This window comes from Anomaloglossus baeobatrachus, chromosome 1, assembly GCF_048569485.1.
Source record: "Anomaloglossus baeobatrachus isolate aAnoBae1 chromosome 1, aAnoBae1.hap1, whole genome shotgun sequence".
Lineage (NCBI taxonomy): Eukaryota > Metazoa > Chordata > Amphibia > Anura > Aromobatidae > Anomaloglossus > Anomaloglossus baeobatrachus.
Window position 1 is genome coordinate 974130538 of NC_134353.1, and position 70449 is coordinate 974200986.

The 70449-nt window shown below is 53.8% G+C and overlaps 1 protein-coding gene across 1 annotated transcript; it reads right to left on the minus strand.

Annotated features, from left to right (window-relative positions):
- Positions 1-42028: 42028 nt before the first annotated feature.
- LOC142258052 (sphingomyelin phosphodiesterase 5-like) lies at positions 42029-60728 on the minus strand. Its single transcript, XM_075330486.1, has 7 exons — positions 59528-60728; positions 59344-59419; positions 48357-48497; positions 47993-48082; positions 47489-47552; positions 47278-47413; positions 42029-46872 (listed from the first exon to the last, which is right to left on the minus strand). Exons 1-7 carry the CDS (start codon positions 60500-60502, stop codon positions 46768-46770), a joined length of 1587 nt encoding a protein of 528 aa, XP_075186601.1. The 5' UTR covers positions 60503-60728; the 3' UTR covers positions 42029-46767.
- Between the last annotated feature and the right edge of the window lie 9721 nt (positions 60729-70449).

Genomic DNA, 70449 nt, shown 5'->3' on the forward strand with positions numbered 1-70449 from the left:
CGAAAGCCCCGAGCCCGGAGAGTGGACAAAAACAGGGAACGTATATCCGGCACCTGGTATACGCCGTATACAGGGGAGATCTGGTCACAGGACAGCGGGATACGCAGAGAGGGAAGCTGAGGAGGAAGCACCGGAAGCCCTGAGCCCAGAAAGTGGACAAAAACAGGGAACCTACAGCTGGCACCTAGTATACGCCATATACAGGGGAGATCTGGTCACAGGACAGTGGGATACACAGAGAGGGAAGCTGAAGAGGAAGCACCGGAAGCCCCGAGCCCAGAGAGTGGACAAAAACAGGGAACCTACGTCCGGCACCTGGTATACGCCATATACAGGGGGTCTGGTCACAGGACAGCGGGATACTCAAAGAGGGAAGCTGAGGAGGAAGCACCGGAAGCCCCGAGCCCGGAGAGCAGACAAAAACAGGGAACATACAGCCGGGACCTGGTATACGCCAAATACAGGGGAGATCTGGTCACAGGACAGCGGGATACGCAGACAGGGAAGCTGAGGAGGAAGCACCGGAAGCCCCGAGCCCAGAGAGCGGACAAAAACAGGGAACCTACATCCGGCACCTGGTATACGCCATATACAGGGGAGATCTGGTCACAGGACAGTGGGATACACAGAGAGGGAAGCTGAAGAGGAAGCACCAAAAGCCCCGAGCCCAGAAAGCGGACAGAAACAGGGAACATACAGCTGGCACCTGGTATACGCCGTATACAGGAGGGTCTGGTCACAGGACAGTGGGATACACAGAGAGGGAAGCTGAGGAGGAAGCACCGGAAGCCCCGAGCCCAGAGAGTGGACAAAAACAGGAAACCTACATCCGGCACCTGGTATACGCTGTATACAGGGGAGTTCTGGTCACAGGACAGCGGGATATGCAGAGAGGGAAGCTGAGGAGGAAGCACCGGAAGCCCCGAGCCCGGAGAGTGGACAAAAACAGGGAACCTACAGCTGGCACCTGGTATACGCCATATACAGGGAGTTCTGGTCACAGGACAGTGGGATACACAGAGAGGGAAGCTGAGGAGGAAGCACCGGAAGCCACGAGCCCGGAGAGTGGACAAAAACAGGGAACCTACATCCGGCACCTGGTATACGCCATACACAGGGGGGTCTGGTCACAGGACAGCGGGATACACAGAGAGGGAAGGTGAGGAGGAAGCACCGGAAGCCCCGAGCCTGGAGAGTGGACAAAAACAGGGAACCTACAGCTGGCACCTGGTATACGCCGTATACAGGAGGGTCTGGTCACAGGACAGTGGGATACACAGAGAGGGAAGCTGAGGAGGAAGCACCGGAAGCCCCGAGCCCGGAGAGTGGACAAAAACAGGGAACCTACATCCGGCACCTGGTATACGCCATATACAGGGGGGTCTGGTCACAGGACAGCGGGATACACAGAGAGGGAAGCTGAGGAGGAAGCACCGGAAGCCCTGAGCCCAGAGAGCGGACAAAAACAGGGAACCTACATCCGGCACCTGGTATACGCCATATACAGGGAGTTCTGGTCACAGGACAGTGGGATACGCAGAGAGGGAAGCTGAAGAGGAAGCACCGGAAGCCCCGAGCCCAGAGAGCAGACAAAAACAGGGAACATACAGCCGGGACCTAGTATACGCCATATACAGGGGAGATCTGGTCACAGGACAGCGGGATACGCAGACAGGGAAGCTGAGGAGGAAGCACCGGAAGCCCCGAGCCCAGAGAGCGGATAAAAACAGGGAACCTACAGCTGGCACCTGGTATACGCCGTATACAGGGGGGTCTGGTCACAGGACAGTGGGATACACAGAGAGGGAAGCTGAGGAGGAAGCACCGGAAGCCCTGAGCCCGCAGAGCGGACAAACACAGGGAACCTACATCCGGCACCTGGTATACGCCATATACAGGGGGGATCTGGTCACAGGACAGTGGGATACGCAGAGAGGGAAGCTGAGGAGGAAGCACCGGAAGCCCCGAGCCCAGAGAGCGGACAAAAACAGGGAACATACAGCCGGGACCTGGTATACGCCATATACAGGGGAGATCTGGTCACAGGACAGCGGGATACGCAGACAGGGAAGCTGAGGAGGAAGCACCGGAAGCCCCGAGCCCAGAGAGTGGACAAAAACAGGGAACCTACATCCGGCACCTGGTATACGCCATATACAGGGGGGTCTGGTCACAGGACAGTGGGATACGCAGAGAGGGAAGCTGAGGAGGAAGAACCGGAAGCCCTGAGCCCAGAGAGCGGACAAAAACAGGGAACATACAGCCGGGACCTGGTATACGCCATATACAGGGGAGATCTGGTCACAGGACAGCGGGATACGCAGACAGGGAAGCTGAGGAGGAAGCACCGGAAGCCCCGAGCCCAGAGAGCGGACAAAAACAGGGAACCTACATCCGGCACCTGGTATACGCCATATACAGGGAGTTCTGGTCACAGGACAGCGGGATACGCAGACAGGGAAGCTGAGGAGGAAGCACCGGAAGCCCCGAGCCCAGAGAGTGGACAAAAACAGGGAACCTTCATCCGGCACCTGGTATACGCCATATACAGGGGGGATCTGGTCACAGGACAGTGGGATACACAGACAGGGAAGCTGAGGAGGAAGCACCGGAAGCCCCGAGCCCAGAGAGCGGACAAAAACAGGGAACCTACATCCGGCACCTGGTATACGCCATATACAGGGGGGTCTGGTCACAGGACAGTGGGATACGCAGACAGGGAAGCTGAGGAGGAAGCACCGGAAGCCCCGAGCCCAGAGAGTGGACAAAAACAGGGAACCTACATCCGGCACCTGGTATACGCCATATACAGAGGGGTCTGGTCACAGGACAGCGGGATACGCAGACAGGGAAGCTAAGGAGGAAGCACCAGAAGCCCCGAGCCCAGAGAGTGGACAAAAACAGGGAACCTACATCCGGCACCTGGTATACGCCATATACAGAGGGGTCTGGTCACAGGACAGCGGGATACGCAGAGAGGGAAGCTGAGGAGGAAGCACTGGAAGCCCCGAGGCCGGAGAGCGGACAAAAACAGGGAACCTACATCCGGCACCTGGTATACGCCATATACAGAGGGGTCTGGTCACAGGACAGCGGGATACGCAGACAGGGAAGCTAAGGAGGAAGCACCGGAAGCCCCGAGCCCAGAGAGTGGACAAAAACAGGGAATCTACATCCGGCACCTGGTATACGCCATATACAGGGGGGTCTGGTCACAGGACAGCGGGATACGCAGACAGGGAAGCTGAGGAGGAAGCACTGGAAGCCCCGAGCCTGGAGAGTGGACAAAAACAGGGAACCTACATCCAGCACCTGGTATACGCCATATACAGGGGAGATCTGGTCACAGGACAGCGGGATACACAGAGAGGGAAGCTGAGGAGGAAGCACTGGAAGCCCCGAGCCCGGAGAGCGGACAAACACAGGGAACCTACATCCGGCACCTGGTATACGCCATATACAGGGGGGTCTGGTCACAGGACAGCGGGATACGCAGAGAGGGAAGCTGAGGAGGAAGCACCGGAAGCCCCGAGCCCAGAGAGCGGACAAAAACAGGGAACCTACATCCGGCACCTGGTATACGCCATATACAGGGGAGATCTGGTCACAGGACAGCGGGATACACAGAGAGGGAAGCTGAGGAGGAAGCACCGGAAGCCCCGAGCCCAGAGAGCGGACAAAAACAGGGAACATACAGGTGAGGATCCAAGCCTTCACACCGACACAAAGGTTGGATTTCAAGTTTTGCGGCTTCAGTGTTTTTTTACCTTTCGGTAAAACGTTTCTATGGTTACAGACATTCCATAAAGTTGTTACATTTTATTGACAAATACATGAAGTTTCTCTAAAGACTGAATATTTCCAGTTAAAGAATAGAAAGCGTCGCTCACCCCTGGCGTTACGGTAACAGTCATCAGATGCAATACAGGGACACAGACTGAGCAAGATACAGCTGTTTCACCTCAGTGTGCGCTTCTTCTGGCCCTAACATCCGTACCACCACTGCCCATCACGTTGCAGCTCACATTATCACGTCACCCTTACTAATACTGCCACCAACATCAGACAACATAAGACATGATACAACCAAAACAGACCAAAACAGCCAATAAAGGGTGTAATAAAAAGGTTGTACACTTATTAATCAAATATTGGAGCGGTGGACATACAACACAGTGACAGGAGGCGCACATCAGATATAAGACTGTCAAGGTCAGAATGACGATGATGATGAGACTCAAAGGATCTCTTGATATCCGGCTGCTGCTTCTAATTAAAATGTCATGGGTGCACACGAGAATGAAAAATAACTGCACAGCAAGTCAGTTACATCTATCTCCATGACCGGCTCTTAACCAAGTGTGTTCTTTATTGTTTGAAAGAGACTCTAGACCGAGCAGTAAGGGGGTGTAAACAAAAGTTTTAGTCCAATCAAGTATCGTAGGTCAGGGCTTCATGACGTAGAGAGATCTGCATATGCCCCTTGGATTGGTCAATCCAAGGCTTCAGGAATTTCATTGTCCATCTGTCTTGGGTGTAAACCAGGAAATGGTGGCCATCTTGCTATACATATATATATATATCCTAGTATATACTGAGGTTAAGGAAAATACACTGAATATGCAATATACATATATACATGTTAGTAAGAAACAAAAGCATTCACAAATATGTGAGTTAGTTCACATCTACTGAACTATATAACTGAGTCTATGAAATGGCTGAATTAAGTATTTTTGGATACTCAATTCTTTATCCTCAACAGTCCCCCCTAAAGACTTACTTCTGCCATTTCTGAATTCTAAGGGTACTGTGTTCCCTTAGGAAGAGAGGTAGAAAGATCTGTTGAAAAACCTGCCTAACTGAACGTTGAAACATAGGCGGAAAGGGGAAAGGGGTTTTCTTCACCAGTTTGAGACCAAGGACTCCTAGGCGAGTCCTCACCCTTTGTAGTTGGACTTTCCCATGTCTCAAGGTTCTCTAAGTCCTCTCTTCTAACTGTTCTGGCAATACTGGTCTAAAACTGTACAGGGTTTTCTGGAAAGGATAAGTATGAGCAGAACGCTCAGTGCAGCTCTGGTTGATTAACCCTTCTGCAATGCGAGGTGTGGATCCATAGATGTTTCTGTGGTTGGATCAGCTCCTCTAGTGTTGACTCATGGCTCTTTCTCGCTTGTCCTTTAGAATCAATCAGTCTCCTGACTGGAGACCATATGCTAATAGCTCTGATCTAAGATCTGGAATTGGAGAATACACCTGTTTAGCACACTATTCAGTCAATTATATAAAAATATACATGCCTATGCTAAACCAAAAAACATCTTACATAAAGACCTGCTTATTGCAAAAAGAAAACAGAACATATACATTTTATACACCATTTACTAGTTTCCACTTTTCTATAAAATATACACTTTTTGTAAACACATTTTTCTTTACATACCACCTTCATGTGCTTCTCAACAATAATGTCGTTTTCTGCACTGGAATACCTCTGACCAAACCTGGAAAGAAATTTACACAACACGCACAGACTTGCATACAACGTGCTCATGATATACATCTATAATCAGTTTGCAGTCTCTAAGAATGGGTAGAGCAGGTGCAGGGTGTTTCTACGGACTCTTTACAGTTTTTTCTCACTTCGTTCTAGGCACTTGTCTCACAAGACTGGGTGAGTCTGCCCACCTGGGTACTGAACCCGGTGTCACCAAAGCACACACTGACAATTGTCTTTCACAGATGTTACCTGGGCCATCATTAAGAAGAGCTCTCATGGCAGAGAAAGCTTACCACCCTTTATCCACAGACCTTCCTCAGTCAGCTGGCTCCCTGCATGTCACACTCCATTCCTTGTTGTATCGCTTGTTCCTGTAGGGATTTAAGAACACAAGGAGTAACAGAAGTCACTGACGTGACCAATGTCACCAAGGCATGGTCGGTATTGGTGAAAGACTCTCAACTCTAGGCCCGTTCACTGCTTCTTGGTCAGCTGCACCTGTGCGAGGATCTCCATCCGAATCCATCAGCTCAGATCTAGACTTTCTTTTCGGCATACCTAATTCATTTGACAACAGGAAAAAATCTACAACCTACATACACCTCTAAAGACTCTTACCCACTCCTGTTCTACCCATCTAGAGAGGGCATTTAATGCATCACTGTCTCCTGTATCAATAGGATTGGAGGGAGTGGTCGAATTTAGACTACCTCATGTGGTGTAAACAGCAGCATATCCAGTGCAGAATCGACCACCATCTGGTTTCATCTATAAAAACAAAAACTAAAAAATATACATTAGATCATTCTTATAACTTCATCTCTGATCATAATACAGTTAGTGGTCATCTATACTTCACATGACTGAGAATACTAAATAAATAAACAAACAAATAAATAAACAAATAAACATATAAGACAAGACTTTCCTATTTCAGTTAACAGATATACCTCATAGTAATCTAATAAACATAACCTATGGGAAAAAGGTCAGCTTCAAAACCAAGGTCAACTTCAAAACCTATCTAATATGCCTACTGCACCCTCCAAGAAACTGGAGAATATAATTAATACCTTATTCCCCCCTTGTTTAATTGTTTATTTACCAATATGGCAAAATTCAGCATTTTTATACTGGTATTCCCTAAAAGAAAAGATAAAACAGCAGGTAATAAATTAGCCACATACTAAAATGAACAAACACTGAAAATAACGTACATCTCACAACAATATACAATACTGGGAAATTTCAAAACTTTACAATAAACAACACTGTATCCATAAAGAAAAGAAAAGCCTTTCATAGTAGAAACGACTGAGACATGATTAAATGACAGCTGTGACTAGGCGACTAACTGGCAAAAAAATATATGAATGGTTTAGAAATAATCGTAAAAACAGAAAAGGTGATAGAGTCACAAAATAAAAATATATTGTTCAAATAAATCGCCATTAAAAACAAAACAACACAAATTATATCGCGCATCCCATAAAATTTAATATTCCCTATTCAGGTATAAACAGCAAACTAAAAATGTGAAACCCTGAACTCTAAGGGTTAAACCAAACTTACGTCACTATTGGAGAGAGACACATTCCATTCTTACTTCTTAAAGTGAGAGAGGAAGAGGGAAAAAAAACTCATCCTTTGTTATAACAAAGACATAGCAGGGAACACATCCATTACCCATGTACATTGAATGCATTATACATTTTTCCTAATTCCTTTTTACAAATGGATTTGATACATTTTGACATCAGTAGGGGTAAGTCGTTTACAATTTTTGTTTTAAATTAACTAACATAATACAAAGATATATATATTTACCTTCCTCTATTTTATTTTATGATATAATGCTGCAGGACTTTTAAAATACCAATTAATTTTATGTGAACAGATCTATTTCCACATCATTTCTGTAAAAATTTCACTTACTTATCTTTGACTTGCACTTATGGGATAACTGAGTAAACAAATATACTATTTATGCTTATTCAAATGTGTTAGTCATATATACCAGAGAACACCTCCCACCGGGGATGGGTGGAGAGCTTTGAACAAAGAGCCATTGCGAGGGGTGTGGCTTATGAGGTGTACTGCCATCAGTGGGTGTAGCAAGACGGCTGCCACAGGAAGTTCCAGGCACCTGACTTCCGGGTGCAGCATCCATGTTGTGACTCCCTGGGTGTACTGGGAGTGGCTGGAACTACGTAGTAAACCAGGGATACTTTAGTGCCTGTAAATTTGCATTCCAGCATACAAAGGAGAGATATGATTAGCACCAGATATAATGACTTCTAGGGAAGAACAATAAGGCACCGCTAGAGAAAAACATTTAGTGATTCTACAAACAGCAACAGACAGTGAATGAGGTCTTTGTTCTTCATTATAAACTCACTACAGATTAATCTGAACTTCAATACATGGGTTGCAGCCTGCCATCTAGTGGTAGTCCAACGATATTACACAACTTTTTTGCAATCTTTTATATTTTTTCCATTTTTTGTAACTAGGGCGACAGCGTTCTCAGCTCCTACTAAAAACAACATATTTATCTTTTGAACAGAGTATACAGTGCTTAATTGGATCGGCCGTTCCAATGGAGTCCTTTCTCGTCTCGTCCGCGTTTGTAACACACTGACAGTGACTCGCGTCTAATACGCATGAGAATCCGCTAACTCCAGCACCCTTACCTCAACTAAAGTGAGTTCCTTTCCTGCCTCGTTATGAAGACCTACCTGCTCATAACAGTGGCTCGCGTTTAATACGCAGAGGAATACGCTAAATCCACTTTAAGTTAACAGAACCCTTCCCGCCTCGTTTATTATCTATCCAACACTCAATATTCAATATTCAACATTTAATATTTAATATTCAATATTTAATATTTAATATCTGATGTTTAATATCTAACAAACAGTGGCTGTGTCCGCAACACAGGGGAATCGCTAGTTCTCATACTTCTGTTCAAAAACAAACAAGTTAAAAAAACTGAAAAATGCATGAACCCGTTAATTTCTCTCAAATCCAAACTAAAATAACACTTGTTTTTCTTTCAAATCATTACAACTTAATGTACTATACAAAGACTGCGGAGCTGTGTAACTTGATCTCCGCTCTGCCTCAAGCAGCTGGTGGACATATAGCCCCCACCTTTTTGCTTCCTCTGAGTGTAAGAATGTAAGGATGTGCTCCCCCCTCTCGCATTCCTTGTTCTCAATAGAAAGACTGTCAGGGATATCCCTGGGCTTAACCAGACCCCCCTTCTCCCTTTGTTCACAGCGAAGAAGAAAAAAAAAAAAACTACAGGCAATTAACTCTCCGAGAACCAAACAGAGAAATCACAAGCTTGATTAACCATACACTTATATACAAATAAACAGCTACTCAAGAAAACACCCCATTTCTAATTACAGACAGCCGGATACTTTACAACCTACCCCTAGCCCCTATGGGAGCTGGGTCCTTCTAGCCCACCGGCGGGTGACAGTCACACCGTTAGGTCTCCGGTGCACTACCATTCTCCGGACTAGTGACCACCCACTTTCGCCAGGTGTCTCTCGATCCACAGGTAAAACAGCACACACAATGTATATGATGGTTACCTGCGAAATGAAGGGTGATCAATCCTATCAAGCGACACCTGGATACTTGTGGAGTAGCCCCCAGACGTCCGGAAAATGGAAGCTCTGACTCACCCTTTACGGTAGTCCCTTCGTGGTCGCCAGTTGTCAAGGTCAGAATGACGATGATGATGAGACTCAAAGGATCTCTTGATATCCGGCTGCTGCTTCTAATTAAAATGTCATGGGTGCACACGAGAATGAAAAATAACTGCACAGCAAGTCAGTTACATCTATCTCCATGACCGGCTCTTAACCAAGTGTGTTCTTTATTGTTTGAAAGAGACTCTAGACCGAGCAGTAAGGGGGTGTAAACAAAAGTTTTAGTCCAATCAAGTATCGTAGGTCAGGGCTTCATGACGTAGAGAGATCTGCATATGCCCCTTGGATTGGTCAATCCAAGGCTTCAGGAATTTCATTGTCCATCTGTCTTGGGTGTAAACCAGGAAATGGTGGCCATCTTGCTATACATATATATATATATCCTAGTATATACTGAGGTTAAGGAAAATACACTGAATATGCAATATACATATATACATGTTAGTAAGAAACAAAAGCATTCACAAATATGTGAGTTAGTTCACATCTACTGAACTATATAACTGAGTCTATGAAATGGCTGAATTAAGTATTTTTGGATACTCAATTCTTTATCCTCAACAAGACCATAGCACAAACACGCCACAAGAACAGTAATACCGAAATAATACGACTGTGCAGAAGGAGGAGTCTGCTAAAAGATGACTATGATATGAGTAATGGTCACGGTGGTCTTCATCAGGGGTGCGGGCATCTCCAGGGAGTATCTTCTGTAAGAGCGCACACAAGGGATAATGGCAATGAGGTTTATTGTCCACTAGGGATTATTGAATACCAAAATATCCGCTTCGACGAATATTTGACCCCCAATGTAAGTCTATGGGAAACCAGAATAATTTCACGTTGGACCTGTTGGTGAGCTGTGGTGACTGAGGAAAAGGCTGAAATGGATGGGAAAATGCTGAAACCGTATGGGCACAGCCTGTAGAAGGGGCCTCACTGCATTCCTGGTGTCTTTGAATAACGTGCTCAGAGCAGCACGCAACGTTTACGTAGTCGCCAGAACAGCTCTCAAACCAAAGTAAAGGCATGTGCGCACGTTGCGTTCTGGTGTAACAAAAAAAAGCAGCATTTTAGACGTTTCTGAGAAAGTGTCCAGTAGCTGTTATCACCTCCATAAATCGCTTTTTTGACAAACAGAACGCAGGTCTTTCGGCCTCTGTCTCTCGGTCTCCCCCCCTCCGCCCTCTCTCATACTCACCGATCACCGGCGCGGTGCTGCACGGCTGTCACACTGCTCTCGTGGATTTTCCTCTTTTGAAAATGCCGGCCGCTCATTATTCCATCTCGTATTCCCTACTTCCCACGCCCACCGGCACCTATGATTGGTTGCAGTCAGACACGCCCTCACGCTGAGTGACAGCTGTCTCATTGCAACCAATCACAGCCTCCGGTGGGCGGTGCAGTAAAATAAATAAATAATTTTAAAAAACTGGCGTGCGGTCCCCCCCAATTTTGATACCAGCCAAGATAAAGCAACAAGACTGAAGGCTGGTATTCTCAGAATGGGGAGCCCCACGTTATGTGGAGCCCCCCAGCCTAACAATATCAGCCAGCAGCCCCCTGGAATTGCTGCATCCATTAGATGCGACAGTTCTGGGACTCTACCCGTCTCATCCCGAATTGCCCTGGTGCAGTGGAGATAGGGGTAATAAGGAGTTAATAGCAGTCCATAGCTGCCACTAAGGCCTACGTTAATCATTGCAGGCGTCTATGAGACACCCCCAATGATTAACCTGTTAGTGAAAGTAAATAAACACAAACACCCAAAAAATCATTTATTTGGAATAAAAGACAAAAAAAACCAAAACCCTCTTTCACCACTTTATTAATCCCCAAATATCCCTCCAGGTCCGGCGTAATCCACATGAATTCCCACACCGCTTCCAGCTCTGCTACATGAAGCTGACAGGAGTGGCTATAGAACACCGCCGCTCCTGTGAGCTCGACAGAACAACTGAAGTGAGTTGCACTGTCAGAGGTGACGTCACTCAGGTTACCCGCAGCCACAGCTTTCAGGTGGAAGACTGCAGCTGGCCGCGGGTAACCTGAGTGACGGCACCGCTGATCGCGTGGCTCACTTCAGTCACTCAGGGGATTTGCGGTCACCGGTGAGTCCTTCACCTGTGATTGCAAATCAGGCAGCGGTGCACAGACAGAGCCGCGGGATGACAATGAAGTCGGCTGAAGTTCATCCGAGTTCATTCTGATCTCGTGACTCTGTCTCGCAGCCAGTCATGCGCTATGGGGATGTAGCAGAGCCATGTGGGACCGCACTGTCAAAAATGCATCCGAAATACTGATGGGGAATGTTTCCACTCACAGCAAGCAGATGTGTTGGGGAATGTTTCCATTCAATGACAGCAAGCAGAGATGGTGGGGAATGTTTCCATTCACTGTCAGCAAGAATACATGTTGCGGAATATTTCCATTCAATGACAGCAAGCTGACATGTTAGGGAATATTTCTATTCACTGACAGCAAGCAGAGATGATGGGGAATGTTTCCGCTCACTGACAGCAAGCAGACGTTTTGGTGAATATTTCCATTCAATGACAGCAAGCAGAGATGATGGGGAATGTTTCCAGTCACTGACAGCAATCAGAGATGATGGGGAATGTTTCCACTCACTGACAGTAAGCTGATGTGTTGGGGAATGTTTTCATTCAATGACAGTAAGCAGAGATGATGGGGAATATTTCTATTTATTGACAGCAAGCAGAGCATAGAGCATGGCTAGCTGCGAGAGAGAGTCGTGCGATCAGAATGAACTCGGATGAACTTCACCCAACTTCATTGTCATCGCACGGCTCTGTCTGTGTGCCGCGGCCTGATTTGTGATCACAGGTGAAGGACTCAACAGTGACCACAAATCTCCTGAGTGACTGCAGTGAGCCGCGCGATCAGCTGTGCCATCACTCAGGTGACCCGCGGCCAGCTGCAGTCCTCCACCCGAGACCTGTGGCTGCGGGTAACCTGAGTGACGTCCCAGCTGACAGTGCGACTCACTTCAGTTGCTCTGTGGAGCTCACAGTGAGCGGCGGTGTTCTACAGCCGCTCCTGTCAGCTTCATGTAGCAGAGCTGAATGCGTCGTGGGACCTCATGTGGATTGCGCCGGACCTGGAGGGGTATTTGGGGATTTTAATAAAGTGGTGAAAGAGGGTGGTTTTTATTTGTCTTTTATTACAAATAAAGGATTTTTTCGGGTGTGTGTGTTTATTTACTTTCACTTACAGGTTAATCATTGGGGGTGTCTCATAGACACCTGCCATGATTAACCTAGGACTTAGTGACAGCTATAGGCTGCTGCCATTAACTCCTTATTACCCCAATTGCCACCACACCAGGGCAATTCGGGATGAGCCGGGTAGAGTCCCGGGACGGTCACATCTAATGGATGCGGCAATTCTGGGCGGCTTGTGGCTGCTATTTTTAGGCTTGGGGGCTCCACATAATGGGGGGCTCCCCATTCTGAGAATACCAGCCTTCAGCCGTGTGGCTTTATCTTGGCTGGTATCAAAATTTGGGGGAACCGCACGCCGTTTTTTTTTAAATTATTTATTTATTTTACTGCACGATATAGATCCGCCCACAAGCGGCTGTGATTGGTTGTAGTGAGACAGGTGTCACTCAGCGTGGGGGCGTGTCTGACTACAACCAATCATAGGCGCTGGTGGGCGGGGGAAGCAGGGAATACGAGATTGAATAATGAGCGGCCGGCATTTTCAAAAGCTGGAGAAGCCGCCGGAGCAGTGTGACAGCCGTGCAGTGCCGCACTGATGATTGGGGATCAGTGAGTATGAGCATACCTCCCAACATTTAAAGATGAGAAAGAGGGATAAAGTATGTGGCGCGCGTAGCGCGCCGCGGCAATTTTAGGCCACGCCCCTAACCACACCCATTTTTCAATCTGTCACGCCCACATCCAATCCTTTTCAGCACTGCTGATCACATTGTTTAAGGCTGCGTGCCCACGATCAGTATTTGCAGCATTTTGGATGTAGCGTGTTTTTGCTGTGTCTAAAACGCTGCATTGTACAGTACAAGCACAGTGGAGGGATTTCTAGAAACCCCGTGCCCACTGTGCTTGTTTTTTCTGCAGCAAACACTGACCTGCGGAGCGTCTTTCCAGACTGCAGCATATCAATTGTTTGCTGCAGTTGCATGCGTCGTCCGTAGGGAGAACACAGCAGGAGACCGCAGCGCACTGAACCCTGATTGTGGGCACAGGCAGCTGCGTTCTCCTGTGGAGGAGACGTGCAGCCCCGCAGGTCAGGACCCGCTGCCTCCAGGACACAGCGAGTCCTGATCGTGGGCACAGGCAGCTGTGGTCTCCTGCGGAGGAGACGTGCAGCCCCGCAGATCAGGACCCGCTGCCTCCAGGACACAGCGAGTCCTGATCGTAGGAACAGGCAGCTGTGGTCTCCTGCGGAGGAGACGTGCAGCCCCGCAGGTCAGGACCCGCTGCCTCCAGGACACAGCGAGTCCTGATCGTGGGCACAGGCATACGCACATATACGGTACATATTTGAAGACAAATTCCCTAAAATACATATAAACAGACAAATCTATACACAGTCATCTGCACTGACATACATAGATATATACCTCATACATATACACACATTGGAGGTAATAACATGGGGAAGCCGGCAGCAGCCGCACTCACCTACCCTGCTTGTCTCTATCCAGCTCCTCCTTGGCATGTGATCGGCAACACTTTAACAGACCTAGCCACGCACAGTGCACACTGACACCGCTGTGTATGTATCACAAGGGAGGATGGGGGTTTTATATACTATAATATATATATATATATATATATATATATATATATACACACACACACTGTATATATACAGTATATACAGCACAGGAGGGGCTGGGGGCTACAGTATATACAGCACAGGAGGGGCTGGGGGCTGCAGTATATACAGCACAAGAGTGGTGGCTGGGGGCTACAGTATATACAGCACAGGAGGGGCTGGGGGCTACGGTATATACAGCACAGGAGGGGCTGGGGGCTACAGTATATACAGCACAGGAGGGGCTGGGGGCTACAGTATATACAGCACAGGAGGGGCTGGGGGCTACAGTATATACAGCACAGGAGGGGCTGGGGGCTACAGTATATACAGCACAGGAGGGGCTGGGGGCTACAGTATATACATCACAGGAGGGGCTGGGGGCTACAGTATATACAGCACAGGAGGGGCTGGGGGCTACAGTATATACAGCACAGGAGGGGCTGGGGGCTACAGTATATACAGCACAGGAGGGGCTGGGGGCTACAGTATATACATCACAGGAGGGGCTGGGGGCTACAGTATATACAGCACAGGAGGGGCTGGGGCTACAGTATATACAGCACAGGAGGGGCTGGGGCTACAGTATATACAGCACAGGAGGGGCTGGGGGCTACAGTATACACAGCACAGGAGGGGCTGGGGGCTACAGTATATACAGCACAGGAGGGGCTGGGGCTACAGTATACACAGCACAGGAGGGGCTGGGGGGCTACAGTATATACAGCACAGGAGGGGCTGGGGGCTACAGTATATACAGCACAGGAGGGGCTGGGGGCTACAGTATATACATCACAGGAGGGGCTGGGGGCTACAGTATATACAGCACAGGAGGGGCTGGGGCTACAGTATACACAGCACAGGAGGGGCTGGGGGCTACAGTATATACATCACAGGAGGGGCTGGGGGCTACAGTATATACAGCACAGGAGGGGCTGGGGGCTACAGTATATACATCACAGGAGGGGCTGGGGGCTACAGTATATACAGCACAGGAGGGGCTGGGGGCTACAGTATATACAGCACAGGAGTGGTGGCTGGGGGCTACAGTATATACAGCACAGGAGTGGTGGCTGGGGGCTACAGTATATACAGCACAGGAGTGGTGGCTGGGTGCTACAGTATATACAGCACAGGAGGGGCTGGGGGCTACAGTATATACAGCAGAGGAGGGGCTGGGGGCTACAGTATATACAGCACAGGAGGGGCTGGGTGCTACAGTATATACAGCAGAAGAGGGGCTGGGGGCTACAGTATATACAGCACAGGAGGGGCTGGGGGCTACAGTATATACAGCACAGGAGGGGCTGGGGTCTACAGTATATACAGCATAGGAGGGGCTGGGGCTACAGTATATACAGCACAGGAGGGGCTGGGGGCTACAGTATATACAGCACAGGAGGGGCTGGGGCTACAGTATATACAGCACAGGAGGGGCTGGGGTTATAGTATATACAGCACAGGAGGGGCTGGGGACTACAGTATACACAGCACAGGAGGGTCTTGGGGCATAGACAGTACTTGAGGGGCATACATATTAGGCCTGTTTCAGATGTCAGTGATTCTGGTATGTATGTGCTACTTTTTATACGTACCAGAATCACTGACCTATGCAGACACATTATAATCAATGGGTCTGCACACACATCAGTGATTTTTCACTGACCGTGTCTCCGTGTGGCGTACATGCGTATCCGTGATTGCCGCACAGAAACATGTCTGTTTTTTTTCTGGCATCACTGATGTCCCACAGACCACACTATGGTGTGATCCGTGAAACACATACCAGAAAAACATTGAAAATAAAAAGCTTTTTCAACTCCCCTTCTCCAGCGATGCTGAGTTCGGTGGCTGCTCTCTGCTTCTTCCTGCCCGGCTCATTATGGCACGCATATTCATTTATGCAGCCAGAGCCGACCCGGAAGTAGCTGCAGAGGTGAGAGAGCGGTGGCTGGATGCTGAATCCCGGGACTCTTCAGCACCACGGAGAGCAGGAGCGGGGGCAGGTGAGTATATGTCCATGTGCAATCACGGAGTACGGATCACGTATCATGGATTGCACATGGACAACCACTGTGTACCGTGAATCACGGAGTGTGAAGGGACATATGCGTGTTTAACACATCAGTGAAGAGCATCTGTGTTTTTCACTGAGGGGCATACACGTTACTAAGGGGTATACACATTACTGGGAAATACACTTTACTGTGGGGCATACAAATTACTGGTAGCATAGATATTACTAAGGGGCATATAGCTCTGGTGTTGGGGTTTATACAGCTCTGGGGGCACATACAGCTCCGATGGGGGGGCTGGGGGCATACAAATCTGGTGTGGGGGCTGGGGGCACACAGATCTGGTGGGGGTGGGGTGGCTGGAGGCATATAGCTCTGGTGAGGAGAGGGCTGCTGGGGCATACAGATCTGGTGGGAGGGGGCTGGAGGCATACAGAGCTGGGGAGTGGGCTGGGATACAGATCTGGTGGGAGGGGGCTGGAGGCATACAGAGCTGGGGAGTGGGCTGGGATACAGATCTGGTGGGAGGGGGCTGGAGGCATACAGAGCTGGGGAGTGGGCTGGGATACAGATCTGGTGGGAGGGGGCTGGAGGCATACAGAGCTGGGGAGTGGGCTGGGATACAGATCTGGTGGGAGGGGGCTGGAGGCATACAGAGCTGGGGAGTGGGCTGGGATACAGATCTGGTGGGAGGGGGCTGGAGGCATACAGAGCTGGGGAGTGGGCTGGGATACAGATCTGGTGGGAGGGGGCTGGAGGCATACAGAGCTGGGGAGTGGGCTGGGATACAGATCTGGTGGGAGTGGGCTGGAGGTATACAGAGCTGGGGAGTGCTGGGGGCATATAGATCTGGTGGGGGACATACAAATCTGGTGTGGGGGCTGGGGGCACACAGATCTGGTGAAGGGGGGTGGCTGGAGGCATATAGCTCTGGTGAGGAGAGGGCTGCTGGAGCATACATATCTGGTGAGGGGGGGCTGGGGGATACATATCTGGTGGGAGGGGGCTGGAGGCATACAGAGCTGGGGGGCATATAGATCCGGTAGGGTGGCTGGGGGTATACAAATCTGGTGTGGGGACTGGGGGACATACAAATCTGGTGAGGGGGGGTGGCTGGAGGCATATAGGTCTGGTGAGGAGGGGGCTGCTGGGGCATACATATCTGTTGGGAGGGGGCTGGAGGCATACAGAGCTGGGGTGTGCTGGGGGGCATATAGATCTGGTGGGGGGGCATACAAATTTGGTGAGGGGGCCATACAGAAGTGGTGAGGGGGGTGACTGTAGGCATATAGGTCTGGTGAGGAGGGGGCTGCTGGGGCATACATATCTGGTGGGAGGGGGCTGGAGGCATACAGAGCTGGGGTGTGCTGGGGGGCATATAGATCTGGTGCGGGGGCATACAAATTTGGTGAGGGGGCCATACAGATGTGGTGAGGGGGGTGACTGGAGGCATATAGCTCTGGTCAGGAGGGGGATGGGGCATACAGCTCTGGGTGGGGGGGGGGGGTTACAGCATTCCTTGGTGTTCAGCTCCTCTTCCTGCAGTCTCTTTATCTGTGGGCGGAGCTCAGCATGTTGCTCGGTAGCTCCGCCCACAGATGCACTTCCGTACACAAACAGCCCAGCAGTGAGCAGTGAGTGCACGCTGAGCTGCAGATTTAAAGTGCCGGCAGCCAGAGTGCTGCTGCCGCCCACCCATAACAGCGGCAGCACAGAGCCAGAGCAGTGAAGCAGCGATCGGCTCTGCTCATGTGCATTAGGAGGGGGAGAAAGTCAGATGGGGAGAGAGCGGGTGGACGGAGCCACGGGCGGGACAAAAAGCCTCACGATCGTAACACCGGGACACCCGCTGAAATCCGGTACAGTCCCGCTGTATCCGGGACGGTTGGGAGGTATGAGTATGAGAGAGGGGCGGAGAGGGATAGACAGAGAGAGAGACAAAGACATAGAGAGACAGAAAGACCTGCGTTCTGTTTGTCAAAAAAGTGATTTCTGGAGCTGTGTGACCCTGTGTTCAGCCCTTACAAGCACTATTATTAGTTGGATCTATGAGCGCTGTCCCGCACACAGTACAGGGTATCTACACCGCCAGCTCCCTATCACTGCGTGCACACAAAATAGCGGCTGCCTTATATAGCCCGTATGACGCCGTGCGGCCAGCCAATCACAGTCACACCACAACAAAGATGGCTGCGGCGTTACTGTGAGGGCAAGCAACGTCAGATGTGTTCATTGGCTGGAAAAAGGCGCCAGGAAGTGAAGAAACAAATATGAAAGTATCATCAGAGCGGATGTTGTTTTATCCGTCGGATAGCGAATAGTGGCGAATACATTCACTCATCCCCATTGTCCACCTATAAAAGAGGCCTATGATATGATGAGAGGCGGCCATGATGCGGTTTTGCTGCTGCCCTCGTCAGGGTGGTCACTTCTCAAGGCAGTCTCTGCTGTTATTGTCTTTATGGCATTTTTGCACTCTTGTCTGATATCTGGATGTATGCGCCTCCCTTCATCTTATATCCACTGCACATAAAGGTTTGGTCAGTAAAGAGTTTATTAGTTTTTCTTACGGGCAGCATGGTGCTCAGTGGTTAGCTCTGCAGTCTTGTGGTGCATCTGTGGTTAGCACTGCAGTCTTGTGGTGCTCAGTGGTTAGCTCTGCAGTCTTGTGGTGCTCAGTGGTTAGCTCTGCAGTCTTGTGGTGCTCAGTGGTTAGCTCTGCAGTCTTGTGGTGCTCAGTGGTTAGCTCTGCAGTCTTCTTGTGCTCAGTGGTTAGCACTGCAGTCCTGTGGTGCTCAGTGGTTAGCTCTGCAGTCTTGTGGTGGCTCAGTGGTTAGCTCTGCAGTCTTTTGGTGGCTCAGTGGCTAACACTGCAGTCTTGTGGTGGCACAGTGATTAGCTCTGCAGTCTTCTGGTGCTCAGTGGTTAGCGCTTCAGTCTTGTGGTGGCTCAGTGGTCTTGTGGTGCTCAGTGGTTAGCTCTGCAGTCTTGTGGTGCTCAGTGGTTAGCTCTGCAGTCTTGTGGTGCATCTGTGGTTAGCACTGCAGTCTTGTGGTGCTCAGTGGTTAGCTCTGCAGTCTTGTGGTGCTCAGTGGTTAGCTCTGCAGTCTTGTGGTGCTCAGTGGTTAGCTCTGCAGTCTTGTGGTGCTCAGTGGTTAGCTCTGCAGTCTTCTTGTGCTCAGTGGTTAGCACTGCAGTCCTGTGGTGCTCAGTGGTTAGCTCTGCAGTCTTGTGGTGGCTCAGTGGTTAGCTCTGCAGTCTTTTGGTGGCTCAGTGGCTAACACTGCAGTCTTGTGGTGGCACAGTGATTAGCTCTGCAGTCTTCTGGTGCTCAGTGGTTAGCGCTTCAGTCTTGTGGTGGCTCTGCGGTCTTGTGGTGCTCAGTGGTTAGCTCTGCAGTCTTGTGGTGCTCAGTGGTTAGCTCTGCAGTCTTGTGGTGCTCAGTGGTTAGCTCTGCACTCTTGGGGTGCTCAGTGGTTAGCTCTGCAGTCTTCTGGTGCTCAGTGGTTAGCACTGCAGTCCTGTGGTGCTCAGTGGTTAGCTCTGCAGTCTTGTGGTGGCTCAGTGGTTAGCTCTGCAGTCTTTTGGTGGCTCAGTGGCTAACACTGCAGTCTTGTGGTGGCACAGTGATTAGCTCTGTAGTCTTCTGGTGCTCAGTGGTTAGCGCTTCAGTCTTGTGGTGGCTCAGTGGTTAGCTCTGCAGTCTTCTGGTGCTCAGTGGTTAGCACTGCAGTCTTGTGGTGGCACAGTGATTAGCTCTGCAGTCTTCTGGTGCTCAGTGGTTATCGCTGGAGTCTTGTGGTGGCTCAGTGGTTAGCTCTGCAGTCTTGTGGTGCTCAGTGGTTAGCACTGCAGTCTTGTGGTGCTCAGTGGTTAGCTCTGCAGTCTTGTGGTGGCTCAGTGGTTATCGCTGCAGTCTTGTGGTGGCTCAGTGGTTAGCTCTGCAGTCTTGTGGTGCTCAGTGGTAAGCTCTGCAGTCTTCTGGTGCTCAGTGGTTGGCTCTGCAGTCTTCTGGTGCTCAGTGGTAAGCTCTGCAGTCTTCTGGTGCTCAGTGGTAAGCTCTGCAGTCTTCTGGTGCTCAGTGGTTAGCTCTGCAGTCTTCTGGTGCTCAGTGGTTAGCTCTGCAGTCTTGTGGAGCTCAGTGGTTAGCTCTGCAGTCTTGTGGTGCTCAGTGGTTAGCTCTGCAGTCTTGTGGTGCTCAGTGGTTAGCTCTGCAGTCTTGTGGTGCTCAGTGGTTAGCTCTGCAGTCTTGTGGTGCTCAGTGGTTAGCTCTGCAGTCTTGTGGTGCTCAGTGGTTCACACTGTAGTCTTATGGTGCTCAGTGGCTAGCACTGCAGTCTTGTGGTGCTCAGTGGCTAGCACTGCAGTCTTGTGGTGGCTCAGTGGTTATCGCTGCAGTCTTGTGGTGGCTCAGTGGTTAGCTCTGCAGTCTTGTGGTGCTCAGTGGTTAGCTCTGCAGTCTTCTGGTGCTCAGTGGTTAGCTCTGCAGTCTTGTGGTGCTCAGTGGTTAGCTCTGCAGTCTTGTGGTGCTCAGTGGTTAGCTCTGCAGTCTTCTGGTGCTCAGTGGTTAGCTCTGCAGTCTTGTGGTGCTCAGTGGTTAGCTCTGCAGTCTTGTGGTGCTCAGTGGTTAGCTCTGCAGTCTTCTGGTGCTCAGTGGTTAGCTCTGCAGTCTTGTGGTGCTCAGTGGTTAGCTCTGCAGTCTTCTGGTGCTCAGTGGTTAGCTCTGCAGTCTTCTGGTGCTCAGTGGTTAGCTCTGCAGTCTTGTGGTGCTCAGTGGTTAGCTCTGCAGTCTTCTGGTGCTCAGTGGTTAGCTCTGCAGTCTTGTGGTGTGTCAGTGGTTAGCTCTGCAGTCTTCTGGTGCTCAGTGGTTAGTGCTGCAGTCTTGTGGTGCTCAGTGGTTAGCTCTGCAGTCTTGTGGTGCAGTGGTTAGCTCTGCAGTCTTGTGGTGCTCAGTGGTTAGCTCTGCAGTCTTCTGGTTACTCAGTGGTTAGCTCTTTAGTCTTGTGGTGGCTCAGTGGTTAGCTCTGCAGTCTTCTGGTGCTCAGTGGTTAGCTCTGCAGTCTTGTGGTGGCACAGTGATTAGCTCTGCAGTCTTCTGGTGCTCAGTGGTTAGCTCTGCAGTCTTGTGGTGCTCAGTGGTTGGCTCTGCAGTCTTGTGGTGCTCAGTGGTTAGCTCTGTAGTCTTGTGGTGCTCAGTGGTTAGCACTGCAGTCTTGTGGTGCTCAGTGGTTGGCTCTGCAGTCTTGTGGTGCTCAGTGGTTGGCTCTGCAGTCTTGTGGTGCTCAGTGGTTAGCTCTGTAGTCTTGTGGTGCTCAGTGGTTAGCACTGCAGTCTTGTGGTGCTCAGTGGTTGGCTCTGCAGTCTTGTGGTGGCTCAGTGGTTAGCTCTGCAGTCTTGTGGTGCTCAGTGGTTCGCTCTGCAGTCTTGTGATGCTCAGTGGTTAGCTCTGCAGTCTTGCAGCGTTTAGTTCCTGGGTTCTAATCCCTCCAAGCTGTTGCGTGTTCAGTCTGTGTCCCTGTATTGCACCTGACCCCTTGTACAGTAACGCCAGGGGAGAGCGACGCTTTCTACTCCTCAATATTTCAGCTGGAAATATTCAGTCTTTACAGAAACTACAAGTATTTGCTAATTTAAGTGTCAGTTCTATGGAATGTTTATAAATGTCAGTAACCATAGAAACGTCCAACTAAAAGTAAGGAAAGCACTGAAGAGGCAAAAAATGAAAAACAAAACTCGTGTCAGTCTGAAAACGATAAACGACTGACAAATGGTTACTGGAGGCATAATCAGCAGACAGATGGTGAACCGCAGGACAGCAGTGATAAGACAGTGCACCTTATATCTGTAGAGTAGAGAGTGCAGGAGTATAAGTGAGCAGCAGTGATGTAGCAGAGAGGAGCTGCTTCTCCGGGTCCTGGGTCACCAGAAGCAGCTGCAGATATCTGAATGTCAGGCTGGGGTTTACTGAAGAGACCATCAGACCGATGAGTGATGAGGAAAACCCTGACGTATAGAACAGACCAAAAGTTTGGACACACCTTCTCATTCAAAGAGTTTTCTTTATTTTCATGACTGAAAATTGTGGATTCACATTGAAGGCATCAAAACTGTGAATTACCACATGTGGAGTGAAATACTTAACAAAAAAGTGTGAAACAAGTGAAAATCTGTCTTATATTCTAGGTTCTTCACAGTCGCCACCTTTTGCTTTGATTACTGCTTTGCACACTCTTGGCATTCTCTTGAGGAGCTTCAAGAGGTGGTCACCGGAAATGGTCTTCACTTCACAGGTGCGCCCTGTCAGGGTTAATAAGTGGGATTTCTTGCCTTATAAATGGGGTTGGGACCATCAGTTGTGTTGTGCAGAAGTCTGGTGGATACACAGCTGATAGTCCTACTGAATAGACTCTTATAATTTGTATTATGGCAAGAAAAAAGCTGCTAAGTAAAGAAAAATGATTGGCCATCATTACTTTAATAAATGAAGGTCAGCCAGTCCAAAAAATTGTAAAAACTTTGAAAGTGTCCCCAAGTGCAGTGGGAAAAACCATCAAACGCTACAAAGAAACTGGCTCACATGAGGACCGCCCCAGGAAAGGAAGACCAAGAGTCACCTCTGCTGCGGAGGATAAGTTTATCCGAGTCACCAGCCTCAGAAATCGCAGGTTAACAGCAGCTCAGATTAGAGACCAGGTCGATGCCACACAGAGTTCCAGCAGCAGACACATCTCTAGAACAACTGTTAAGAGGAGACTTTGTGCAGCAGCCTTCATGGTAAAATAGCTGCTAGGAAACCACTGCTAAGGACAGGCAACAAGCAGAAGAGACGTGTTTGGGCTAAAGAACACAAGGAATGGACATTAGACCAGTGGAAATCTGTGCTTTGGTCTGATGAGTCCAAATTTGAGATCTTTGGATCCAACCACCGTGTCTTTGTAGAAAAGGGGAACGGATGGACTCTGCATGGCTGGTTCCCACCGTGAAGCATGGAGGAGGAGGTGTGATGGTGGTGGGGGCTTTGCTGGTGACACTGTTGGGGATTTATTCAGAATTGAAGGCATACAGAACCAGCATGGCTACCACAGCGTCTTGCAGCGGCGTGCTATTCCATCCGGTTTGCGTTTAGTGGGACCATCATTTATTTTTCAACAGGACAATGACCCCAAACACACCTCCAGGCTGTGTAAGGGCTATTTCACTGAAAAGGAGAGTGATGGGGTGCTACATTAGATGACCTGGCCTCCACAGTCACCAGACCTAGCTGTCGGAATCTCTTTTCTTCCCCCACAGTGAGTGTCCCTGGTCCTTAGAATTGTCTTCCCCCACAGTGAGTGCCCCCCGCAGTGACTGCCCCTGGTACTTAGTATTGTCTTCCCCCGCAGTGAGTGCCCCCGGTCCTTAGTATTGTCTTCCCCCGCAGTGAGTGCCCCTGGTCCTTAGTATTGTCTTTGGAAGGAATAAGTCATGTGCCAGTCTTTTATATGGACCACACATGTATTTATACATATAATGAGATCTCCGACGAGACGGCTTTTTTCTAAGTTAAACGAATCCAACTTTTTCAACCTCTCATCATACGGGCAGCCTCCATTCCTCATCATACAGGCGGCCTCCATTCCTCATCATACAGGCGGCCTCCATTTCTCATCATACAGGCGGCCTCCATTCCTCATCATACAGGCGGCCTCCATTTCTCATCATACGGGTGGCCTCCATTCCTCATCATACGGGCGGCCTCCATTCCTCATCATACGGGCGGCCTCCATTCCTCATCATACGGGCGGCCTCCATTACTCATCATACGGGCGGCCTCCATTACTCATCATACGGGCGGCCTCCATTACTCATCATACGGGCGGCCTCCATTACTCATCATACGGGCGGCCTCCATTACTCATCATACGGGCGGCCTCCATTACTCATCATACGGGCGGCCTCAATTACTCATCATACGGGCGGCCTCCATTACTCATCATACGGGCGGCCTCCATTACTCATCATACGGGCGGCCTCCATTACTCATCATACGGGCGGCCTCCATTACTCATCATACGGGCGGCCTCCATTACTCATCATACGGGCGGCCTCCATTACTCATCATACAGGCAGCCTCCATTACTCATCATACGGGCGGCCTCCATTACTCATCATACGGGCGGCCTCCATTACTCATCATACGGGCGGCCTCCATTACTCATCATACAGGCAGCCTCCATTACTCATCATACGGGCGGCCTCCATTACTCATCATACGGGCGGCCTCCATTACTCATCATACGGGCGGCCTCCATTACTCATCATACGGGCGGCCTCCATTCCTTGTAATAATCTAGTTGCTTCCTTTGAACTGGCTGTAACTTCTGGATGTTCTTTATAAAATGTGGAGCCCAAAACTGGATCCCATATTCCAGATGTGGCCTTACAAGTGATTTATAGAGGGGGAACAATACGTTGGGATCCCGGGATCTCCTCTCTTTTCTCCTCCCTTTAGCAGCTGCTGCTCAGCTACTTGTACCCAGAATCCCCCGCTCTTCCTCCTGTTCTGTAGTCCGGAGGTTACTTCCATTTAATGTATACACAGCTATAGGATTACTCCGTCCTCGGTGCATTACTTTACATTTATCAATATTAAATCTCATTTGCCAAGTATCTGCCCATTCTGACATCTTATCCAGATCTTTTTGTAATATTGTACTATCCAGGTCAATTTTTAATATCCTACATAGTTTGGTGTCATCAGCAAAGACTGACACTATACTATCAATCCCATCCACAAGGTCATTAATAAAGAGATTAAAAAGAATCGGTCCAAGCACAGATCCCTGCGGTCCCCACTGCTCCCAGTACAGATCCCTGCGGCCCCCACTGCTCCCAGTACAGATCCCTGCGGCCCCCACTGCTCCCAGTACAGATCCCTGCGGCCCCCACTGCTCCCAGTACAGATCCCTGCGGCCCCCACTGCTCCCAGTACAGATCCCTGCGGCCCCCACTGCTCCCAGTACAGATCCCTGCTGTCCCCACTGCTCCCAGTACAGATCCCTGCGGCCCCCACTGCTCCCAGTACAGATCCCTGCGGCCCCCACTGCTCCCAGTACAGATCCCTGCGGCCCCCACTGCTCCCAGTACAGATCCCTGCGGCCCCCACTGCTCCCAGTACAGATCCCTGCGGCCCCCACTGCTCCCAGTACAGATCCCTGCGGCCCCCACTGCTCCCAGTACAGACCCCTGCGGCCCCCACTGCTCCCAGTACAGATTCCTGCGGTCCCCACTGCTCCCAGTACAGATCCCTGCGGCCCCCACTGCTCCCAGTACAGATCCCTGCTGTCCCCACTGCTCCCAGTACAGATCCCTGCGGCCCCCACTGCTCCCAGTACAGATCCCTGCTGTCCCCACTGCTCCCAGTACAGATCCCTGCGGCACCCGCTGATCCCAGTACAGATCCCTGCGGCACCCGCTGATCCCAGTACAGATCCCTGCGGTCCCCGCTGCTCCCAGTACAGATCCCTGCGGCCCCCACTGCTCCCAGTACAGATCCCTGCGGCCCCCAGTGCTCCCAGTACAGATCCCTGCGGTCCCCACTGCTCCCAGTACAGATCCCTGCGGTCCCCACTGCTCCCAGTACAGACCCCTGCAGTCCCCACTGCTCCCAGTACAGACCCCTGCTGTCCCCACTGCTCCCAGTACAGATCCCTGCGGTCCCCACTGCTCCCAGTACAGATCCCTGCGGTCCCCACTGCTCCCAGTACAGATCCCTGCTGTTCCCACTGCTCCCAGTACAGATCCCTGCGGCCCCCACTGCTCCCAGTACAGATCCCTGCGGCCCCCACTGCTCCCAGTACAGATCCCTGCGGTCCCCACTGCTCCCAGTACAGACCCCTGCAGTCCCCACTGCTCCCAGTACAGATCCCTGCTGTCCCCACTGCTCCCAGTACAGATCCCTGCTGTCCCCACTGCTCCCAGTACAGATCCCTGCGGCCCCCACTGCTCCCAGTACAGATCCCTGCGGCCCCCACTGCTCCCAGTACAGATCCCTGCGGCCCCCACTGCTCCCAGTACAGATCCCTGCGGTCCCCACTGCTCCCAGTACAGACCCCTGCAGTCCCCACTGCTCCCAGTACAGATCCCTGCGGCCCCCACTGCTCCCAGTACAGATCCCTGCGGCCCCCACTGCTCCCAGTACAGATCCCTGCGGTCCCCACTGCTCCCAGTACAGATCCTTGCGGCCCCCACTGCTCCCAGTACAGATCCCTGCTGCCCCCACTGCTCCCAGCACAGATCCCTGCAGTCCTCACTGCTCCCAGCACAGATCCCTGCGGCCCCCACTGCTCCCAGTACAGATCCCTGCCGTCCCCACTGCTCCAAGTACAGATCCCTGCGGTCCCCGCTGCTCCCAGTACAGATCCCTGCGGTCCCCGCTGCTCCCAGTACAGATCCCTGCGGCCCCCACTGCTCCCAGTACAGATCCCTGCGGCCCCCACTGCTCCCAGTACAGATCCCTGCGGCCCCCACTGCTCCCAGTACAGATCCCTGCGGCCCCCACTGCTCCCAGTACAGATCCCTGCGGCCCCCACTGCTCCCAGTACAGATCCCTGCGGCCCCCACTGCTCCCAGTACAGACCCCTGCAGTCCCCACTGCTCCCAGTACAGATCCCTGCTGTCCCCACTGCTCCCAGTACAGATCCCTGCGGTCCCCACTGCTCCCAGTACAGATCCCTGCTGTCCCCACTGCTCCCAGTACAGATCCCTGCTGTCCCCACTGCTCCCAGTACAGATCCCTGCGGCCCCCACTGCTCCCAGTACAGATCCCTGCGGCCCCCACTGCTCCCAGTACAGATCCCTGCGGTCCCCACTGCTCCCAGTACAGACCCCTGCAGTCCCCACTGCTCCCAGTACAGATCCCTGCGGCCCCCACTGCTCCCAGTACAGATCCCTGCGGCCCCCACTGCTCCCAGTACAGATCCCTGCGGTCCCCACTGCTCCCAGTACAGATCCCTGCGGCCCCCACTGCTCCCAGTACAGATCCCTGCTGCCCCCACTGCTCCCAGCACAGATCCCTGCGATCTCCACTGCTCCCAGTACAGATCCCTGCGGCCCCCACTGCTCCCAGTACAGATCCCTGCCGTCCCCACTGCTCCAAGTACAGATCCCTGCGGTCCCCACTGCTCCCAGTACAGATCCCTGCGGGCCCCACTGCTCCCAGTACAGATCCCTGCAGTCCCCACTGCTCCCAGTACAGATCCCTCCGGTACTCCACTGCTCCCAGTACAGATCCCTGCGGCCCCCACTGCTCCCAGTACAGATCCCTGCCGTCCCCACTCCTCCAAGTACAGATCCCTGCGGTCCCCACTGCTCCCAGTACAGATCCCTGCGGTCCCCACTGCTCCCAGTACAGATCCCTGCGGTCCCCACTGCTCCCAGTACAGATCCCTGCCGTCCCCACTCCTCCAAGTACAGATCCCTGCGGTCCCCACTGCTCCCAGTACAGATCCCTGCCGTCCCCACTGCTCCCAGTACAGATCCCTCCGGTACTCCACTGCTCCCAGTACAGATCCCTGCCGTCCCCACTGCTCCCAGCACAGATCCCTGCGGCCCCCACTGCTCCCAGTACAGATCCCTGCCGTCCCCACTGCTCCAAGTACAGATCCCTGCGGTCCCCACTGCTCCCAGTACAGATCCCTGCGGTCCCCACTGCTCCCAGTACAGATCCCTGCGGCCCCCACTGCTCCCAGTACAGATCCCAGACATTGCAGACATTATCGGTCCTATGACTGCGGCTGGAGCTAATCTCGGGACTTATCGCCCATAACGTTGTGCACAGTTTGGTGGTTTGGAGATACACGGGGTCTCTGGAGCTTGCATACGTTACTGGTAACTATGAGTCTGTTCACATGGGAAGTGATAGGCACGTCGGGTGGGTCACACCTTGAGAGTAAAGTCACGGTCGTTTCTCTGCTACAAGAGATGAGTGACAGGTTCTGGGTCTCAGGCTCACTTTGCCTGTGAGACTCTGCAGATTTATATGTAGTTTCCTTTCTTTCAGCAGTGAAAGGGTTAATGTCTGTGCTCCTTGTCAGCAAGCATGCCATTACCTTTCCCAGGTGTTTTCGGTTTGGGGCCACACCCAGTCCCTTTATATACCCTCTGCTTCCAGCAGAGGGTGCCAGATATCCTCATTGCCATTTGGATGCTAGACCAGGACCGAGCTGTTTGAAATCCTCTGTTGAGGTCTCGGTGCTGGCCGCGGTCTCGGTGCTGGCCGCGGTCTCGGTGCTGGCCGCGGTCTCGGTGCTGGCCGCGGTCTCGGTGCTGGCCGCGGTCTCGGTGCTGGCCGCGGTCTCGGTGCTGGCCGCGGTCTCGGTGCTGGCCGCGGTCTCGGTGCTGGCCCCGGTCTCGGTGCTGGCCCCGGTCTCGGTGCTGGCCCCGTTCTCGGTGCTGGCCCCAGTCTCGGTGCTGGCCCCAGTCTCGGTGCTGGCCCCAGTCTCGGTGCTGGCCCCAGTCTCGGTGCTGGCCCCAGTCTCGGTGCTGGCCCCAGTCTCGGTGCTGGCCGCAGTCTCGGTGCTGGCCGCAGTCTCGGTGCTGGCCGCAGTCTCGGTTCTGTTGTAGTGTTTTCCCCCTGTCTGTCTTTTGTTCCCATTGTGTTGTTTCAGTGCAGTGGTGGGACTAGCGTCCTTCGCCTGCCCACTCCCTTGCCAGGGCTATTGTAGGATCTCTCAGGGCTTCAGGATCCTGCTCGGTGACAGGTGAGGAACCTGTATAGAGACTGGTTAGGAGTGTAGGGTACAGCGGCAGGTAAGTGGAGGAGGTGTCAATCTTCCCTCTCACTAGTGCTAGGGCCCACCATTGTTAATGTGTCCCTGTGTACACCTTGTGTGTCATGGTGTTACCCCTGTAGTTGTGTGTTTTGCCTCATGCCGGGCTCTCCCCTCTGTGACACCAAGGCTTGCAGGACAACCCTCTGTATCTACCATTTCCTCCTCTGCTTCCTCCACCTCCTCTAGGGCCTCCACCAGCGCCATCAACCTCTCCCTTAATGTAACACCCGTTCCAACAGTGCAGAGAGAATCCCCCACCTCCGTACAGCTCAGCCAGGGCTCAACGCAATCAGGCAGTGCTGAAATTAATCTGCATCAGAGAATACAGTCACATAGCTGGAGCGTTGTGAATGCTATCCATGCGAGTTTCATCAATGGTTGTCTCCACTGAACCTGGAGCCAGGGAAGACCATGTGCAATAATGGTGCAAACCTGGTGCTGGCCCTTCACCAGGGCAACCTCACACGTGTGCCTTTCATGGCTCACGTCTTCATCCTGGTTCTACAGACAGTTTTAGGTTACTATCTCGACCTGGATGCGTTATTGCAGAAGGCATGGTCGGTGTGTGCTCACTTCCACTGTTCATACACCGCGGCTAATTGACTGACATTGCCACAGAGGTCTTTGGCTACCGGTTAACCAGCTGATATGTGATGTGCCAACACGGTGGAATTCCACTCTGCACATGCTGCAGCGAATGTGGGGCAGCAGCAGTGAGCCCTGGTGCATAAGGCATAACCTGGGCAAACGCAGTCTGGTCGTGGGGCAAATCACGCTTACGGAGTGGGCACAGATGAAGGCCCTCTGCACCCTGCTGCAGAGTTTTGAAATGGTGAGCGCAGGCGATGCCATCATCAGCATCACTATTCCACTCATCTACATGCTGGAGCACACTTTGAATAGTTTTCGGAGGAGGTGGTGGTCCCAGAGGAAGAGGAGGAAGCAGAGGAGGATGAGGAAGGGATGCCAATATCTCTAAGGTCTGGACAGTCGTCACACGGGCGGGGGGCATGGGAGGGTGAAGTACAGCAATCGAGAGGTTCCAGGCAAACTGTTATTGACAGTGCAGAAGCCGAGGAACAAATAGAGTGAGACGAGGAGGACGAGGAGGAAGAGGAGGAAGAAGTGATGGGCGCACAACAGTCAGGAGATGAAGAAGATACTGATCCCCTCTCTGTTGTCCATGGTTGGTGGGATGAGATAGAGAAGGGAAGCTTGAGTGTTACCCCGCCACCAACACAACATGGACTTGGACCGCATGGAAGTGTCAGGCACTCGTGTGTCCATCTGCAACGTGATGTCCGTGTTGTTACTATTAGAAATAGTGGTGACTACTGGGTGACCGCTCTGTTACATCCACGGTGCAAGAGTCCGTTCCATGGTCCTAGGTCTGATGAGCGGTGTCTTATGTATATAAGGAGTGAGATGATGACATTCTGCTACAGAATCACCAGCAGACATACAGGAGCCTAGGTGGAGGGGGGGCACGGGAGGGGGAATATACGTGTATATATCATTATGATAATCCGCCATTTTCTTTTCTCACAGGCTCACTCTCTCCGTGTCTTGATCCCTGGATTATTATCACTAACAAGTGTTATCTCTTCTCCGAAACCCGGAAGAGCCGGAAAGAAAGCAAGGACGAGTGCGAGACGCAGAGCGCCAGACTGGCAACTGTGAAGGAGGGAACCATACTGGTCAGTGATGGAGAGTGAGTGCAGGGGACATGGGGGAGAGTGAGTGTGGGGGGGGGGAGTGAGTGGGGGGGGGGAGAGTGAGTGTGGGGGGGACAGTGACTATGGAGGACACTGACTATAGAGGGACATATTCAAATAATTTAATAATAATTTGAATATATCCCAGAGAAGCATTGCAGGCAGCTATAAGACTCCCCACCACTGACAACCAGATTGGGTTGTCAGTCTCCGCAAGGAAAAAAGTTTTTCCCTACAGAGGGACAGTGACTATGGAGGAACAGAGACAGTGCATATGGAGGAGAGTGACTATGGAGGCAGTGATAGTGCATATGGAGGAGAGTGACTATGGAGGAACAGAATCAGTGCATATGGAGGAGAGTGACTATGGAGGAACAGAGACAGTGCATATGGAGGAGAGTGACTATGGAGGCAGTGATAGTGCATATGGAGGAGAGTGACTATGGAGGAACAGTGACAGTGCATATGGAGGAGAGTGACTATGGAGGAACAGAGACAGTGCATATGGAGGAGAGTAACTATGGAGGCAGTGACAGTGCATATGGAGGAGAGTGACTATGGAGGCAGTGATAGTGCATATGGAGGAGAGTGACTATGGAGGCAGTGATAGTGCATATGGAGGAGAGTGACTATGGAGGAACAGAGACAGTGCATATGGAGGAGAGTAACTATGGAGGCAGTGACAGTGCATATGGAGGAGAGTGACTATGGAGGCAGTGACAGTGCATATGGAGGAGAGTGACTATGGAGGCAGTGATAGTGCATATGGAGGAGAGTGACTATGGAGGAACAGAATCAGTGCATATGGAGGAGAGTGACTATGGAGGAACAGAGACAGTGCATATGGAGGAGAGTGACTATGGAGGCAGTGACAGTGCATATGGAGGAGAGTGACTATGGAGGAACAGTGACAGTGCATATGGAGGAGAGTGACTATGGAGGAACAGAGACAGTGCATATGGAGGAGAGTAACTATGGAGGCAGTGACAGTGCATATGGAGGAGAGTGACTATGGAGGCAGTGACAGTGCATATGGAGGAGAGTGACTATGGAGGAACAGTGACAGTGCATATGGAGGAGAGTGACTATGGAGGAACAGAGACAGTGCATATGGAGGAGAGTAACTATGGAGGCAGTGACAGTGCATATGGAGGAGAGTGACTATGGAGGAACAGTGACAGTGCATATGGAGGAGAGTGACTATGGAGGAACAGTGACAGTGCATATGGAGGAGAGTGACTATGGAGGAACAGTGACAGTGCATATGGAGGAGAGTGACTATGGAGGCAGTGACAGTGCATATGGAGGAGAGTGACTATGGAGGCAGTGACAGTGCATATGGAGGAGAGTGACTATGGAGGAACAGTGACAGTGCATATGGAGGAGAGTGACTATGGAGGAACAGTGACAGTGCATATGGAGGAGAGTGACTATGGACGAACAGTGACAGTGCATATGGAGGAGAGTGACTATGGAGGTGTGACAGTGCATATGGAGGAGAGTGACTATGGAGGAACAGTGACAGTGCATATGGAGGAGAGTGACTATGGAGGAACAGTGACAGTGCATATGGAGGAGAGTGACTATGGAGGAACAGTGACAGTGCATATGGAGGAGAGTGACTATGGAGGAACAGTGACAGTGCATATGGAGGAGAGTGACTATGGAGGAACAGTGACAGTGCATATGGAGGAGAGTGACTATGGAGGAACAGAGACAGTGCATATGGAGGAGAGTGACTATGGAGGCAGTGACAGTGCATATGGAGGAGAGTGACTATGGAGGAACAGTGACAGTGCATATGGAGGAGAGTGACTATGGAGGAACAGTGACAGTGCATATGGAGGAGAGTGACTATGGAGGCAGTGACAGTGCATATGGAGGAGAGTGACTATGGACGAACAGTGACAGTGCATATGGAGGAGAGTAACTATGGAGGCAGTGACAGTGCATATGGAGGAGAGTGACTATGGAGGAACAGTGACAGTGCATATGGAGGAGAGTGACTATGGAGGAACAGTGACAGTGCATATGGAGGAGAGTGACTATGGAGGAACAGTGACAGTGCATATGGAGGAGAGTGACTATGGAGGAACAGTGACAGTGCATATGGAGGAGAGTGACTATGGAGGAACAGTGACAGTGCATATGGAGGAGAGTGACTATGGAGGAACAGTGACAGTGCATATGGAGGAGAGTGACTATGGAGGCAGTGACAGTGCATATGGAGGAGAGTGACTATGGAGGCAGTGATAGTGCATATGGAGGAGAGTGACTATGGAGGAACAGTGACAGTGCATATGGAGGAGAGTGACTATGGAGGAACAGTGACAGTGCATATGGAGGAGAGTGACTATGGAGGCAGTGATAGTGCATATGGAGGAGAGTGACTATGGAGGAACAGTGACAGTGCATATGGAGGAGAGTGACTATGGAGGAACAGTGACAGTGCATATGGAGGAGAGTGACTATGGAGGCAGTGATAGTGCATATGGAGGAGAGTGACTATGGAGGCAGTGATAGTGCATATGGAGGAGAGTGACTATGGAGGAACAGTGACAGTGCATATGGAGGAGAGTGACTATGGAGGCGTGACAGTGCATATGGAGGAGAGTGACTATGGAGGAACAGTGACAGTGCATATGGAGGAGAGTGACTATGGAGGTGTGACAGTGCATATGGAGGAGAGTGACTATGGAGGTGTGACAGTGCATATGGAGGAGAGTGACTATGGAGGCAGTGACAGTGCATATGGAGGAGAGTGACTATGGAGGAACAGTGACAGTGCATATGGAGGAGAGTGACTATGGAGGAACAGTGACAGTGCATATGGAGGAGAGTGACTATGGAGGAACAGTGACAGTGCATATGGAGGAGAGAGTGCATATGGAGGAGAGTGACTATGGAGGAACAGAGACAGTGCATATGGAGGAGAGTGACTATGGAGGAACAGTGACAGTGCATATGGAGGAGAGTGACTATGGAGGAACAGTGACAGTGCATATGGAGGAGAGTGACTATGGAGGAACAGTGACAGTGCATATGGAGGAGAGTGACTATGGAGGAACAGTGACAGTGCATATGGAGGAGAGTGACTATGGAGGCAGTGACAGTGCATATGGAGGAGAGTGACTATGGAGGAACAGTGACAGTGCATATGGAGGAGAGTGACTATGGAGGCAGTGACAGTGCATATGGAGGAGAGTGACTATGGAGGCAGTGATAGTGCATATGGAGGAGAGTGACTATGGAGGAACAGTGACAGTGCATATGGAGGAGAGTGACTATGGAGGAACAGTGACAGTGCATATGGAGGAGAGTGACTATGGAGGCAGTGATAGTGCATATGGAGGAGAGTGACTATGGAGGCAGTGATAGTGCATATGGAGGAGAGTGACTATGGAGGAACAGTGACAGTGCATATGGAGGAGAGTGACTATGGAGGAACAGTGACAGTGCATATGGAGGAGAGTGACTATGGAGGAACAGTGACAGTGCATATGGAGGAGAGTGACTATGGAGGAACAGTGACAGTGCATATGGAGGAGAGTGACTATGGAGGAACAGTGACAGTGCATATGGAGGAGAGTGACTATGGAGGAACAGTGACAGTGCATATGGAGGAGAGTGACTATGGAGGCAGTGACAGTGCATATGGAGGAGAGTGACTATGGAGGAACAGTGACAGTGCATATGGAGGAGAGAGACTATGGAGGCAGTGACTATGGGGGACACTTAGTATGAAGTACAGTGTCTATGAAGTATAATGTCTATCGGGGCGACAGACTATGGGGGGACTTTAAGCATGGGTGGACAGTGAGTATAGGGGGACAGTAACTATGGGGGGCAGAGAACATGGGAGACAGGGAGCATGGGGGACAGTGATGATGGGGGACACAGTATGGAGGACAGAGAATATGGGGGGCAGTGGAGAATGAGGAGTATGGAGTACAATGAACATGGACTTGATAGACAATAGATTATATGCTGGATAGTGAGAAAATGTCTGATGGTCGTGAGGTGCCATTCACATTAGATGATTGACGAGTAACCTGACTATTGTGGAGGGACGGACTGACCACCCAGTGTGTACAGGGACAGACTGACCACCCAGTGTGTACAGGGACAGACTGACCACCCAGTGTGTACAGGGACAGACTGACCACCCAGTGTGTACAGGGACAGACTGACCACCCAGTGTGTACAGGGACAGACTGACCACCCAGTGTGTACAGGGACAGACTGACCACCCAGTGTGTACAGGGACAGACTGACCACCCAGTGTGTACAGGGACAGACTGACCACCCAGTGTGTACAGGGACATTGCATATATTTCCCAATGAATGACTGACTGAGGCGTCTGTCACTAAGTCTTTCCTCATAAAAAATACAATTATCTGACTGTACATATGTGTGGACTTAGAGGGAACGGCTTTTGGTCACCTCCTATCCCTCTGTATGTGCCGCTCTCTGCTCTGCTTCATGCTCTCCTCACCCGTGGTGGCCTCCTCCGAGACTTCTCCTGTGCTGCTCCTCTTCTCTGGACTGCTCTGCCCGGATCTCGAGCTTTTCCTTTTCTCATGATTATATGGTAGCATTGTACCTGATTGTAACCCTCAGTCTATGCTGGATCTTATTGTACAGCGCCGCAGACTATGTGGGAGCTATATCAGTAACATTATCACTATATAACACCGGTCTCCTCACTGTCGTATGATACAGAAGCTGGTGACCATCACAAAACAGGATTTCTGGATTGGACTAGAGAGTGTTGGCACTTATCTCCAGCAACAAGGAAAATGGACTGGAAGATGGGCCGATGGGAGCATGGAGTAAGTGAGACGTCTGTCCAATACAGGTCAGGGTCTTCCCACTGATGCCCACAGGGTCCTAAAGATATCAGCCTCCCCCACCATGTGTAATGGTCCCAGTGGTGTATACTGGTTTCAGTGGTTATACTGGACCTGTGTTACCTACAAAGCCCAATTCTGACCCCTCCATAGACCATTGTCTCATGACAGGAGGTATCACAATTGTAACCCAATCAGAGACTTTCCTCACGAGTAGAAGTCTTCTCTCCCCACCACTGCTATCGTTATACAGTCTGGGGCACTGACCACAGCACAGGCTGGAGATGTCTCTGGAGGGGTTTCTTGTACATTTGATCACCTCTATTAAACATCGATCACTTCTTGACTTATAAAAAATGTCCCTGTCACCTCTGAAAAATAATTCTTTCTCCTGCAGACTCTACCGTCTACTGTGATCGTCTTATAAATGTCTTCTTATCTGAATAATTCTGTGTCCACATTATTCTGAGCAGTGACTCTGACTCTTCTCCTTTGTAGAACTATCACTGAAGGACAAGGAACCTGCGCAAAGATCAGTGATGGCCGCCTCATGCTACACAACTGCCATCAAGACCTACACTGGATCTGTGAGAAGAAGCCGCATCAATAGGACCAAGACATTAGATCCTCTGCCCCAGGAAGATGGACACGAGGGATTCAAAGGACATTATCTATAGCTTCCATCATGTCCTCTCCTCCTCTCTATACACCAGAGCACACATGGTCCATAGCTTCCATCATGTCCTCTCCTCTCCATACACCAGAGCACACACGGTCCATAGCTTCCATCATGTCCTCTCCTCTCTATACACCAGAGCACACATGGTCCATAGCTTCCATCATGTCCTCTCTATACACCAGAGCACACATGGTCCATAGCTTCCATCATGTCCTCTCCTCTCTATACACCAGAGCACACACGGTCCATAGCTTCCATCCTGTCCTCTCCTCCTCTCTATACACCAGAGCACACACGGTCCATAGCTTCCATCATGTCCTCTCCTCCTCTCTATACACCAGAACACACACGGTCCATAGCTTCCATCATGTCCTCTCCTCCTCTCTATACACCAGAGCACACATGATCCATAGCTTCCATCATGTCCTCTCCTCTCTATACACCAGAGCACACACGGTCCATAGCTTCCATCATGTCCTCTCCTCTCTATACACCAGAACACACACGGTCCATAGCTTCCATCATGTCCTCTCCTCTCTATACACCAGAGCACACATGGTCCATAGCTTCCATCATGTCCTCTCCTCCTCTCTATACACCAGAGCACACACGGTCCATAGCTTCCATCATGTCCTCTCCTCCTCTCTATACACCAGAGCACACACGGTCCATAGCTTCCATCATGTCCTCTCCTCTCTATACACCAGAGCACACATGGTCCATAGCTTCCATCATGTCCTCTCCTCTCCATACACCAGAGCACACACGGTCCATAGCTTCCATCATGTCCTCTCCTCCTCTCTATACACCAGAGCACACATGGTCCATAGCTTCCATCATGTCCTCTCCTCTCTATACACCAGAGCACACATGGTCCATAGCTTCCATCATGTCCTCTCCTCTCTATACACCAGAGCACACACGGTCCATAGCTTCCATCATGTCCTCTCCTCTCTATACAACAGAGCACACACGGTCCATAGCTTCCATCATGTCCTCTCCTCCTCTCTATACACCAGAGCACACATGGTCCATAGCTTCCATCATGTCCTCTCCTCCTCTCTATACACCAGAGCACACACGGTCCATAGCTTCCATCATGTCCTCTCCTCCTCTCTATACACCAGAGCACACATGGTCCATAGCTTCCATCATGTCCTCTCCTCCTCTCTATACACCAGAGCACACATGGTCCATAGCTTCCATCATGTCCTCTCCTCTCTATACACCAGAGCACACACGGTCCATAGCTTCCATCATGTCCTCTCCTCCTCTCTATACACCAGAGCACACACGGTCCATAGATTCCATCATGTCCTCTCTATACACCAGAGCACACATGGTCCATAGCTTCCATCATGTCCTCTCCTCTCTATGCACCAGAGCACACACGGTCCATAGCTTCCATCATGTCCTCTCCTCCTCTCTATACACCAGAGCACACACGGTCCATAGCTTCCATCATGTCCTCTCCTCCTCTCTATACACCAGAGCACACATTGTCCATAGCTTCCATCATGTCCTCTCCTCCTCTCTATACACCAGAGCACACATGGTCCATAGCTTCCATCATGTCCTCTCCTCTCTATACATCAGAGCACACACGGTCCATAGCTTCCATCATATCCTCTCCTCTCTATACACCAGAGCACACATTGTCCATAGTTTCCATCATGTCCTCTCCTCCTCTCTATACACCAGAGCACACATGGTCCATAGCTTCCATCATGTCCTCTCCTCCTCTCTATACACCAGAGCACACACGGTCCATAGCTTCCATCATGTCCTCTCCTCTCTATATACCAGAGCACACACGGTCCATAGCTTCCATCATGTCCTCTCCTCTCTATGCACCAGAGCACACACGGTCCATAGCTTCCATCATGTCCTCTCCTCCTCTCAATACACCAGAGCACACACGGTCCATAGCTTCCATCATGTCCTCTCCTCCTCTCTATACACCAGAGCACACATGGTCCATAGATTCCATCATGTCCTCTCCTCTCTATACACCAGAGCACACATGGTCCATAGCTTCCATCATGTCCTCTCCTCCTCTCTATACACCAGAGCACACATGGTCCATAGATTCCATCATGTCCTCTCCTCTCTATACACCAGAGCACACATGGTCCATAGCTTCCATCATGTCCTCTCCTCTCTATACACCAGAACACACACAGTCCATAGCTTCCATCATGTCCTCTCCTCTCTATACACCAGAGCACACACGGTCCATAGCTTCCATCATGTCCTCTCCTCCTCTCTATACACCAGAGCACACACGGTCCATAGCTTCCATCATGTCCTCTCCTCTCTATGCACCAGAGCACACATGGTCCATAGCTTCCACCATGTCCTCTCCTCCTCTCTATACACCAGAGCACACACGGTCCATAGCTTCCATCATGTCCTCTCCTCTCTATGCACCAGAGCACACATGGTCCATAGCTTCCACCATGTCCTCTCCTCCTCTCTATACACCAGAGCACACACGGTCCATAGCTTCCATCATGTCCTCTCCTCTCTATACACCAGAGCACACACGGTCCATAGCTTCCATCATATCCTCTCCTCTCTATACACCAGAGCACACACGGTCCATAGCTTCCATCATATCCTCTCCTCTCTATACACCAGAGCACACACGGTCCATAGCTTCCATCATGTCCTCTCCTCCTCTCTATACACCAGAGCACACATGGTCCATAGCTTCCATCCTGTCCTCTCCTCCTCGCTATACACCAGAGCAAACATGGTCCATAGCTTCCATCATGACTCTCCTCTTCTCTATACACCAGAGCACACACGGTCCATAGCTTCCATCATGTCCTCTCCTCCTCTCTATACACCAGAGCACACACGGTCCATAGCTTCCATCATGTCCTCTCCTCCTCTCTATACACCAGAGCACACATGGTCCATAGCTTCCATCATGTCCTCTCCTCTCTATACACCAGAGCACACACTGTCCATAGCTTCCATCATGTCCTCTCCTCCTCTCTATACACCAGAGCACACACGGTCCATAGATTCCATCATGTCCTCTCTATACACCAGAGCACACATGGTCCATAGCTTCCATCATGTCCTCTCCTCTCTATACACCAGAGCACACACGGTCCATAGCTTCCATCATGTCCTCTCCTCTCTGTACACCAGAGCACACACGGTCCATAGCTTCCATCATGTCCTCTCCTCTCTATACACCAGAGCACACATGGTCCATAGCTTCCATCATGTCCTCTCCTCCTCTCTATACACCAGAGCACACATGGTCCATAGCTTCCATCATGTCCTCTCCTCTCTATACACCAGAGCACACATGGTCCATAGCTTCCATCATGTCCTCTCCTCCTCTCTATACACCAGAGCACACATGGTCCATAGCTTCCATCATGTCCTCTCCTCTCTATACACCAGAGCACACACGGTCCATAGCTTCCATCATGTCCTCTCCTCCTCTCTATACACCAGAGCACACATGGTCCATAGCTTCCACCATGTCCTCTCCTCCTCTCTATACACCAGAGCACACATGGTCCATAGCTTCCATCATGTCCTCTCTTCTCTATACACCAGAGCACACACTGTCCATAGCTTCCATCATGTCCTCTCCTCTCTATGCACCAGAGCACACATGGTCCATAGCTTCCATCATGTCCTCTCCTCCTCTCTATACACCAGAGCACACACGGTCCATAGCTTCCATCATGTCCTCTCCTCTCTATACTCCAGAGCAGACACAGTCCATAGCTTCCATCATGTCCTCTCCTCTCTATGCACCAGAGCACACATGGTCCATAGCTTCCATCATGTCCTCTCCTCCTCTCTATATACCAGAGCACACATGGTCCATAGCTTCCATCATGTCCTCTCCTCTCTATACACCAGACCACATACAGTCCATAGCTTCCATCATGTCCTCTCCTCTCTATACACCAGAGCACACACGGTCCATAGCTTCCATCATGTCCTCCCCTCCTCTCTATACACCAGAGCACACACGGTCCATAGCTTCCATCATGTCCTCTCCTCTCTATACACCAGAGCACACATGGTCCATAGCTTCCATCATGTCCTCTCCTCCTCTCTATACACCAGAGCACACATGGTCCATAGCTTCCATCATGTCCTCTCCTCCTCTCTATACACCAGAGCACACACGGTCCATAGCTTCCATCATGTCCTCTCCTCCTCTCTATACACCAGAGCACACATGGTCCATAGCTTCCATCATATCCTCTCCTCCTCTCTATACACCAGAGCACACATGGTCCATAGCTTCCATCATATCCTCTCCTCCTCTCTCTACACCAGAGCACACACGGTCCATAGCTTCCATCATGTCCTCTCCTCCTCTCTATACACCAGAGCACACACGGTCCATAGCTTCCATCATGTCCTCTCCTCTCTATACACCAGAGCACACACGGTCCATAGCTTCCATCATATCCTCTCCTCCTCTCTCTACACCAGAGCACACACGGTCCATAGCTTCCATCATGTCCTCTCCTCCTCTCTATACACCAGAGCACACACGGTCTATAGCTTCCATCATGTCCTCTCCTCTCTATACACCAGAGCACACACAGTCCATAGCTTCCATCATGTCCTCTCCTCCTCTCTATACACCAGAGCACACATGGTCCATAGCTTCCATCATGTCCCCTCCTCTCTATACACCAGAGCACACACGGTCCATAGCTTCCATCATGTCCTCTCCTCTCTATACACCAGAGCACACATGGTCCATAGCTTCCATCATGTCCTCTCCTCCTCTCTATACACCAGAGCACACACGGTCCATAGCTTCCATCATGTCCACTCCTCCTCTCTATACACCAGAGCACACACGGTCCATAGCTTCCATCATGTCCTGTCTTCCTCTCTATACACCAGAGCACACACGGTCCATAGCTTCCATCATGTCCTCTCCTCCTCTCTATACACCAGAGCACACACGGTCCATAGCTTCCATCATGTCCTCTCCTCTCTATACACCAGAGCACACACGGTCCATAGCTTCCATCATGTCCTCTCCTCTCTATACACCAGAGCACACACGGTCCATAGCTTCCATCATGTCCTCTCCACCCCTCTATACACCAGAGCACACACGGTCCATAGCTTCCATAGTGTCCTCTCCTCCTCTCTATACACCAGAGCACACACGGTCCATAGCTTCCATAGTGTCCTCTCCTCTCCATACACCAGAGCACACATGGTCCATAGCTTCCATCATGTCCTCTCCTCCTCTCTATACACCAGAGCACACATGGTCCATAGCTTCCATCATGTCCTCTCCTCTCTATGCACCAGAGCACACATGGTCCATAGCTTCCATCATGTCCTCTCCACCCCTCTATACACCAGAGCACACACGGTCCATAGCTTCCATAGTGTCCTCTCCTCCTCTCTATACACCAGAGCACACATGGTCCATAGCTTCCATCATGTCCTCTCCTCCTCTCTATACACCAGAGCACACACGGTCCTTAGCTTCCATCATGTCCACTCCTCCTCTCTATACACCAGAGCACACATGGTCCATAGATTCCATCATGTCCTCTCCTCTTCTCTATACACCAGAGCACACATGGTCCATAGCTTTCATCATGTCCTCTCCTCCTCTCTATACACCAGAGCACACATGGTCCATAGCTTCCATCATGTCCTCTCCTCTCTATACACCAGAGCACACATGGTCCATAGATTCCATCATGTCCTCTCCTCTCTATACACCAGAGCACACACGGTCCATAGCTTCCATCATGTCCTCTCCTCCTCTCTATATACCAGAGCACACATGGTCCATAGCTTCCATCATGTCCTCTCCTCTTCTCTATACACCAGAGCACACATGGTCCATAGCTTCCATCATGTCCTCTCTATACACCAGAGCACACACGGTCCATAGCTTCCATCATGCCTCTCCTCCTCTCCATACACTGGGGCACACACGGTCCATAGCTTCCATAGTGTCCTCTCCTCCTTTCTATACACCAGAGCACACATGGTCCATAGCTTCCATCATGTCCTCGCTATACCCAAAGATATAGATAGCCCCCCCACATGTAAAGGCTACGGGGATATAGAAAAACACAATACAAAGGCAGAAAGGACAGATTAAGCAAAGGTGAGGCCCAAACTATCTTCATAGAAAATGATAGGAAGGAGCAACTGTCTGCAGCCGTAAAAACCCTAATATATACCAGCACTTCTGATATGGAAATATCCTGAGGTCACACAACCTCTCCCCCACTGTATCAGCACTCTGATGTTACTGGGATCCAGAAACACTAATACAGACGAGGGAGTGAATTAATAACAAGTATGACAAAACACAAATCCTGTAGAATCATGGAGCTAAGTATACAGACACTCCCAGCAGGGAATGATCCCATTCCACCACGAACTACACACAGACAAAATAGGAATCAAGCATTAGTATTAAGCAGAAAAAAAACAAGAAAGTGTAAAACAAACAACAGGAGGTACAACGACCACTTATCAGAGAGGAGTTCTGTAGAGAGCAGGGCTGGTTACAGAAGGTCATTAACACACTGGAGATCATTGATCACCGGCAAGTAACAAGAGAAAACTACTCAGTTATATAGTCCCAATCTGACCCTGATTGCCAGTCCTCTACAGGTGTGTGGCTTTCATTCCACACATCAACTGCACCACCAGCACTGACCACAAGAGGGAGCCCCAAACTGGAAAACGTACTCATAACAACAACGGTCCATAGCTTCAATTGTGTCCGATTCTGAGCCCTGGCGACTCTCTAAGCCTACTGAGGTGAACCATAGGTTCCAGACCTCTCTAAAATACTTCAGGGTTCCCTGACTGGCACTAAGGCCACATTTTCTCACTTGAACTCTATTCTAGATTAGTTCCTTTCGCAACCTCCCAACCAGTCTCTCTCCTACATCTGCCACCACCCGTTTAACTCTCGCTCATCCATCTTTCTGCTATCCTCAGCTCAACCACTAGGTGCCGCCTTGGGTAACAGTCTCGCGCTACTGTATCGGGAACCTGCACACAGTTAGCAGTAGAACATATGAACATACTCATTTAGCAATAGGCATGACACATTGCACTCTACATTGCAGGGCTCGACCACCTCCTACAAGTCTATCACAAGACAGGAACTTCAGTCAACACTTATTCTTACACTTGTGGATTGGATATATTTGTTGGTGCTCGGGAGATGGGTGGATCCATTGGATGAGCTCCATAAATGCCACACAATAAGAGGATGTCACAGCCGCTCTGCAGCATTTGTCTGTTCTGTGACGCCGTGTGAAGTCCGTGCGTCTATCGCTTCTCCTCCCATTGTGCTTCTGTAAGGTCTTTGTTGTTAATAGAATCTAAGTCCCATTTTGCCTTCTCCGTCGTCTCTACATAAGTTCTGGATGATATGAGCCTGTCCACATCGGAGGTGGAAATGAGAGAATGGCGCCTGCTGGGTCTAATTATTAGGGAATTTTGTCACTTGACTTGAGACACTTTGTTCCTCTTCTTGGCTCCTCTTGGGAGGTTACTTGAGGTCATACTTTATCATCTCTATGACATTATTCCTTCTACAACCTTTGTATCAAATACTCACCATTATTCGCGTCTTTGCTTGTCCACTCCTAGAATAGGTGGTGTGATGAGACAGAAGCGTGGCTCAGCTAATCAGTCTGTAACGGGCCGTACACCTGTGTCCATCACAGGACCACCTCTGTAGGTAAATACACGACGCCAAGCAGAGCTCTCTAATCATTGGGAGACGTGGATACAGACATTGGAGATCATTACAGGAATCCCCTCCCCCGTCAGCAGCCGAGTGTCCAATGGGATGTGGATCTTACAGATTTATACATGTCACGTGAGAAGCTGGGGGACCCTCACCGATACCCGGTGACGTTTCACATTACAGGGTATGTGCTGAGGAGCTGACAATGTACCGGATCCGCTCAGAAGGCTGTCAGGTGCAGAGAAAAAACCCCAGAAAATTCTCCCAGCTCTGGCACCGGATCAAAACGATGATTACAGATCCTCGTATCAAATACATTTTATTAATAACGCAATACAGGGGTTAACCCTAACCCACCACATGCACACCAGCACTGAGGGGTCTGTGTTTAGAGCAGCCAATCCCAGGGCACCGGACGGATGAAGTGCATGGACATCATTATGTGATCTGAGAGGCCGGCCGGTCAGCCAATCACGTGATCGGAGAGGCCGGCTAGCCAGCCACGTCTGATCCCAGAGGCAGCCGACCAATTTTTAAAAAGGAGGTGATCGAAGTAGTGAGGACTAGAGGGGCAGGGACACAGGGATGTGATCAGACATGTCTTCTTCACTCAAGGAAATCAGCACCCTATGATGGGTGGGCCGACAACTGTAGGACACTGGTGCGATGTAAGTGCGATCTAAAGGTTTGATAGCCAATCACTGAATGTGATTTCCTAGAGTGAAGACAAGGGCAGGCACAGGGGGTTGTGATCAGAGAGGCTGGTCAGCTAATTAGAAGGTGCTGATCTCCAGTAGGGAGGATGACCAGGGTCACGGGATGTGATCCAAGAGGCCGGCCAGGCAAATGATCACATGGGAGCCGAGAGGCCAATCACAGGGCGCTGCTCTCCGGGAGTGAGGTGGACAGGTGGAGGGACACCGGGATGTGATCCGAGAGGTCAATCACAGGGCGCTGGGAGCGAGGTGGACAGGTGGAGGGACACTGGGATGTGATCCGAGAGGTCAATCTCAGGACGCTGCTCTCCGGGAGCGAGGTGGACAGGTGGAGGGACACCGGGATGTGATCCGAGAGGTCAATCACAGGGCGCTGCTCTCCAGGAGCGAGGTGGACAGGTGGAGGGACACTGGGATGTGATCCGAGAGGCCAATCACAGGACCCTGCTCTCCGGGAGCGAGGTGGACAGGTGGAGAGACACTGGGATGTGATCCGAGAGGCCAATCACAGGGCGCTGCTCTCCAGGAGCGAGGTGAACAGGTGGAGGGACACTGGGATGTGATACGAGAGGCCAATCACAGGGCACTGCTCTCCGGGAGCGAGGTGGACAGGTGGAGGGACACTGGGATGTGATCCAAGAGGCCAATCACAGGGCACTGCTCTCCGGGAGCGAGGTGGACAGGTGGAGGGACACTGGGATGTGATCCGAGAGGTCAATCACAGGACCCTGCTCTCCGGGAGCGAGGTGGACAGGTGGAGAGACACTGGGATGTGATCCGAGAGGCCAATCACAGGACCCTGCTCTCCGGGAGCGAGGTGGACAGGTGGAGAGACACTGGGATGTGATCCGAGAGGCCAATCACAGGACCCTGCTCTCCGGGAGCGAGGTGGACAGGTGGAGAGACACTGGGATGTGATCCGAGAGGTCAATCTCAGGGCATTGCTCTCCGGGAGCGAGGTGGACAGGTGGAGAGACACTGGGATGTGATACGAGAGGCCAATCACAGGGCACTGCTCTCCGGGAGCGAGGTGGACAGGTGGAGAGACACTGGGATGTGATCCGAGAGGTCAATCGCAGGTCATTGCTCTCCGGGAGCGAGGTGGACAGGTGCAGAGACACTGGGATATGATCCGAGAGGCCAATCACAGGGCGTTGCTCTCCAGGAGCGAGGTGGACAGGTGGAGGGACACTGGGATGTGATACGAGAGGCCAATCACAGGGCGCTGCTCTCCAGGAGCGAGGTGGACAGGTGGAGAGACACTGGGATGTGATCCGAGAGGCCAATCACAGGGCGCTGCTCTCCGGGAGCAAGGTGGACAGGTGGAGAGACACTGGGATGTGATCCGAGAGGCCAATCACAGGGCATTGCTCTCCGGGAGCGAGGTGGACAGGTGCAGAGACACTGGGATGTGATCCAAGAGGTCAATCACAGGGCGTTGCTCTCCGGGAGCGAGGTGGACAGGTGGAGGGACACTGGGATGTGATCCGAGAGGCCAATCACAGGACCCTGCTCTCCGGGAGCGAGGTGGACAGGTGGAGAGACACTGGGATGTGATCCGAGAGGCCAATCACAGGGCGCTGCTCTCCGGGAGCGAGGTGAACAGGTGGAGGGACACTGGGATGTGATCCGAGAGGCCAATCACAGGGCATTGCTCTCCGGGAGCGAGGTGGACAGGTGGAGGGACACTGGGATGTGATCCGAGAGGCCAATCACAGGATGCTGCTCTCCGGGAGCGAGGTGGACAGGTGGAGAGACACTGGGATGTGATCCGAGAGGCCAATCACAGGACCCTGCTCTCCGGGAGCGAGGTGGACAGGTGGAGAGATACTGGGATGTGATCCGAGAGGCCAATCACAGGACCCTGCTCTCCGGGAGCGAGGTGGACAGGTGGAGGGACACTGGGATGTGATCCGAGAGGCCAATCACAGGGCATTGCTCTCCGGGAGCGAGGTGGAGAGACACTGGGATGTGATCCGAGAGGCCAATCACAGGGCGCTGCTCTCCGGGAGCGAGGTGGACAGGTGGAGAGACACTGGGATGTGATCCGAGAGGCCAATCACAGGGCGCTGCTCTCCGGGAGCGAGGTGGACAGGTGGAGAGACACTGGGATGTGATCCGAGAGGTCAATCACAGGACGCTGCTCTCCGGGAGCGAGGTGGACAGGTGGAGGGACACTGGGATGTGATCCGAGAGGCCAATCACAGGGCGCTGCTCTCCGGGAGCGAGGTGGACAGGTGGAGGGACACTGGGATGTGATCCGAGAGGCCGGCCAGCCGGGTGATGAATTGAAACTTGTCTACAACCTTCAACCAGAAAAGAAACATAGTAAGAAACATCAGAGAATAATTAAAGGGGGTACCCCACTTATCAGCATTCCCAGCTATAATTATAAGACAGGACTTCCCTGAAATCAATGGCACTTTCCAGCCCGTCACTAGATGCCCCCTCCTTAGTGTTAGGGGTGGGCTCCCAGTTCAGCTGTGGGTCTCTATAAGTGGAGGGGTCCTAGAGTTGGTCCTGTACAGAGAATCGCCCCCCCATCACTACAGTGGACGCTCCCTGCCCTCGTCAGCCCCCGTATACATCCGTCTGTCTACAGTTCCCTGACTATGGTTTCTGGGGTGGAAACCGGTGGTGAGAGGTTGGGATATCATGGCGGTCGGGGGGTGTAAAGCAGGCGGCTGTGGATGATGGGGGGGTATACTCACCACGGGCAGCAGAGTGTCCGCCTCTCTGTACAGTATGTAATCGATGCGTCGCCCCGTCCAGTGGTCACCGCTGTCGTCACTCTGAGGTAATGGGGACGCCACATACCGCCGCCGTTCACCGTCTGACTGGAGGGTGCTGCAACCAGAGATCAATCGTGAGGAGGGGATGATGGGAGGAGTGGACCAGCCCGCCATTCACCACATCACTCACCTCTTCAGCTGGGCCGGGGAGTTCACCGCTTCATGGTACAGGAGCTCCTGCCTGAGGAGGGTCCCTGCAGAGGCACAAGCGGATCACCACCGATGGTAGCGGAGAAGGGTCACGGCCCTATGGGGGTGAGGCAGATACCGTACTATGGGGGAGGGGAAGATACCGTACTATGGGGGAGGATGTTGCACTATGCGGATGGCGGATACTGTACTATGGGGAACGTGTTGGACTATGGGGTTGGCAGATTCTGTGCTATGAAGGAAAGAGACAACAAGACTGAAAGTAAGGGACCGTCAGCGAGCTCTTGATATGAGTATTTCAACCTCTTCCCAGAGGAGCAGCAGAGGGATGTAGCTGGTTATTTCTTGTATTCTATGACACGTGCGATCACCACTGAGCAGCCATCACACATCGTAACTCGGCTCTACGGCCGTAGCATTGTGTGGGGTCTGTGGCCAGGATCAGGGGGTGCAGAGGGGTCTCCGAGAGCTGCTGTGGACTCACCCACAGATCCGGGCCGGTCCTGCCCCGCACAGTCTCTGCAGGGATCGCTGTACATGGAAAATAGCTTGTGCTTCTGCTCCAGGCAGTCGTCTGAAAGAAGCAGAAACCACGAGAAGAAACCTGTGAGGTCACCTGTATATAACAACTACCTGTATACAGAGGGCGGGGGCTGAAATTACACAAACTAGGACTAGATAAAAAGGTATCAACAGAGCTCTGCGCCCAGGAGCGGGGCGGTTGGAGTGCGGCACCACGCCGTCACCAGACGCAGAGCCGGAGCGCGGCACCACGCCGTCATATAACAGTCAGTATGATACATCACATGACCGCTATAACCTGGGCGGTCGTCTCGCAGATCACGTACCTGATGAGCAGTTGTCAAAGTTCAGATCTCCACAGAGGACATCGAAGGCGACAAGTTCCCCGTCCTGCGAGTTCTCAGCCTGGAAGTCACACACCCACTGAAGGATCAGGGACATCTGGTCACAGCGTATGGCGGCATCGCCTGGACACACAGAACAGAGACCTCCGGTCAGAGCAGACGGCCCCGCAGCAGACGCCACACTCATTATACACAACGTCACACATCGTCCTCAACCAAAAGGAAACAGTGAGCGACGCACCAGAGACTCCAAGCCTGGTACCCGCTGTAACCACCACAATGTACCGCACCCCTCATATCCACCACACCATAGAGGCAGGCCCATCCTCCACTGCAGATCTGATCCTCCACAGCAGATCCTACCATCACTGGTCAATCACACCATAGCCGACCATCACTCCATAGCCGACCATCACTCCATAGCCGACCATCACTCCATAGCCGACCATCACTCCATAGCCGACCATCACTCCATAGCCGTCCATCACTCCATAGCCGACCATCACTCCATAGCCGTCCATCACTCCATAGCCGTCCATCACTCCATAGCCGTCCATCACTCCATAGCCGTCCATCACTCCATAGCCGACCATCACTCCATAGCCGACCATCACTCCATAGCCGACCATCACTCCATAGCCGACCATCACTCCATAGCCGACCATCACTCCATAGCCGACCATCACTCCATAGCCGACCATCACTCCATAGCCGACCATCACTCCATAGCCGACCATCACTCCATAGCCGACCATCACTCCATAGCCGACCATCACTCCATAGCCGACCATCACTCCATAGCCGACCATCACTCCATAGCCAACCATCAGTATTCATGCATCACTCCATATATCTCCATCATTACTGATCCATCAGATCACAGTCACACCATATATCTGACCATCACATCATATCAGACCATCACTTTTCATCCATCACTCCATATCCAACCAGTAATATTCCTCCGTCACTCCATATCCGACCATCCATTGCCTTTCCTGTATTTATCTGTATGGATGTATCGGGAGAAGATTGATGCGACCTTCACTAGCCATCCGTCACTCCATATCCTGACCTTCACTAGCCATCCGTCGCTCCACGGCCGACCTTCACTAGCCATCCGTCCCTCCATATCCTCACCTTCACTAGCCATCTGTCCCTCCATATCCTCACCTTCACTAGCCATCTGTCCCTCCATATCCTCACCGTCACTAGCCATCCATCCCTCCATATCCTGATCTTCACTAGCCATCCGTTGCTCCACGGCTGACCTTCACTAGCCATCCGTCCCTCCATATCCTCACCTTCACTAGCCATCCGTCACTCCATATCCTCACCTTCACTAGCCATCCGTCACTCCATATCCTCACCTTCACTAGCCATCCGTCACTCCATATCCTCACCTTCACTAGCCATCCGTCGCTCCATATCCTGACCTTCACTAGCCATCCGTCACTCCATATCCTCACATTCACTAGCCATCCGTCACTCCATATCCTCACCTTCACTAACCATCCGTCACTCCATATCCTGACCTTCACTATCCATCCGTCGCTCCATATCCTCACCTTCACTAGCCATCCGTCACTCCATATCCTCACCTTCACTAGCCATCCGTCACTCCATATCCTCACCTTCACTAGCCATCCGTCACTCCATATCCTCACCTTCACTAGCCATCCGTCACTCCATATCCTCACCTTCACTAGCCATCCGTCACTCCATATCCTCACCTTCACTAGCCATCCGTCACTCCATATCCTCACCTTCACTAGCCATCCGTCACTCCATATCCTGACCTTCACTAGCCATCCGTCGCTCCATATCCTGACCTTCACTAGCCATCCATCAGTCCATATTCTGACCTTCACTAGCCATCCGTCACTCCATATCCTCACCTTCACTAGCCATCCGTCACTCCATATCCTCACCTTCACTAGCCATCCGTCACTCCATATCCTGACCTTCACTAGCCATCCGTCACTCCATATCCTCACCTTCACTAGCCATCCGTCACTCCATATCCTGACCTTCACTATCCATCCGTCGCTCCATATCCTGACCTTCACTAGCCATCCGTCACTCCATATCCTCACCTTCACTAGCCATCCGTCACTCCATATCCTGACCTTGACTAGCCATCCGTCACTCCATATCCTCACCTTCACTAGCCATCCGTCACTCCATATCCTCACCTTCACTAGCCATCCGTCACTCCATATCCTCACCTTCACTAGCCATCCGTCACTCCATATCCTGACCTTCACTAGCCATCCGTCACTCCATATCCTGACCTTCACTAGCCATCCGTCGCTCAATATCCTGACCTTCACTAGCCATCCGTCACTCCATATCCTCACATTCACTAGCCATCCGTCACTCCATATCCTCACCTTCACTAACCATCCGTCACTCCATATCCTGACCTTCACTATCCATCCGTCGCTCCATATCCTCACCTTCACTAGCCATCCGTCACTCCATATCCTCACCTTCACTAGCCATCCGTCACTCCATATCCTGACCTTCACTAGCCATCCGTCACTCCATATCCTCACCTTCACTAGCCATCCGTCACTCCATATCCTCACCTTCACTAGCCATCCGTCACTCCATATCCTCACCTTCACTAGCCATCCGTCACTCCATATCCTCACCTTCACTAGCCATCCGTCACTCCATATCCTCACCTTCACTAGCCATCCGTCACTCCATATCCTGACCTTCACTAGCCATCCGTCGCTCCATATCCTGACCTTCACTAGCCATCCATCAGTCCATATTCTGACCTTCACTAGCCATCCGTCACTCCATATCCTCACCTTCACTAGCCATCCGTCACTCCATATCCTCACCTTCACTAGCCATCCGTCACTCCATATCCTGACCTTCACTAGCCATCCGTCACTCCATATCCTGACCTTCACTAGCCATCCGTCGCTCCATATCCTGACCTTCACTAGCCATCCGTCACTCCATATCCTCACATTCACTAGCCATCCGTCACTCCATATCCTCACCTTCACTAACCATCCGTCACTCCATATCCTGACCTTCACTATCCATCCGTCGCTCCATATCCTCACCTTCACTAGCCATCCGTCACTCCATATCCTGACCTTCACTAGCCATCCGTCACTCCATATCCTGACCTTCACAAGCCATCCGTCACTCCATATCCTCACCTTCACTAGCCATCCGTCACTCCATATCCTCACCTTCACTAGCCATCCGTCACTCCATATCCTCACCTTCACTAGCCATCCGTCACTCCATATCCTCACCTTCACTAGCCATCCGTCACTCCATATCCTGACCTTCACTAGCCATCCGTCGCTCCATATCCTGACCTTCACTAGCCATCCATCAGTCCATATTCTGACCTTCACTAGCCATCCGTCACTCCATATCCTCACCTTCACTAGCCATCCGTCACTCCATATCCTCACCTTCACTAGCCATCCGTCACTCCATATCCTGACCTTCACTAGCCATCCGTCACTCCATATCCTCACCTTCACTAGCCATCCGTCACTCCATATCCTGACCTTCACTAGCCATCCGTCACTCCATATCCTGACCTTCACTAGCCATCCGTCACTCCATATCCTGACCTTCACTAGCCATCCGTCGCTCCATATCCTGACCTTCACTAGCCATCCGTCACTCCATATCCTCACATTCACTAGCCATCCGTCACTCCATATCCTCACCTTCACTAACCATCCGTCACTCCATATCCTGACCTTCACTATCCATCCGTCGCTCCATATCCTCACCTTCACTAGCCATCCGTCACTCCATATCCTCACCTTCACTAGCCATCCGTCACTCCATATCCTGACCTTCACTAGCCATCCGTCACTCCATATCCTCACCTTCACTAGCCATCCGTCACTCCATATCCTCACCTTCACTAGCCATCCGTCACTCCATATCCTCACCTTCACTAGCCATCCGTCACTCCATATCCTCACCTTCACTAGCCATCCGTCACTCCATATCCTGACCTTCACTAGCCATCCGTCGCTCCATATCCTGACCTTCACTAGCCATCCATCAGTCCATATTCTGACCTTCACTAGCCATCCGTCACTCCATATCCTCACCTTCACTAGCCATCCGTCACTCCATATCCTCACCTTCACTAGCCATCCGTCACTCCATATCCTGACCTTCACTAGCCATCCGTCACTCCATATCCTCACCTTCACTAGCCATCCGTCACTCCATATCCTCACCTTCACTAGCCATCCGTCACTCCATATCCTCACCTTCACTAGCCATCCGTCACTCCATATCCTGACCTTCACTAGCCATCCGTCACTCCATATCCTGACCTTCACTAGCCATCCGTCGCTCCATATCCTGACCTTCACTAGCCATCCATCAGTCCATATTCTGACCTTCACTAGCCATCCGTCACTCCATATCCTCACCTTCACTAGCCATCCGTCACTCCATATCCTCACCTTCACTAGCCATCCGTCACTCCATATCCTGACCTTCACTAGCCATCCGTCACTCCATATCCTCACCTTCACTAGCCATCCGTCGCTCCATATCCTGACCTTCACTAGCCATCCGTCACTCCATATCCTCACATTCACTAGCCATCCGTCACTCCATATCCTCACCTTCACTAACCATCCGTCACTCCATATCCTGACCTTCACTATCCATCCGTCGCTCCATATCCTCACCTTCACTAGCCATCCGTCACTCCATATCCTGACCTTCACTAGCCATCCGTCACTCCATATCCTGACCTTCACAAGCCATCCGTCACTCCATATCCTCACCTTCACTAGCCATCCGTCACTCCATATCCTCACCTTCACTAGCCATCCGTCACTCCATATCCTCACCTTCACTAGCCATCCGTCACTCCATATCCTCACCTTCACTAGCCATCCGTCACTCCATATCCTGACCTTCACTAGCCATCCGTCGCTCCATATCCTGACCTTCACTAGCCATCCATCAGTCCATATTCTGACCTTCACTAGCCATCCGTCACTCCATATCCTCACCTTCACTAGCCATCCGTCACTCCATATCCTCACCTTCACTAGCCATCCGTCACTCCATATCCTGACCTTCACTAGCCATCCGTCACTCCATATCCTCACCTTCACTAGCCATCCGTCACTCCATATCCTCACCTTCACTAGCCATCCGTCACTCCATATCCTGACCTTCACTAGCCATCCGTCACTCCATATCCTGACCTTCACTAGCCATCCGTCGCTCCATATCCTGACCTTCACTAGCCATCCGTCACTCCATATCCTCACATTCACTAGCCATCCGTCACTCCATATCCTCACCTTCACTAACCATCCGTCACTCCATATCCTGACCTTCACTATCCATCCGTCGCTCCATATCCTCACCTTCACTAGCCATCCGTCACTCCATATCCTCACCTTCACTAGCCATCCGTCACTCCATATCCTGACCTTCACTAGCCATCCGTCACTCCATATCCTCACCTTCACTAGCCATCCGTCACTCCATATCCTCACCTTCACTAGCCATCCGTCACTCCATATCCTCACCTTCACTAGCCATCCGTCACTCCATATCCTCACCTTCACTAGCCATCCGTCACTCCATATCCTGACCTTCACTAGCCATCCGTCGCTCCATATCCTGACCTTCACTAGCCATCCATCAGTCCATATTCTGACCTTCACTAGCCATCCGTCACTCCATATCCTCACCTTCACTAGCCATCCGTCACTCCATATCCTCACCTTCACTAGCCATCCGTCACTCCATATCCTGACCTTCACTAGCCATCCGTCACTCCATATCCTCACCTTCACTAGCCATCCGTCACTCCATATCCTCACCTTCACTAGCCATCCGTCACTCCATATCCTCACCTTCACTAGCCATCCGTCACTCCATATCCTGACCTTCACTAGCCATCCGTCACTCCATATCCTGACCTTCACTAGCCATCCGTCGCTCCATATCCTGACCTTCACTAGCCATCCATCAGTCCATATTCTGACCTTCACTAGCCATCCGTCACTCCATATCCTCACCTTCACTAGCCATCCGTCACTCCATATCCTCACCTTCACTAGCCATCCGTCACTCCATATCCTGACCTTCACTAGCCATCCGTCACTCCATATCCTCACCTTCACTAGCCATCCGTCACTCCATATCCTCACCTTCACTAGCCATCCGTCGCTCCACGGCCGACCTTCACTAGCCATCCGTCACTCCATATCCTGACCTTCACTATCCATCCGTCCCTCCATATCCTGACCTTCACTAGCCATCAGTCACTCCATATCCTGACCTTCACTAGCCATCCGTCACTCCATATCCTCACCTTCACTAGCCATCCGTCGCTCCACGGCCGACCTTCACTAGCCATCCGTCACTCCATATCCTGACCTTCACTAGCCATCCGTCACTCCATATCCTCACCTTCACTAGCCATCCGTCACTCCATATCCTCACCTTCACTAGCCATCCGTCACTCCATATCCTCACCTTCACTAGCCATCCGTCACTCCATATCCTCACCTTCACTAGCCATCCGTCGCTCCACGGCCGACCTTCACTAGCCATCCGTCACTCCATATCCTGACCTTCACTAGCCATCCGTCACTCCATATCCTCACCTTCACTAGCCATCCGTCACTCCACAGCCGACCTTCACTAGCCATCCGTCACTCCATATCCTGACCTTCACTATCCATCCGTTGCTCCATATCCTCACCTTCACTAGCCATCCGTCGCTCCATATCCTGACCTTCACTAGCCATCCGTCACTCCATATCCTCACCTTCACTAGCCATCCGTCACTCCATATCCTCACCTTCACTAGCCATCCGTCACTCCATATCCTGATCTTCACTAGCCATCCGTCGCTCCATATCCTGACCTTCACTAGCCATCCGTCGCTCCATATCCTGACCTTCAGTAGCCATCCGTCACTCCATATCCTCACCTTCACTAGCCATCCGTCACTCCATATCCTCACCTTCACTAGCCATCCGTCACTCCATATCCTCACCTTCACTAGCCATCCGTCCCTCCATATCCTCACCTTCACTAGCCATCTGTCCCTCCATATCCTCACCTTCACTAGCCATCTGTCCCTCCATATCCTCACCGTCACTAGCCATCCATCCCTCCATATCCTGATCTTCACTAGCCATCCGTTGCTCCACGGCTGACCTTCACTAGCCATCCGTCCCTCCATATCCTCACCTTCACTAGCCATCCGTCACTCCATATCCTCACCTTCACTAGCCATCCGTCACTCCATATCCTCACCTTCACTAGCCATCCGTCACTCCATATCCTCACCTTCACTAGCCATCCGTCGCTCCATATCCTGACCTTCACTAGCCATCCGTCACTCCATATCCTGACCTTCACTAGCCATCCGTCGCTCCATATCCTGACCTTCACTAGCCATCCGTCACTCCATATCCTCACATTCACTAGCCATCCGTCACTCCATATCCTCACCTTCACTAACCATCCGTCACTCCATATCCTCACCTTCACTAACCATCCGTCACTCCATATCCTGACCTTCACTATCCATCCGTCGCTCCATATCCTCACCTTCACTAGCCATCCGTCACTCCATATCCTCACCTTCACTAGCCATCCGTCACTCCATATCCTCACCTTCACTAGCCATCCGTCACTCCATATCCTCACCTTCACTAGCCATCCGTCACTCCATATCCTGACCTTCACTAGCCATCCGTCGCTCCATATCCTGACCTTCACTAGCCATCCATCAGTCCATATTCTGACCTTCACTAGCCATCCGTCACTCCATATCCTCACCTTCACTAGCCATCCGTCACTCCATATCCTGACCTTCACTAGCCATCCGTCACTCCATATCCTCACCTTCACTAGCCATCCGTCACTCCATATCCTGACCTTCACTAGCCATCCGTCACTCCATATCCTCACCTTCACTAGCCATCCGTCGCTCCACGGCCGACCTTCACTAGCCATCCGTCACTCCATATCCTGACCTTCACTATCCATCCGTCCCTCCATATCCTGACCTTCACTAGCCATCAGTCACTCCATATCCTGACCTTCACTAGCCATCCGTCACTCCATATCCTCACCTTCACTAGCCATCCGTCGCTCCACGGCCGACCTTCACTAGCCATCCGTCACTCCATATCCTGACCTTCACTAGCCATCCGTCACTCCATATCCTCACCTTCACTAGCCATCCGTCACTCCATATCCTCACCTTCACTAGCCATCCGTCACTCCATATCCTCACCTTCACTAGCCATCCGTCGCTCCACGGCCGACCTTCACTAGCCATCAGTCACTCCATATCCTGACCTTCACTAGCCATCCGTCACTCCATATCCTCACCTTCACTAGCCATCCGTCACTCCACAGCCGACCTTCACTAGCCATCCGTCACTCCATATCCTGACCTTCACTAGCCATCCGTCGCTCCATATCCTGACCTTCACTAGCCATCCGTCGCTCCATATCCTGACCTTCACTAGCCATCCGTCACTCCATATCCTGACCTTCACTAGCCATCCGTTGCTCCATATCCTCACCTTCACTAGCCATCCGTCGCTCCATATCCTGACCTTCACTAGCCATCCGTCGCTCCATATCCTGACCTTCACTAGCCATCCGTCACTCCATATCCTGACCTTCACTAGCCAGCCGTCACTCCATATCCTGACCTTCACTAGCCATCCGTCACTCCATATCCTGACCTTCACTATCCATCCGTCACTCCATATCCTCACCTTCACTAGCCATCCGTCACTCCATATCCTGATCTTCACTAGCCATCCGTCACTCCATATCCTGACCTTCACTAGCCATCCGTCACTCCACAGCCGACCTTGCTTCACTATTCATCCGTCACTCCACAGCCGACCTTGCTTCACTAGCCATCCGTCACTCCACAGCCGACCTTCACTAGCCATCCGTCACTCCATATCCTGATCTTCACTAGCCATCCGTCACTCCACAGCCGACCTTCACTAGCCATCCGTCACTCCATATCCTGATCTTCACTAGCCATCCGTCACTCCATATCCTGACCTTCACTAGCCATCCGTCACTCCATATCCTCACCTTCACTAGCCATCCGTCACTCCATATCCTGACCTTCACTAGCCATCCGTCACTCCACAGCCGACCTTGCTTCACTATTCATCCGTCACTCCACAGCCGACCTTGCTTCACTAGCCATCCGTCACTCCACAGCCGACCTTTACTATTCATCCGTCCCATCATATCTGATTGACACTCATCAGCCATCGCTCACCTCTTCCCCTCCCGGCTGAATTTCAGACCCCATATCTCCGAGCTGTGACTGCCCTGTTCCCAGAGCACAGGGGCCCCTCATTACACATCACACAGATTTCATAAATGTCATATTACCCCAACAAAGAGAAAGAAAGATGGCTAGATGTGTGATCACCGGAGATGGAAGGATATCCCCTCACAGGGTGGCATCACCTAGACACACAGAGATAGAGAGGTCTGATCAAAGAGACCCATAACACGCCAAGACCGATCCCTACACCCAAGGGGACATCCAGAGGAAAGAGGGCCCCTCCACCCCGAGGCCACGTCCAGAGCAAAGAGGGCCCCTCCACCCCGAGGCCACGTCCAGAGCAAAGAGGGCCCCTCCACCCCGAGGCCACGTCCAGAGCAAAGAGGGCCCCTCCACCCCGAGGCCACGTCCAGAGCAAAGAGGGCCCCTCCACCCCGAGGCCACGTCCAGAGCAAAGAGGGCCCCTCCACCCCGAGGCCACGTCCAGAGCAAAGAGGGCCCCTCCACCCCGAGGCCACGTCCAGAGCAAAGAGGGCCCCTCCACCCCGAGGCCACGTCCAGAGGAAAGAGGGCCCCTCCACCCCGAGGCCACGTCCAGAGGAAAGAGGGCCCCTCCACCCCGAGGCCACGTCCAGAGGAAAGAGGGCCCCTCCACCCCGAGGCCACGTCCAGAGGAAAGAGGGCCCCTCCACCCCGAGCACACGTCCAGAGGAAAGAGGGCCCCTCCACCCCGAGCACACGTCCAGAGGAAAGAGGGCCCCTCCACCCCGAGCACACGTCCAGAGGAAAGAGGGCCCCTCCACCCCGAGCACACGTCCAGAGGAAAGAGGGCCCCTCCACCCCGAGCACACGTCCAGAGGAAAGAGGGCACATCCACCGCGAGCACACGTCCAGAGGAAAGAGGGCACCTCCACCCCGAGGCCACATCCAAAGCAAAGAGGGTCCCCTCCATCCAGAGGACAAGTCCAGAAGAAAGAGGGCACCTCCACCCCGAGGACACGTCCAGAGCAAAGAGGGTCCCCTCCACCCAGAGGACACGTCCAGAGCAAAGAGAGCACCTCCACCCAGAGGAAAGAGGGCACCTCCACCCCGAGGACACGTCCAGAGCAAAGAGGGCGCCAACACCTCAAGGCCACGTCCAGAGAAAAGAGGGCACCTCCAGAGCGAGAAGGACAAATCCACCCTGAGGACAAGTCTCGAAGTAGAGGTGGACTCCACTCCGAGCAACGAGTCCAGAGGGCACCTCCCGAGGGGACATCTAGAGGGAAGCGGCCACCTCCACTCCAAGGTTGAGTGCAGAGGGCACCTCCACCCAGAGGGGACATCCAGAGGGAAGAGGGAGCCTCCACCCAAAGGCCGAGTGCAGAGGGAAGAGGGCACCTCCACCCGGAGTCCAGAGGGAAGAGGGTGCATTGTTCCAGACATGGCCAATAAGAGGAGGACCTCCACAAACATGTAGAAAGGGAGGAGCAACCCTCAGACAAGTACAGAGGAGAGATGCTATTGATATATGAGAACACTCCCGCACTGGAGCCTCACCTCCCGGGGTCAGTTTCTGGTCACCATAAGACCCCAGCAGGGGGAGTTTCCCCACTATATATGCTGTTACAGTGTCGCCCCCTGCAGGCGGCTGGCTACACTTACTCTCTGGAGCGTGGAGGTGGGTACAGTTTATAAATCCCACAATCCTTTGTTTCTGCTCTGTGACTCCCAGCTGAACCTGCAGACAAATGACATCACAGGCTGAGATCCCGCGAGCATTGAGCCCAGGGCCGCACATGGTGCTGCGGTGCGACCTCGCTGTGCCGGAACATATCGGCTACTTTACCTTAACACTCAGGAGGCCCTTGGAGGCCAACGCGTCTTCTCCACGTGCATTTGGGTAGATATAATACTTGGCATTAAGCAGCGGGTGCCGGCTGGCCAGGAATAGTCCACTGTTAAAGAACTTGAAGCCACAACCATGTGGCCCCGAGGGGCCAATGTCATATAAGATGTAGGGAAAGGAGGAGCTGAGGCAGCGGCGCATCTTCTGAGACGCTCGGCCATCAAACACCTCCTGAAGGCAAATAAAGTCCGCATCCTGTGGGAAACCAAGAGAAACCTCAAACGGGCCGACCTCTCCTCCATCTCTGGTCTTATTATTGGGGGTCTCGATCATGGGCAGGACGTCCTCAGCGCTGCAGACGGGAGCCAAGTCCTCCACATCCTCCTGAGGAGCGCAGAGAAGTCGGGAGATGGCCGTGACACGGCGCTGCGTGTGGCTCAGATTACTGAAACGCGCCAAGCCATCCGGCAGGAGACACAGATTGGCGCTGATGAAGATGAAGGCGCGGACGCCAGTGATGGTCCTGTCAGGAGGACTCGCGGAAACCACAGATCGCTGGTAACTGAATGGCCGGCGGACCTGGTGGAGCGGAGCCCAGAGCAGAAGACCGAAGACACACAGGGGCACGGACACGACGAAGAGAAGCAGGAACAGCGGCACCCCAAATACCAGGCACAGGGTGCGCAGAGCACAGGAGCGCTCCGCACTGGTGGAGACCGCGCAAGACAACAGCCGATCGATGAACCAGTAAGATGGGAACACCAGGACACAACTCAGCTGGAAGAGCAGGTCCAGCAGCCGGCAGCTGAAGGGCGACTCCGGAACGGCATCGGTAACACCGTCACATCCACCGGCTGAAAGAAAGGAGAAGTCATCAGAATAGGCAAAACTGGGCAGAGACGGTGATACAACGCCCTGGCGGAAAGGCATCGGTAACACCGTCACATCCACCGGCTGAAAGAAAGGAGAAGTCATCAGAATAGGCAAAACTGGGCAGAGACGGTGATACAACGCCCTGGCGGAAAGGCATCGGTAACACCGTCACATCCACCGGCTGAAAGAGAGGGACAAGTCATCAGAATAGGCAAAACCGGGCAGAGACGGCGACCCCACGCCCCGCCGGAGGAGAGCCCAGAGACCCAACGCCCCGGCAGAAAGGCATCAGTGACACTGCACATCCACTGGCTGAAAGAAAGATGAAGTCATCGGAAAAGTCAAAACCAGGTAGACTGTGACCCCACGCCCTGCCGGAGGAGAGCCCGGAGACCCAACGCCCCGGCGGAAAGGCATCGGTGACACCGTCACATCCACCGGCTGAAAGAAAGGGAGAAGTCATCAATGAAAGGCAGAACCGAGCAAAGCCCTGCGACACAAGGCCCCGGCAGAGCTGAGCCCAGTGACCCCACACCCCACTGGAACGGCATTGGTGAAACAGTCACATCCACCGGCTGAAAGAAGAAGTCATCAGAAAAGGCAAAAACTGGCAGAGACTGCGACCCCACGCCCCCCGGAACGGCATCAGTGACACCGTCACATCCACCGGCTGAAAGAAAGGGAGAAGTCATCAGAAAAGGCAAACCGGGCAGAGACGGCGACATGACACCCCGGCAGAGCAGAGCCCGGCGACCCCACGCCCCAGCGGAGCAGAGCCCGGCGACCCCACGCCCCAGCGGAGCAGAGCCCGGCGACCCCACGCCCCAGCGGAGCAGAGCCCGGCGACCCACGCCCCAGCGGAGCAGAGCCCGGCGACCCCACGCCCCAGCGGAGCAGAGCCCGGCGACCCCACGCCCCCAGCCGGAAAGGCATCGGTGAGGAGAAATCATCAGAAAAGGCAAAAACCGGGCGAAGCTGGCAACCCACCACCATGACGAAAGAAAACATGGCGACCCACTGGAGCAGAGCCGGAGAGCCACACATGTACATGTAGCCGCCCCGCTCCTATCCTCTTTGCCGGTGGCGGCCCCGCTCCCATCCTCCTCGGCGGCGGCCCCGCTCCCATCTGATGCTTGCTCTTCCCAGCAGCAGAGTGGCGTCTACATCACTGCTCTGCGGATTGTCTGCAGTGGTGAAGTCACAGCCTCAGCACACAGGACCACTGCAGCCAATCACTGTCATAGATGTACAGAGCACAGGGATTGGCTGCACTGGTAATAAACCATGTGATGGTTATATGCAGCTGTGCACCTGCAGAGGGAAGCGCTGATGACGTCACTATTCAGAGCACAGACCGGAGGCGGCCATTACCGGAGGGAATATCCAGGGGAAATGCGGAAACTAGAAAAGCTTAAAACACTCAGGAGAAACATGAGACAACAAGAGAGTGCTGCTGACCCCTGTACAATGCCGGCTCCGCACCCCCCCCCACAGCCGGCTCCGCACCCCCACCACAGCCGGCTCTGCACCCCCCCACCACAGCCGACACCGCACCCCCCCCACCACAGCCGGCACCGCGCCTCTCCCCACCACCACAGCCGGCTCCGCACCCCCCCACCACAGCCGGCACCGCACCCCCCACAGTCGGCTCCGCGCCTCTCCCCCCCCCCCCCACCCCCACCACAGCCGGCTCCACACCCCCCCACCACAGCCGGCACCGGCACCCCCCACAACCAGCTCTGCGCCTCTCTTACCCCCACAGCCGGCTCCTCTTTCACCCCCCACAGCCGGCTCCGCGCCTCTCTCACCCCCACACAGCCGGCTCCGCGCCTCTCTCACCCCCACAGCCGGCTCCGCGCCTCTCTCACCCCCACAGCCGGCTCCGCGCCTCTCTCACCCCCCACAGCCGGCTCCGCGCCTCTCTCACCCCCACAGCCGGCTCCGCGCCTCTCTCACCCCCACAGCCGGCTCCGCGCCTCTCTCACCCCCACAGCCGGCTCCTCGCCTCTCTCACCCCCACAGCCGGCACCGCGCCTCTCTCACCCCCACAGCCGGCCCTCCGCCGGCCTCTCTCACCCCCACAGCCGGCTCCGCGCCTCTCTCACCCCCCACAGCCGGCTCCGCGCCTCTCTCACCCCCACAGCCGGCTCCGCGCCTCTCTCACCCCCACAGCCGGCTCCGCGCCTCTCTCACCCCCACAGCCGGCTCCGCGCCTCTCTCACCCCCACAGCCGGCTCCGCGCCTCTCACCCCACAGCCGGCTCCGCGCCTCTCTCACCCCCACAGCCGGCTCCGCGCCCTCTCTCACCCCCACAGCCGGCTCCGCGCCTCTCTCACCCCCCACAGCCGGCTCCGCGCCTCTCTCACCCCCACAGCCGGCTCCGCGCCTCTCTCACCCCCACAGCCGGCTCCGCGCCTCTCTCACCCCCACAGCCGGCTCCGCGCCTCTCTCACCCCCACAGCCGGCTCCGCGCCTCTCTCACCCCCACAGCCGGCTCCGCGCCTCTCTCACCCCCACAGCCGGCTCCGCGCCTCTCTCACCCCCACAGCCGGCTCCGCGCCTCTCTCACCCCCACAGCCGGCTCCTCGCCTCTCTCACCCCCACAGCCGGCTCCTCGCCTCTCTCACCCCCACAGCCGGCTCCGCGCCTCTCTCACCCCCACAGCCGGCTCCTCTCTCATCCCCCACAGCCGGCTCCTCGCCTCTCTCACCCCCCACAGCCGGCTCCTCGCCTCTCTCACCCCCACAGCCGGCTCCGCGCCTCTCTCACCCCCACAGCCGGCTCCGCGCCTCTCTCACCCCCACAGCCGGCTCCTCGCCTCTCTCACCCCCACAGCCGGCTCCGCGCCTCTCTCACCCCCACAGCCGGCTCCGCGCCTCCCTCACCCCCACAGCCGGCTCCGCGCCTCTCTCACCCCCACAGCCGGCTCCGCGCCTCTCTCACCCCCACAGCCGGCTCCGCGCCTCTCTCATCCCCCACAGCCGGCTCCGCGCCTCTCTCACCCCCACAGCCGGCTCCGCGCCTCTCTCATCCCCACAGCCGGCTCCGCGCCTCTCTCATCCCCACAGCCGGCTCCTCGCCTCTCTCACCCCCACAGCCGGCTCCTCGCCTCTCTCACCCCCACAGCCGGCTCCTCGCCTCTCTCACCCCCCACAGCCGGCTCCTCTCTCACCCCCACAGCCGGCTCCTCGCCTCTCTCACCCCCACAGCCGGCTCCTCGCCTCTCTCACCCCCACAGCCGGCTCCGCGCCTCTCTCACCCCCACAGCCGGCTCCGCGCCTCTCTCACCCCCACAGCCGGCTCCTCGCCTCTCTCATCCCCACAGCCGGCTCCTCGCCTCTCTCACCCCCACAGCCGGCTCCTCGCCTCTCTCACCCCCACAGCCGGCTCCGCGCCTCTCTCACCCCCACAGCCGGCTCCTCGCCTCTCTCACCCCCACAGCCGGCTCCGCGCCTCTCTCATCCCCACAGCCGGCTCCTCGCCTCTCTCACCCCCACAGCCGGCTCCTCGCCTCTCTCTCACCCCCACAGCCGGCTCCGCGCCTCCCTCACCCCCACAGCCGGCTCCGCGCCTCTCTCACACCCCCACAGCCGGCTCCGCGCCTCTCTCATCCCCACAGCCGGCTCCGCGCCTCCCTCACCCCCACAGCCGGCTCCGCGCCTCTCTCTCACCCCCACAGCCGGCTCCTCGCCTCTCTCACCCCCACAGCCGGCTCCGCGCCTCTCTCACCCCCACAGCCGGCTCCTCGCCTCTCTCACCCCCACAGCCGGCTCCTCGCCTCCCTCACCCCCACAGCCGGCTCCGCGCCTCTCTCACCCCCACAGCCGGCTCCCCGCCTCCCTCACCCCCACAGCCGGCTCCGCGCCTCTCTCATCCCCACAGCCGGCTCCGCGCCTCTCTCACCCCCACAGCCGGCTCCTCGCCTCTCTCACCCCCACAGCCGGCTCCGCGCCTCTCTCATCCCCACAGCCGGCTCCGCGCCTCCCTCACCCCCACAGCCGGCTCCGCGCGTCCACCTGTCAACGTCCTGGCCGCGGTGACACAGCGATGGGCGGAGCCAGGAAACTTCCAACTGCCCGTCATGTGACTTGTGGGCGGAACTAAAGAACACGACACAAGTCACGTGATTTTGTAACATAATTAGTGGCTAAATGGTCGAGAACTAGCATCGCGCATCGCGCATGCGCCTCCTCTCCTGTGGATCCGCCCGCCCTGCTCCTGGCCGTGTTCCCGAGCCTCGTGCACCCGCTCCTGCCGCGCACCCGCTCCTGGCCGCGCACCCGCTCCTGCCGCGCACCCGCTCCTGCCGCGCACCCGCTCCTGCCGCGCACCCCGCTCCTGCCGCGCACCCGCTCCTGGCGCGCACCCGCTCCTGCCGTGCACCCGCTCCTGGCCGCGCACCCGCTCCTGGCCGCGCACCCGCTCCTGGCCGCGCACCCGCTCCTGGCCGCGCACCCGCTCCTGGCCGCGCACCCGCTCCTGGCCGCGCACCCGCTCCTGGCCGTGCACCCGCCTGGATTCACCGCTGCAGTGTAGTCGGGGATGAAGCTGGTTTCTTGTTCTTATAATCAGCCGCGAAATGATAACACTGGCAAAATATGGCACCACAGAGGGCCCCGAAGTGTGATAGTGAAGGGGTTACCTGTGCTCCGGCCACTGATCTCTGGGTTTGCCCCTGATGGCGGTTGTGATGACCCCTGTGCTCCGGCCACTGATCTCTGGGTTTGCCCCTGATGGCGGTTGTGATGACCCCTGTGCTCCGGCCACTGATCTCTGGGTTTGCCCCCTGATGGCGGTTGTGATGACCCCTGTGCTCCGGCCACTGATCTCTGGGTTTGCCCCCTGATGGCGGTTGTGATGACCCCTGTGCTCCGGCCACTGATCTCTGGGTTTGCCCCCTGATGGCGGTTGCGATGACCCCTGTGCTCCGGCCACTGATCTCTGGGTTTGCCCCCTGATGGCGGTTGCGATGACCCCTGTGCTCCGGCCACTGATCTCTGGGTTTGCCCCCTGATGGCGGTTGCGATGACCCCTGTGCTCCGGCCACTGATCTCTGGGTTTGCCCCCTGATGGCGGTTGTGATGACCCCTGTGCTCCGGCCACTGATCTCTGGGTTTGCCCCCTGATGGCGGTTGTGATGACCCCTGTGCTCCGGCCACTGATCTCTGGGTTTGCCCCCTGATGGCGGTTGTGATGACCCCTGTGCTCCGGCCACTGATCTCTGGGTTTGCCCCCTGATGGCGGTTGTGATGACCCCTGTGCTCCGGCCACTGATCTCTGGGTTTGCCCCCTGATGGCGGTTGCGATGACCCCTGTGCTCCGGCCACTGATCTCTGGGTTTGCCCCCTGATGGCGGTTGTGATGACCCCTGTGCTCCGGCCACTGATCTCTGGGTTTGCCCCCTGATGGCGGTTGTGATGACCCCTGTGCTCCGGCCACTGATCTCTGGGTTTGCCCCCTGATGGCGGTTGCGATGACCCCTGTGCTCCGGCCACTGATCTCTGGGTTTGCCCCCTGATGGCGGTTGTGATGACCCCTGTGCTCCGGCCACTGATCTCTGGGTTTGCCCCCTGATGGCGGTTGTGATGACCCCTGTGCTCCGGCCACTGATCTCTGGGTTTGCCCCCTGATGGCGGTTGTGATGACCCCTGTGCTCCGGCCACTGATCTCTGGGTTTGCCCCCTGATGGCGGTTGTGATGACCCCTGTGCTCCGGCCACTGATCTCTGGGTTTGCCCCCTGATGGCGGTTGTGATGACCCCTGTGCTCCGGCCACTGATCTCTGGGTTTGCCCCCTGATGGCGGTTGCGATGACCCCTGTGCTCCGGCCACTGATCTCTGGGTTTGCCCCCTGATGGCGGTTGTGATGACCCCTGTGCTCCGGCCACTGATCTCTGGGTTTGCCCCCTGATGGCGGTTGTGATGACCCCTGTGCTCCGGCCACTGATCTCTGGGTTTGCCCCCCTGATGGCGGTTGCGATGACCCCTGTGCTCCGGCCACTGATCTCTGGGTTTGCCCCCTGATGGCGGTTGTGATGACCCCTGTGCTCCGGCCACTGATCTCTGGGTTTGCCCCCTGATGGCGGTTGTGATGACCCCTGTGCTCCGGCCACTGATCTCTGGGTTTGCCCCCTGATGGCGGTTGTGATGACCCCTGTGCTCCGGCCACTGATCTCTGGGTTTGCCCCCTGATGGCGGTTGTGATGACCCCTGTGCTCCGGCCACTGATCTCTGGGTTTGCCCCCTGATGGCGGTTGTGATGACCCCTGTGCTCCGGCCACTGATCTCTGGGTTTGCCCCCCTGATGGCGGTTGCGATGACCCCTGTGCTCCGGCCACTGATCTCTGGGTTTGCCCCCTGATGGCGGTTGTGATGACCCCTGTGCTCCGGCCACTGATCTCTGGGTTTGTCCCCTGATGGCGGTTGTGATGACCCCTGTGCTCCGGCCACTGATCTCTGGGTTTGCCCCCTGATGGCGGTTGTGATGACCCCTGTGCTCCGGCCACTGATCTCTGGGTTTGCCCCCTGATGGCGGTTGTGATGACCCCTGTGCTCCGGCCACTGATCTCTGGGTTTGCCCCCTGATGGCGGTTGTGATGACCCCTGTGCTCCGGCCACTGATCTCTGGGTTTGCCCCCTGATGGCGGTTGTGATGACCCCTGTGCTCCGGCCACTGATCTCTGGGTTTGCCCCTGATGGCGGTTGTGATGACCCCTGTGCTCCGGCCACTGATCTCTGGGTTTGCCCCCTGATGGCGGTTGTGATGACCCCTGTGCTCCGGCCACTGATCTCTGGGTTTGCCCCCTGATGGCGGTTGTGATGACCCCTGTGCTCCGGCCACTGATCTCTGGGTTTGCCCCCTGATGGCGGTTGTGATGACCCCTGTGCTCCGGCCACTGATCTCTGGGTTTGTCCCCCTGATGGCGGTTGTGATGACCCCTGTGCTCCGGCCACTGATCTCTGGGTTTGCCCCCTGATGGCGGTTGTGATGACCCCTGTGCTCCGGCCACTGATCTCTGGGTTTGCCCCCTGATGGCGGTTGTGATGACCCCTGTGCTCCGGCCACTGATCTCTGGGTTTGCCCCTGATGGCGGTTGTGATGACCCCTGTGCTCCGGCCACTGATCTCTGGGTTTGCCCCCTGATGGCGGTTGTGATGACCCCTGTGCTCCGGCCACTGATCTCTGGGTTTGCCCCCTGATGGCGGTTGTGATGACCCCTGTGCTCCGGCCACTGATCTCTGGGTTTGCCCCCTGATGGCGGTTGTGATGACCCCTGTGCTCCGGCCACTGATCTCTGGGTTTGCCCCCTGATGGCGGTTGTGATGACCCCTGTGCTCCGGCCACTGATCTCTGGGTTTGCCCCCTGATGGCGGTTGCGATGACCCCCTGTGCTCCGGCCACTGATCTCTGGGTTTGCCCCCTGATGGCGGTTGCGATGACCCCTGTGCTCCGGCCACTGATCTCTGGGTTTGCCCCCTGATGGCGGTTGCTGATGACCCCTGTGCTCCGGCCACTGATCTCTGGGTTTGCCCCCTGATGGCGGTTGTGATGACCCCTGTGCTCCGGCCACTGATCTCTGGGTTTGCCCCCTGATGGCGGTTGTGATGACCCCTGTGCTCCGGCCACTGATCTCTGGTTTGCCCCCTGATGGCGGTTGTGATGACCCCTGTGCTCCGGCCACTGATCTCTGGGTTTGCCCCCTGATGGCGGTTGTGATGACCCCTGTGCTCCGGCCACTGATCTCTGGGTTTGCCCCCTGATGGCGGTTGTGATGACCCCTGTGCTCCGGCCACTGATCTCTGGGTTTGCCCCCTGATGGCGGTTGTGATGACCCCTGTGCTCCGGCCACTGATCTCTGGGTTTGCCCCTGATGGCGGTTGTGATGACCCCTGTGCTCCGGCCACTGATCTCTGGGTTTGCCCCTGATGGCGGTTGTGATGACCCCTGTGCTCCGGCCACTGATCTCTGGGTTTGCCCCCTGATGGCGGTTGCGATGACCCCTGTGCTCCGGCCACTGATCTCTGGGTTTGCCCCCTGATGGCAGGTTGTGATGACCCCTGTGCTCCGGCCACTGATCTCTGGGTTTGCCCCCTGATGGCGGTTGTGATGACCCCTGTGCTCCGGCCACTGATCTCTGGGTTTGCCCCCTGATGGCGGTTGTGATGACCCCTGTGCTCCGGCCACTGATCTCTGGGTTTGCCCCCTGATGGCGGTTGTGATGACCCCTGTGCTCCGGCCACTGATCTCTGGGTTTGCCCCCTGATGGCGGTTGTGATGACCCCTGTGCTCCGGCCACTGATCTCTGGGTTTGCCCCCTGATGGCGGTTGTGATGACCCCTGTGCTCCGGCCACTGATCTCTGGGTTTGCCCCCTGATGGCGGTTGCTGATGACCCCTGTGCTCCGGCCACTGATCTCTGGGTTTGCCCCCTGATGGCGGTTGTGATGACCCCTGTGCTCCGGCCACTGATCTCTGGGTTTGCCCCTGATGGCGGTTGTGATGACCCCCTGTGCTCCGGCCACTGATCTCTGGGTTTGCCCCCTGATGGCGGTTGCGATGACCCCTGTGCTCCGGCCACTGATCTCTGGGTTTGCCCCCCTGATGGCGGTTGCGATGACCCCTGTGCTCCGGCCACTGATCTCTGGGTTTGCCCCCTGATGGCGGTTGTGATGACCCCTGTGCTCCGGCCACTGATCTCTGGGTTTGCCCCCTGATGGCGGTTGTGATGACCCCTGTGCTCCGGCCACTGATCTCTGGGTTTGCCCCCTGATGGCGGTTGTGATGACCCCTGTGCTCCGGCCACTGATCTCTGGGTTTGCCCCCTGATGGCGGTTGTGATGACCCCTGTGCTCCGGCCACTGATCTCTGGGTTTGCCCCCTGATGGCGGTTGTGATGACCCCTGTGCTCCGGCCACTGATCTCTGGGTTTGCCCCTGATGGCGGTTGTGATGACCCCTGTGCTCCGGCCACTGATCTCTGGGTTTGCCCCCTGATGGCGGTTGTGATGACCCCTGTGCTCCGGCCACTGATCTCTGGGTTTGCCCCCTGATGGCGGTTGTGATGACCCCTGTGCTCCGGCCACTGATCTCTGGGTTTGCCCCCTGATGGCGGTTGTGATGACCCCTGTGCTCCGGCCACTGATCTCTGGGTTTGCCCCCTGATGGCGGTTGTGATGACCCCTGTGCTCCGGCCACTGATCTCTGGGTTTGCCCCCTGATGGCGGTTGTGATGACCCCTGTGCTCCGGCCACTGATCTCTGGGTTTGCCCCCTGATGGCGGTTGTGATGACCCCTGTGCTCCGGCCACTGATCTCTGGGTTTGCCCCCTGATGGCGGTTGTGATGACCCCTGTGCTCCGGCCACTGATCTCTGGGTTTGCCCCCTGATGGCGGTTGTGATGACCCCTGTGCTCCGGCCACTGATCTCTGGGTTTGCCCCCTGATGGCGGTTGTGATGACCCCTGTGCTCCGGCCACTGATCTCTGGGTTTGCCCCCTGATGGCGGTTGTGATGACCCCTGTGCTCCGGCCACTGATCTCTGGGTTTGCCCCCCTGATGGCGGTTGTGATGACCCCTGTGCTCCGGCCACTCATCTCTGGGTTTGCCCCCTGATGGCGGTTGTGATGACCCCTGTGCTCCGGCCACTGATCTCTGGGTTTGCCCCCTGATGGCGGTTGTGATGACCCCTGTGCTCCGGCCACTGATCTCTGGGTTTGCCCCCTGATGGCGGTTGTGATGACCCCTGTGCTCCGGCCACTGATCTCTGGTTTGCCCCCTGATGGCGGTTGTGATGACCCCCTGTGCTCCGGCCACTGATCTCTGGGTTTGCCCCCTGATGGCGGTTGTGATGACCCCTGTGCTCCGGCCACTGATCTCTGGGTTTGCCCCCTGATGGCGGTTGTGATGACCCCTGTGCTCCGGCCACTGATCTCTGGGTTTGCCCCTGATGGCGGTTGCGATGACCCCTGTGCTCCGGCCACTGATCTCTGGGTTTGCCCCCTGATGGGCGGTTGCGATGACCCCTGTGCTCCGGCCACTGATCTCTGGGTTTG

Bases quoted from the DNA above. Each gene is read 5' to 3' on its own strand.
- LOC142258052 (XM_075330486.1), bottom strand. From the start codon at position 60,502: ATGACTTCTCCTTTCTTTCAGCCGGTGGATGTGACGGTGTTACCGATG. The intron at 47,553-47,992 runs GTGAGTCCACAG...GTGCCTCTGCAG, and splicing joins GGACCGGCCCGGATCTGTGG to GGACCCTCCTCAGGCAGGAG. The intron at 46,873-47,277 runs GTGAGTATACCC...TTCTGGTTGAAG, and splicing joins CGGACACTCTGCTGCCCGTG to GTTGTAGACAAGTTTCAATT.